Raw genomic sequence first — 58,101 nt, 5'->3', positions numbered from 1 at the left:
CTCTTATTTTACTACTAGTACATGTTTGTGTAGAAAATACACGTGAGGGAGAAAAGGAAAGAATGGCCCGCACAGCCCGGCATCCCGAAATTGCCATGCGTTCACACACACTGAGCCTTCGGTGATGAGCTGTCTGCCAGGAGGGCTGGTCCCCCATGGGACCTTTGTTAAAGGGACCGTCACACTCTGCTCGGTCTTGCCGCTTCGCTCTTAAGTCAGCCAGACTCAGGGGAGTTGGGGCCGCAGCTCACATGTCCAGAGCTGAGGACCCAGCGGGAACGCACGTCCTATCTCCTTTCTTGCTCGAGCAGCTCAAGAACCCAGCTCCGTGGAGCATCAGGAGCTTCAGAAGGAAAATCCTCCAGTCTCTGCAGCAGGAGTCCATCTCCTTCTGGAGCCGGGAAGGTAAGAGGTGAGGAGAGCTGGCCCGGTGTAAACAGTTCTTCACAAAGAAACCTGCCCACCCTGATTTTTAAATGGCATTTTAAGCCTTTCATGTCCCTGCTTTTGTTAAAACCATGCATTCAAGAAGTTCTCTTTCCTCCTAAACTTTGTAAGAAAAATAACAGCACGACACAGTGTCAGTTTGCAACCTGTGTCCTGGGAGAAAGGCTGCTGTCTCAGCCCCGCAGCCAGGGTGGCAGAGGCCCTGGATATGAAGTGGGACAAAGGTCACACCCACACTGGGCCCTCAGTGACTGCCTACAAGAGAATCATTTAAGATCTAGACACATAGACTTAAAGTGAAAGGATGGAGAAAGATATTCCATACAAATGGAAACAAAGACTGTAACAGAAGACAAGGACATTACGTAATGATCAAGGGATTAATCCAAGGTCAATCCAAGAAGATATAACAATTGTAAGTATATATGCACCCAACATAGGCACACCTAAATCCATAGTGCAAATATTAACAAACATAAAGGGAAGAACTGACAGTAACACAATATTCGCAGGGAACTTGAACACCTAACTGACATCAATGGAGAGATCATCCAGATGGAAAATCAGTCCAGAAACACTGGCCTTCAGGCCAGTCCATTGCTGTTTATAAAACATTCTATCCCAAAGCAGAATACACACCATTTTCAAGTGCACATGTAACAATCTCCAGGATAGATCACATGCTAGGCCACAAATCAATTCACAGTAAATTTAAGAAAATTGAAATCATATCAAGCATCTTTTCTGACCACAACACTGAGGCTAGGCAATGGCTAAGCTGTGTGCAGAGACAAGCCTTCCCCACTGCCCCTCCCTGCCTGTTACATGACTGGGATGAGGGCAGAGGAGGGATTTCCTCCCCCCCACCCCGACCTGAGGGGAGGGGATGCCCAATAGTCTTTCCTTTGAGTTTATCAGCCGCTTCCTCTAAAAATGCAAACACTCCTCGGACAAGGGACCCTCCCGCATCCCTGGCACCTTACTGTGACTCTGTCACCAGCGGCGTGCAGCTCAGGAGCACCTGGGGACACGGCCTCCCCTTGGGGCAGAGCCTGCATGCAGCACAGGCTGCAGAAGGAGCTCGAGCTCCGGGACAAGGTTCTTGTACTTCATTCTCTGCTTTTCCAAATGAACTGACCTCCTGAGCAAATACGTAAACACATTTGTTCATTTTCTAGAAGATAATTTAAAGAATAAATCTCCCTGTCTCCTCAGAATAAGCTGCACGGTAGAGATTTAAAACCATCTCATCCCTCAGAAAATGGTAAAGTGTAAAGATCTGTGGCATCAGCGAGCTTATTCAAGTACAGAGGGAGACAGGAAAAGGGCGCCTGAGGGAGATTACACAGGGTCTGCGGGGCCTCACAGGAGGCTGTGTGCAGGCCGCCCCGCCCGCTGCCTCCAGGTTCTCCCGGGGGCACCGGGGCGCACGCTCCTCACGGGGCAATGGGACCACACGGGCTGCGAGGGTCCCTGGGACAGTGGCAGGAGAGGGGCCACTCCGGGCCTGGCCCACAGTAGGGCTCCGTAAACAGGGGCCTGTTCTCCTTCCACTTTTCAAGGATGATTTCCCACAGGAGCGCTCGAAGGGCAGCATTGAATTAGGCGATGAAGAAAAGGAGTGGATTAACCGCGGTTAGCTGAGCGAGGCAAAACTAGAGGCTAAAGAACGGGGAGAATGGCTTCTCTGCAGGCGTGGGGACGCCGGCGCAATGTGGTTAAACTCTCACGAGGGGATGTAACTCTGTTCTCGGACTGTCACCTTCCTAAATACCTTTACAGCGCATCATCCTTTATTACTGAAAAGACAATGAAACGCCCCTGAAACATACTAAGAAAAAAATCACCTACACTCCGTCACCCCACCGCCATTCCTTTAGAAACATTGGCCTTTGAAGCCTGGAGCTGTCCAGCCACTGGGGAAACTGAGGCACGGGATGAGGAAAAAGTTCAGGCAGCCCAACGGTAACAGGACGGAGCAGCCCCAGGCCTGACTGGATCTCCGTCTCCTCCTGTTCAGCGGCTGTCAGACCGTGTCCACAAATGTGGTCTCTAGATAAAGGACGGTGCCATGGGCAAGAGAGGAAGGGTCAGAGAAGGAACACGATTAAGACCTTGGAAAGGAAGCCCAGGAAAAGGGTGAGAGGGTTATTCTGTTTTTATAAAGAAACACGAGGAATTAAATCTGATTTTAAGTAGGGAATTTCAGACTCAATAAGGGTGAGCAACTGCTCTCAATCTCCACTGCCTGGAACAAAATGAGACCATGAACAGAGCCAGAGCAGGATGGATTTGCTGCCTGTTCCCCAGGGCCTGAAATTCAGAGGTTAAACCAAACCCGAAATGTAGATTCCAAACTTTGAGTTGGGAGGTGTTGGGGAAGGGAGGGAGGAGGGCAAAAGGAAGGAGACAGACTGACCTCCAGGGCAGAAGGCAGGGACCCCACCCCCGACCACCATCTTCCATGGGCAGCGACAACAGCGGCACCCAGTGGGGTTAGATGTAATTGCAGTCATGGCCCTCTTTCCAGAAGTTTTTAAATTGCAGCAGTGAAGTCACCTCATGGAATGTTCATTATGTCATAATTCAAAGAGTTGCTAGAAATGTCAGGAATTATCTGTGCTGCTTTGATGGCCACAGATAACTATGAGTACCTGCCAAAGGAGGACCTCAATCCGGATGCAGAAACTCCAAACCAGGCCCACCCGCCTGACGGCTCACTTTCTTCATTCAGTAAACGACCACTGCGCGCCCATCACGTGCCAAGTGCTGGCCTGGCCACAGGAGGTTAGAGGACAGACGGTAAGAGGACAGAGGGTAAGAGGAGAGAAGGGTAAGAGGACAGAAGGATAAGAGGACAGAAGGGTAAGAGGACAGAAGGGTAAGAGGACAGAGGGTAAGAGGACAGAAGGATTGGTCTCTGGGAGCTCATCTTCAGAGGGAGTCGAGAAAGGAAATCTGCCGTAGGATGTGACTGCCGCCGCCGGGGGGAATGTTTCTAGAGGCTAGGAGCCTGGGGAAGGAAAGCTTTCATGTAAGAGGCAGAAATTTGGCAAAGACTCCCAGCGCAGAGTGGCAGTGAGAGCACTGGTTCCATTGGGAAATGGCGCCTTTTAGATGCCGGCAGAATAGCAGAGAAGAGGCGTCTGACAGGCTGCTCGCATGAAAGGTCCGGAGAGGCTCAGCCGTCCAGGAAGGAAGACGGGCGCGGTGGGCGGTGAGGGATGAGAAGCAGCTCGAGGGCGAGGAAGGGAGCACACGCCCCTCTCACCGCCAGCCGGGAGCTTGCCTGGCCATCTCTCCGGGGGAGGGAGGGGTAAAAGCGCACACAGCAGGCGTGAACATGCCGGACGTCTCCTCCGTGTGATGGGCCACCGTCAGCATCACACTATAAGGGCCTCTCTGTGCCCTTACATTTTATACTCCCGAGGGAGGGAGTGTGTCTGATTGCTGCACTGGGGAAAATGCCCGGTCGGAGCACAGGCACCCCTCTCCTCCGTGCCACCCAGGCTGGGCAGCCCGGCCCAGCACTGCTGTCACTGTCGCCCCGAGCTAGTGTCAGGTAGCCTTCACAGTGGTGAGGAGAAGCCACCTTGTCCTGACCCGCAGTCTGTTCACAGCCCCAGTGAGGGAGGAGGACAGGCCGGGGCATTCGAAAAAGCTCCTCACTCCAACATACCCCCAGGGCGTCGAGTTAGAGAATAACCAAGGCTGAGGGCAGAACCCAAACGTCAAGTTTAAGTGGAGGGCAAAAGAACAGGGGTCTTCTGCCCATTTTTGGATTGCGTTGTTTGTTTTTTTGATATTGAGCTGCATGAGCTGCTTGTAAATTTTGGAGATTAATCCTTTGTCAGTTGCTTCATTTGCAAATATTTTCTCCCATTCTGAGGGTTGTCTTTTGGTCTTGTTTATGGTTTCCTTTGCTGTGCAAAAGCTTTTAAGTTTCATTAGGTCCCATTTGTTTATTTTTGTTTTTATTTCCATTTCTCTAGGAGGTGGGTCAAAAAGGATCTTGCTGTGATTTATGTTATAGAGTGTTCTGCCTATGTTTTCCTCTAAGAGTTTGATAGTGTCTGGCCTTACATTTAGGTCTTTAATCCATTTTGAGTTTATTTTTGTGTATGGTGTTAGGGAGTGTTCTAATTTCATACTTTTACATGTACCTGTCCAGTTTTCCCGGCACGACTTATTGAAGAGGCTGTCTTTTCTCCACTGTATATTCTTGCCTCCTGTATCAAAGATAAAGGTGACCATATGTGCGTGGGTTTATCTCTGGGCTTTCTACCCTGTTCCATTGATCTATATTTCTGTTTTTGTGCCAGTACCACTGTCTTGATTACTGTAGCTTTGTAGTATAGTCTGAAGTCAGGGAGCCTGACTCCTCCAGCTCCGTTTTTCATGCTCAAGATTGCTTTGGCTATTCGGGGTCTTTTGTGTTTCCATACAAATTAAATAGACATTTCTCCAAAGAAGATATACAGATTGCCAACAAACACATGAAAGAATGCTCAACATCATTAATTATTAGAGAAATGCAAATCAAAACTACAATGAGATATCATCTCACACTGGTCAGAATGGCCATCATCAAAAAAATCTACAAACAATAAATGCTGGAGAGGGTGTGGAGAAAAGGGAACCCTCTTGCACTCTTGGTGGGAATGTAAATTGATACAGCCACTATGGAGAACAGTATGGAGGTTCCTTAAAAAACTAAAAATAGAACTACCATACGACCCAGCGATCCCACTACTGGGCATATACCCTGAGAAAACCATAATTCAAAAAGAGTCATGTACCAAAATGTTCACTGCAGCACTATTTACAATAGCCCAGACATGGAAGCAACCTAAGTGTCGATCAACAGATGAATGGATAAAGAAGATGTGGCACATATATACAATGGAATATTACTCAGCCATAAAAAGAAACGAAATTGAGTTATTTGTAGTGAGGTGGATGGACGTAGAGTCTGTCATACAGAGTGAAGTCAGTCAGAAAAACAAATACCGTACGCTAACACATATATATGGAATCTAAGGAAAAAAAAAAAAGTCATGAAGAACCTAGGGGCAAGACGGGAATAAAGGCACAGACCTACTAGAGAATGGACTTGAGGATATGGGGAGGGGGAAGGGTAAGCTGTGACAAAGTGAGAGAGTGGCATGGACATATATACACTACCAAACGTAAAATAGATAGCTAGTGGGAAGCAGCCGCATAGCACAGGGAGATCAGCTCGGTGCTCTGTGACCACCTAGAGGGGTGGGATAGGGAGGGTGGGAGGGAGGGAGATGCAAGAGGGAGGGGATATGGGGATATATGTATATGTATAACTGATTCACTTTGTTATAAAGCAGAAACTAACACACCATTGTAAAGCAATTATACTCCAATAAAGATGTTAGAAAAAAAAAAAAAAAAGAACAGGGGTGCTGTTTCTAAAGGGGAAGAGGCTGAGGAAACTGACCCAAGAGCACACAGAGCTGCGGGCTTAAAGGGAAGGGGGGCTCTACGTGCATGTGCGTGCAGAGAACACGGCGGGGTGGCCCACAGACAGCCCTGGCTCTCTCAGGGCTCCTTCTGTCCCAGGTTCTAGAACATGAGCCTGGCCAAGTTGGCAGTGAGCTTGCAAGCACAGACACTTAGTACCTGAATGAAGCTTCAGGACACTGACTGCCCTCTGCCCCCGAGCAGTGATGCTCAGACTGTGATGATGGATTAGCGACGCGCAGTCCCTTGCAGAGGGAATTAATATTTAGAATATGGTGTGTGAACTTTCATCTCTTCTTACAAAATCTAATAAAAACCTCACGCCTATTAGCTTCTCATCACGAGCAACGTCAACACTTTGCTCAATGTCTCTGTCTGGGTGACTTTCCCCAGGGGAGCAAGCAGGAACCACTGGTGTTTCTTGCCTTGGCTGACGGCCAGCCTCGCGGACCCTGCGACTGGGGGGCGCGTCCTCTGCCGAGCCCTGAACGCACTCACCACTGCCAGACACGCTGCCTGCTGTGGGCCGTGAGGAGCCCTCTGCCTTTGTCACAATAACACCGATTAGAAGAGCTTGCCCCTGGTTACAGAAATGAGAAGTCCACTTTAGAAAACCAGAAAAACTGTAGTAAAGCATAAAACAAATAAAAATTAGTTATGATTCCACCTTCCTGAGGTAATGAACATTAATACTCTGGAGTATTTTCTCCTGTATTTGCATAAACGTTTTTCTTAAATAAAACTGAGATTAGTTTTTTACCTCGCTTTTTCTGTGTAACATTGTGAACGATCCTCAGTGATTCTTACTCCTCAAAAACGTGATTTTTGATGGCTGAGTAATATTCCACTTAACGGACAGACACACCATCATTCCCCATTCATTTCATCATCCCCATCTGAACAGTGATCAATGTGTCTCTGTTATAAAGAACACTGCAGTGAGAAACCCTGTACATCAATGTGTGTGCGTCTCTGATGATTTCCTTAAGGCAAATTCCCAGGCATGGAGCCACCGAATCAAAGAACCACCTGACATCAGATGCGTCTAAACCAGAATGTTGGTTCTCTGCTCCCAGGCTGCACTGAAGGGCAAATAAGCTACCCTGAGGGTAAGGCTCAAGAATGAGGATCCCAGCAGGGTCCTGAATGGATAATTTTTCAAATTAAATAAGATCAAATAAATGAGTGGCCACAGGAGTTACAAGGCTAAACTGGAGAGACGGGGGCGGCAGCAGACGGGGGAATTGCTCAGGTGCATTTTACAGGAGAGAAGAGCTAGTACTGAGAATTTCCACATGAGAAACCACAAGGAAGACCTCTGTCCCAGGACCCCTGGCATGGCTTCCTCGCCCGGGCGACTGCACTCCAGGCTGTTTGTGTGAGCGGCCAGCAGATTACATCACATAGGTGACCAGCACAGGGCCTGGCACAGAAGCTCAAGAAATGTGCTTTCCTTTCTGCTACAACATAATGACGAGGGTACTCAGAACACAGCCCAGCCAGCAATATGGGTCAGTAAGACTGCGGAATAAAGGCTGAACTTCACGTCCCTACGTTCATGTCTGGGTTATTGGATCAACACAAAGTTTGGCTCCTTAGCTCTGTAAGAACACGTCACTTAAAAGGGAGAGCACAAGGAAGGAAAAAGCACCGACCTACAGCAATCTCCTTCCCATCTAACTCAGGCCGTAAGTACAACCAACCTCATCAGGTAAGTAACGAAGCAGTTAACTAGGGGAGCATCTCGGCAGCATTGCCTTGCACCTCCTCATGCCCCAGCCCCATCATTTCCGTCCGCCGCCCTGAACACCACCGGACTGAAGAGACGCGTCCACAGCCGCACCCCTCTAACCCAAGGAGCTCCCGGTGCAGCTGGCGGCCCAGCTCAGCATCCCATCCCCGTTCAGGCTGCACAGAGTTCTCCCTGTAAGATACAGGCGTCAACAACACAGAACGAATTTGTCGTTTACACCCCTCATTCCCTTTTCCTTTTCTGTTATACTTAATCTCCTGTAATGGTGGTTCAACCCACAAAGACAGTGAGAAGATAAAACTGTATCATGTGGCTGGTATCACAGATATCTTCTGACATAAGAAGTGGTGGTTGGAATTTGGATTCTAGTAAAGATAATCTTTGGTGGTGGTAGGGAAATACCTTGCAACACTGAAATTTTCCAAAAGCAATCGTGTCCAGTTGTTTTTAAGATGACTCATTTGGAAGCTGAGCAAGGAACTTGAATAGGCAAATCAGGGAATTACAAATGATTAGTAAACACACGAAAACAGCTCCATCTCACTGGCCATTAGGGAGATGTAATTAAAGCAAAATATCATTTTTCACCTCTAAAACTGGTAAAAATCTCGAAGTCTGGTAACATTCAGCGTTTTTGAGGATATGGGGAAATGGGTACTCTTCACCACCATTGGTAGAAACACAGATTGGTACAAAATTTCTGAAGGGCGATTTTGTACTACTTACCTAATGTGCACAACCTATGACTCAGCAATCTCACTTCCAGAAACCGATCCCGTAGACCTGCACCTCTCATACAACAGCCCCTACTGTACATGTGGCTATTCAATTTTAAAAGTAATTTAAATGAAATAGAACTAAAAACTGAGTTCTTCCACTGACCTACTTACATTTCAAGTGCTCAACAGCTTCGCGTGGCTAGTGGCTGCCGTGTGGGACAGTGCAGACATACCTCATTTTCATCATCACAGAAAGTTCTACTGGGCCGTGCTGCCATGGGAATACTCACGGAAGTGGACAAAGATAAATGGACAAAGATATTCAATGCAGCACTCTTTGTAAAGCAGACTGGATACAGGAAAAAGGGGAATAAATAAATGCCACATTTATACAAAAGTATAAAAATAAAACATATGAGGCATATTTATACAAACAGAAAGAGGACTCTGCTGTTAACTTTATAAGTATGTTGCAAGACAAGATATGCATTTTAACATTTTATATATATAGATAGATAGTTATGTGATCTCTAAAGACACTGAAAAATATCACAAGGATATATGCCAAACTATTAGTGGCAGTGAAAGAAAGAGGGACTGGAGAGAGGAATGGGAATTTTCACTTTTATTTATGTCTACACTGACTGAATCTGTAGCAACCAGCACATATTTTGTTAAAAAAAAAAAAGATTTTCAAAAGGAGCTCTACTCTGAGAAAGATGATTTACCAGTAAGCCCTGAAGACATCATAGTCTACTCATTTCTTTTCTAAACTGCTATTTCCATCCTCTGGCCATCATTCTTCTAGATCTAGTCATCAAAGGCATTGTCCTGAGGCCCGGGGGGGCCACGGATGCACCCCGTCCAGCTGTGACCCCTCCCACCAGCCTCTCCCTGGCAGCGTTTCCCCCAGTTGTACTCTTTCCTTTGTCCTCTTTTCATCCACTCACACGCTCACTCTCCCTCAGCAGCTTTACAAAACTACCAACAGGATATAGTCTCTCACACTGCAACAGGTAGCAAGGACCTCAGCAGATGTGCTTCTAACCCCCCAGAACAAAATGCACTGTTTGACAACTCGGCCTGACCGCAGAAGAGCAGCAGGAGGGCGGTAAACAAGAGTGGCGGGGACGGGCGGCAGCACAGATGATTCAGACACAAATCCCACAGATGAGTGTTTTCCACAACAAAATCAATCACACCAAATACAAGAAACTGGCAAGTGAGATGAGCAATTATGTTCCAAATGTGATGGGTTTATTTTATTTTACTCTGATGCAAAACGAAAAGATTCCACTGCCGCACAGAGGCCAATATATTACAAGGTCATGGAAAAGTGGTGTGGGACATGCAGGACGTGATGGACAACTGGAGGGTCGGGTCATCTCCTCTGTAACATGACACTACACTGTCGCTGAGCAACACACTGAAAATAACACTGCGGAACTGAACTGAAATGTGGCACAAATGTGACAACTTCTGGGCATGGCTTCAAGCACACCTCCCTTAGGCTGGACTCGATATCTAGGCTTCAGTGTGAGGAGGATTACACTTCTTTGGAAAAATAAAAAGTTCACACTTTTGAAATTTCACAGAAGAATTTTAAGGCCAAAACATAGTGGGTTCATTTCTCTTCACCTCCAGGGACAAAGCTGATGCTTATTCAAAACCACATTAAGCTTCTAGTTCAAATCCCAGCCCGACCTTGTGCCCTCCTGCATTGAAGTTCTTTCCATCGATTAGAGCTGCCAGGGTCAGTTTCACTCCTAGGAAGAAGCAAACACCACAGTCACTTGTAACAAGCGTTACCATCAGATCTGCATTTCCTAGAAGCAACGGGTGGTGTCAGTGGCATGGGTTACAGCTGGCTATGGGATCACATCTGTTACTCACGCGACGCCAGGTTATCCACAGCCACCCGATCTGTAAAGCACAGTCACGGCACACTTTATTTGGCGTTCAGGGTTAAGAATGATGAGTGATCAACCAAACTCACAAGCCACAGTAACCAAGTTATTATTAGGAATACAGTAAGTCCCCTACATACAAACCTCCAAGTTGTGAACTTTCAAAGATGCGAACGTGTGTTCACATGTCCAGTCATGTAAGTTAGTTCCTGTGTCTGGCATACACTGTCACATGTGTGCATCCTCTACAAGTGGTTGTGCTTTTGTGTACTTTACTGTACTGTATAGAATACAGTAGTACGGTATCTCTATTTCAAGCCCAGGATGTCCAGAAGCAAGCATAAAAGCAGTGGTGATGTAGCTGGTACAGTACTACCCAGACATCACTGGATCATTTCTTCAAGAGGGTAGACAGAATTGAATCCAGCAAGGAGCCAGAACCTGTGCCATCAACATCAGCCATGAGTGAAGTTGCAGCTTGCCTTCCGTCTCCTATTGCTGACGATCCTTCAGCTCTACCATCTCCCACCTGCTCTCCCTCCTCCAGTCAGTACCTCTTCTTGCCTGTCCACTCGATGCCAGCCCCTGTGTGCCAGCTGTTGTACTGGACTACTGTACTGTTCAAGGTACTGTACTGTGGGATTAAAAATGTTTTATTTGTGGTGTTTGTTTTTTATGTATTATTTGTGTGAAAAGTATTATAAACCTATTACAGTACAGTACTATATAGCCAATTGGGTTAGCTGGGTACCTAGGCTAACTCTGTTGGACCTACGAACAAATTGGACTTACAAACGCGCTCTTGGAATGGAACTCGTTCATATGTAGGGAACTTACTGTACAAAAACATTTTTTTAAACAAAAGTGCTTAATCTGTTTTACTTCGAACAACCAAATGTTACAAAACGGTCTGAATCAACCTAAAGTGATTGCAGGTTGTCTGTAGGTTATTTTCATTATTCCTCAATCACCTTCTACCCCAAGCCCATAGTTATTCACTCCTTTACTCACCTGGTCGAAGGGTCTGAGTATAACCCAGTCCAATCAGGCTGGCATTATTCACTTTAGCCTAAGATTAGGAGATGAAATAGAAACAGTTAGAAAACAATCAATTTCATATATAAGTCCAACACAACCACTCCATGCATCAGATTTCCAAAGCTGAAACATCTTAGGACCAATCCAGAATTAGTAAAACTGAAAGCTTAATTAATAAAAGATAAATGTTTTAAGAAGTCAGTAGGGGACAGAGGGGACCTTGAAAATGCATGCTTAAAGGCCTCGAGCAAAATTTTAAAACACTGTGCAGCCAAACATCCCTCCTGTGAACTGAATTCTTTTGAGTTACCAGTTTTACAACCTCTGACAGTGGTAAGAGCATGAACTCTGGTGACAGACAGATCTGGGATCAAATCTTGGCACTGTCTCTTATTGTGTGACCTTGGGCAAGTTACCTGACCTCTCTAAGTCTCAGCTCCCTCATCTATAAAATGGGGATGAGGGCAATACTACTCACCAAATAGAGTAGTTGTGAGGGTTAAATGAGATAATACACATAAAGTCTTAGCACGGGACCTGAAATTTAAGAGCTCAATTAGTGTTATTAGCAAGAATTACCAATGGCAACAGGAATAGTAATCGAAACCCAGGAACTTATAGATAAGAAAATTTTGAGGCCAAAGAGATAAAATGACTTGAGAAGGTCAGACAACAAATACAGGAGGAACAAAGATTAGAACCCACAGTTCCTGACTTCAGGTGTATGCTCTTTTCACTACACAGTGACTAGCTCAAAGTTAATAAAGAACATGCAAACTGCAACCACATCACAGCAACCATTTACGACTTAGACGAAACCCTAAGAGCAGACCCAATCTGCAGCACATTCTTACACATAGAGAAGTTCTACAATCCAGCTTGTACTTAGCGGCGATGCCGAAACGGGTGTTGTTACTGCCAGCCGTCCACGCGAGGTTTATTGATGTTTCGATCTTCTCGTTCACCTTCTGGTAGATCGACCCTCCAAATTCAGTGCCATCGTTCCTGTTTTCACAGCATAAGAAAAGTCATAAATATCTAGTTTGTTACAATATGGAAACAAATTCTAAGACTATCTAAATCAGGGTCTTATTTTACAGCTACAGACTTCAGCAAACTTCTAGCATAACTGACTTCCAAACAAAACAGTTATGTAATTTATAACCACCTAATTAAAGCATAGTAACATCTGATTCATTTACTTGGCTCTTCCACGTGATATGAATTTCTTAGACACAATTCAATTATGCACAAAGGCAGACACCTCAAGTAAATATGATCTGTATGTCTCTGAGATGTTCACAGTATTTAGAAACTTCAAAGTAGAGTTACATAAAGATTCTATGAAAAAAAATATATAGTGGTACAAGCCAATTCTGGATTTCACTGAAAACACAGTCTTCGCATTAGAAGCGCCCCCATACAATAGCTACAGTGCATGGCCCCAGGGAAGCACACAACGTATTGCTTCAGAGCACCCCAGAAGTCAGTCCCTGAGTTTTCATAATACTGTTTCATCAATTTCAATGCCTCTTTCTACACCACTAGTGACTTTATTTTAGTCACCATAAGTGGAATAGAGTGTCTAGTGGAAAGCAATCTGCAACACTTCAAAAACACAGAGCTGATCCTCTGCTTTTCTACCTGGGACAGCAGCAGTGCCCAGTAGGCCAAGACATAAAATACAGTTTAAAAGTTCAAATTCAGGGCTTCTCTGGTGGCACAGTGGTTGAGAATCTGCCTGCCAACGCAGGGGGCACGGGTTCAAGCCCTGGTCTGGGAAGATCCCACATGCCGCGGAGCAACTGGGCCCGTGAGCCACAACTACTGAGCCTGCGCGTCTGGAGCCTGTGCTCCGCAACAAGAGAGGCCACGATGGTGAGAGGCCCGCGCACCGCGATGAAGAGAGTGGCCCCCGCTCGCCGCAACTGGAGAAAGCCCTCGCACAGAAACGAAGACCCAACCAAGCCAAAGGAGCAGTCGTCATTTAGAAAAAAAAAAAAAAAGTTCAAATTCATGTAACCAACAGGCTGCAGCGTACAGACTTGAACCCAAGACTGCTCTGAGGACTTCCGCTACTTCTGAATACAACCCAGGTAACTGGGCTCTGACCAGGGTACCTGAAAACCTCCACAGAATTACACCGGGGATGTTCCAGGACGCTCAGATCGACTAGGGGGCTGTTCATGATCCTAACAGACCTGCTTCTAGAAACTGCCAAGATGAACAGGGAACCAGAGGAAGCAGGAACGCCTCCACAGGGCCCCTTCCATCGGGAGGTGAGCCCTGCCCCGGGCTCCCTCCATCCCAGCGGCTGGGGCGCAGGCCCGGAGGCCAGCAGCCGCCAGCAGCACAGCACTAGCGCCAAGTGCACTGAGCTCGGCAGCGCTTTGCCGGCCGTGCAGCGCAGCGAGGCTGGGGTCCGCCGAGGCGTGACTGCACGCACGCGCCGCCCCTCCCAACCTTCTCAACATGCTAATGGCTACCACCCTTCTGCGCGACCGTGCCGGCGCTAAAGGAGGAGCTCTCAACTATGAACACTCACACGTGCGTGTGCAGCTGGAAGTCTGCAGCCTTGTAACCCAGGGCGAAATTATTCTGTGACAGTTTGGATTTGGCTGTGTCAAAACTCATCTGATAGCCAGCAAGCCAACCTTCAATGGCCAACACAGCCCAGCCATAGATGGTTGGTCCAGAAAAATCTATATCAACATTACTGCCAAGACTGAAACAATCCCGTTTATAGGAGGCCTTCAACTTCCCACTCTTCTTTCTGTAAAAAACAACAAACAAAAACAACACAATGAAAACAGCACAAGTTTTCACTGCTGTCCAGAAATCTTTAGAGTAAGATCCCTCCTCTCCCACAATGTAAATACTGTTTTGGCAGGTGGCACATATACAGTAAAAATGTTTCAAATGACAGCTCTACAAATGTAATTTTGTTAGGATTAGAAATACATATACTATTTTTTACCTATTCCTCACTGTAAGTTCAAATGAATAGGATATTTCATGATTAATTTCATGAAAGCATAAGTATAAAAAGGTGTAAGATATTTCAGTACCAAATTAATAATCTGAATGTGTATGTATACAGACACACAAGAAACCAAATTTCTTTAAATGTTTCCAAATGCTACAAAAGGTAACGCCCAACAAACTTCTAAACTATTAACCTGTCATAGAGAGAAGTGTACTTTTTTTTTTAATAAGCATATTTATTTTCCTCAGGCCAGTGTTTTCTCCCTGGACAATGTTAGATGGATGGAACAGAACTGTACATTTTTGAAGGACAATACTGAAAACACGAATTCAGTTCTTAATAGTCCTGCGCTTGTCCTGAAGACAACACAGGTGTGTAGCAGGAAGGGCACGCCTGCTGTTACATTGGAGGAGAAATGCCACGTGGCCCCCATCAAGCACCTGTCCTTTAGAGAGAGGCAGGTAGGAAACAACATAATCCCCATTTTTCAGATGAAAAAACTGAGTCAGAGAAGTTGGGGGATTTATAAAGGCTAAGAAATCAAGTAAGCAGAACTATTCTTTGCAGTGTTCTGGTGCCAGGAGACTACACTCTTCTCTTAAGATGTTAACTTCTCAGCGAGACATCACATCCATGAATCTTCAGGACAGCTTAAAAAATATCTCGTCTCAGACCCCTCTAGCTCCTAAATTTTTTCTGCTATGTGCCTCTTTGAGTGTCACATAGGGAGTGTCCTCAGGGAGTGTCCCTCCCTCTCTCCTGCACACACAGGTCTCTGTGCCCCTCACCTCCCGAGCTCCTCCCGCAGTTCCCTGCCCTAGACCTCTCTATCCCTTCAAGCCACAAGACCATTTCAGAAAATGGGGTTGGGATAATTACCCTGTGTTCGGTACAAATATGGTATCAAGAGTCAGTTTCAACCCTTCAGCCAACTGAAAAATAAAGATTTCAAATTAACAATCAGCTATTTTTAATTCTTTTCTTGACTTGAAAAACCAATTCTAAAGTTTTCTCTAACTTCCTCTCTAACAAACAAGAAAGTCATTAAAGAAAGCCAAATATTAAATGATTTAATAAATTGCCTCTTCTTCCTTCCCTGCCCCCTATCCCACTCCCCTCACCCCCAGGCTTCATCATGATTCTCTCACCCAAAAAAAGGCTAAAACATATAGGTCAAATCCTGTTACAGCCAATAATGTAAATTAGAGTACAAAACCACAAAATCCCAATACAGCAAAATAACTGTGATATCCTCTTGAAATTATTATAACTGGACATTTAACAAGCCAACCTAAGTAATTTATTTAGCTATACATACATATGCATTATCTATATATGGTGATGTGCAAATAAACATACTTCAAAAAATAGTGCCCTGAATGTAGCAGGCACTTGACAAATAACTGCTGAAAGATTTTCCCTTTGAAAACATTAAAGAATTTTAGAAACATTTTTCTGTGGAGTCAATTTTGCAATGATTAAAAAACAAAATTAAATTACATCACTACAAATAGCTTGGTCTACTCAGGAGAGGCTCAGCTGTATAACAGTAAGTATTATAGAACTGGTCAGAACAAAAGATATCATAATTATGTACGCAGCAACAAAACCTTACTTTCTAAAAACATAAAACATACCACAGAAGGCCACATGCAGAGAAAAAATACGAAAACTAGACAGGGTGCAAGATCTCATTCGGATTATATTTGGGATTTGTTCATCATTTTATCCCCAAGATAACTTTACCCTACAGATAACTTTCAACGCTCTCTTACCTTATTCTCCAAAGAGATTTCTGTCCCAAGAGTATTGTCTGTGTTCCACTTTTGGGTGAAGGTCAGTCCATAGTTACAAATCTTGTATTTGGTCTCTAGGTTGCCTGATGCTTTCCCTGTATCAGTGTAAGCATGACCAGAAGTAGAAAATTCCTGGTAAGAAAAAATAATTACTTTAAAATCAGCTCATCAGACAGAAAATATTCATTCCAGAAAGTAATGTGCAATGTAGCAGAAATCAACACAACTTACTTTTTACCACAGCCCTACTCTGCAGCAACTTATTTCCTTCTTTCCAATCTCTAAATATTTTAACCAGTCTTGCATCTTCCCATTACTCCACCTCTCTTAACTGATATTTCTGTGCCATATACTCTCTTACTAAATGGGAATCTCTCTTTTAAAAGAAAAATATCTTTACTGAAAATAAATGCCTTTTCTAAAAAGACAAAAATATTGAATCTTAAATATGTACTTTCATGACATGAAAAAGACTATCAGTTCTCTATCATACCTTTTGAACTATTAGTTAACTTTAAAGTCCTTAAAAATCCCCAAACACTAGAAGCCCTAGATTGCCCCCTTTTAATAGGGCCAGAACTTTATTGCATTAAAAAGCCTTATTTTTATTGTGGTGAAATACACTTAACATAAAATTTACCATTTTAACCATTTTTATGTGTACAGTTCACTGGCATTAAGTACATTCACACTGTTATAAAAACTTTATTGCTTTTGTCCACAAAACTATCTGTAAGACTATCAGCATAAACAATTTCAATAATTGAAAATACCCATTTTTCACAAGAAAATGGAATGTTGTAACTTATCCCTCTTCCCTGTCAAATAGTTACTATGAATACCTTAAAATATATCCTCCTCCCAGTTAGGTGTCCCTCAGTCAGATGACAATAAGCAATTAGAAATAGATCTCCTTCTGGGGGAAGCACTCAACACCTGTCACTGTCAATCTATGAACTGTCAAGAAAAAACATTTCTGATTGGCCCTGTTTTTAAAGAACATTTCTGAAATATTGCCAACCGTAATGAAACCCCGCCAACCCTGCCCCCTAACGCTCGTTCTACAGGCTGATGAAACAACTGGGAAACTGTGATCTGTTTATCTACACCACGCAGAAAGTTTTCAAAGAGAATATCACACTGCACACTAGGGGCAAGGCCTTGGTAAAACACGATAAAATGCTAGTCATGTTTAATAGTTCACATCACTTTCTTTTAGTAGCTCCAGCTACCTAGTGTTTTATTTTTCACATTTACCTTTCATAAACTTGCAAGTATAGCAAATATAAACCTTAATTTTGGTGCAAAAAATAAAGGTAAAAGAGTATTTAGTCTATATTTCTTTCTTATCATCATTTCTTAGTCTGAAGCTCTGTCAAAAACCTAAAATGCCAGAGGTACAAATCTCAAAGAAAAGGCTAGAATTTTCCTAAGTTGAGTTCCAGGCTCACAATTGCTTCAGTTTTTGTCTAATTTCATAATTAGCTCAAACAGTGCAAAATATATTTATAACATGCACATAACATCTATGGTTCTGCATTAAATGCTGGTATGCAACAAAACAATCATGAAAATGTTACTGTTATAGATGGCATATCATAAAAATACCAAGATACGATCGAGAAAATTTGGAGCAGTGGATGAAATTTACCCTAAATCAGTACCAGAGAACAAAAGCAGCCATAAAAACAAGCACACAAATATACTGTTTTTCTTACCATCTGAATGAATATTCACACACAACAGCAGCATGAAAGGGAGATAAAATTTTAGTTGTTGATTTTTGCAACACAAACCTACCTTGAACAAATTCTGAGGTACTAATCAAAATGAGTATAATTTTTCTATTTTAATAGACGATATAACAAAATCCCATCCTAGTAGGGTAGCTGCATACATATTTATTTACTACTAGAAAACCCAGGGAAAGAATAATAGTGACAAACCAGGACTATATGAAGCCTAAGACAAAGTACCATAAATACTCCACATGCTTCTTGCCCTTCTAATTAAATCATTATATCCAGAAATAAAATTTACGCTAGTTTGAATAGGTAAATACCAAACAAAAAAGATGCAGCCAATAAAGAGAAATCAGAGAATAAGGTGAAGGTAGAGTTGATCTATTTGCTGAGACTTACTTAAAGAAAGCTCTGGTTAGTGACGCTCTGATAATACACTGATATGTCCTTTACCATATTCTTAACTTCCAGTAAAAAAGACTTTATGAACATTAATAAAAACTGTAGACTAATCTTCTACATGCATTTCTACATTTGTTTCAACTAATCACGAGGGGACAGAGACTAAAATTAATTTGTTTTTGTAAAAGGGCAACAAAATTTGCATGAACCCAATACAAGGGAAGCAAAGATTTTAGTGTCCATATACATATTCATGAAAGTATAAAGATATGGCATGGGTCAAAAAAAAAATACATATATATACATACATATGTATACATATATTCTGTATCTTCTGAGAATAAGACTCAGAATACTCTTATTATGACAAACACAAAGGGTCTTCCCCTAAATTCAACCTGACTGTCCTTGGGCTCAAGTGGCTGAGCGGCTCACTGAAATCTGAGAGCAGGACAAAGCTGTAGGGAAGACAGCATAGCACCAAAAGTATGCCAGTTCAAGTAACTTGACTACACAATGATTTTTAAACAGGTTCCTTTAAGTCAATTATGCTACATCTATTAAAAATATATTAAGGGCCTTCCCTGGTGGCGCAGTGGTTGAGAATCCGCCTGCCAATGCAGGGGACACGGGTTCGAGCCCTGGTCCAGGAAGATCCCACATGCCGCGGAGCAGCTAAGCCCGTGCGCCACAACTACTGAGCCTGCGCTCTAGAGCCCACGAGCCACGAATACTGAGCCCGCGTGCCATAACTACTGAAGCCCACGCACCTAGAGCCCGTGCTCCGCAACAAGAGAAGCCACCGCGAGGATAAGCCCGCGCACCACAACGAAGAGTAGCCCCCGCTCGCTGCAACTAGAGAAAGCCCGCGCGCAACAACGAAGACCCAACGCAGCCAAAAATAAAATTAATTAATTAATTAATTTAAAAATGTATATATATTAAGTACTTACCACTCCACTACATGACTTGGTTCTCAGATCTATTTTGACCATGCCAAATCCTACACACACACACACACAAAAAATTAATGTACAAAATGTGACATGCACTCCAGTGTCTGCAACTTAGAAATTACGAAAAGAGTCCATAGTACATTCCATATGGAAAATACTCAGTATTCTTGTTAGGTGAGAGTTCCACAAGGAATTGAATTATAACAAAATAATTTAAGTTTAATTTTTAAGTCCCTCAAAATAATAAAGACATATTTTGAAAATATAAGTTAAAAAAACAAATGGATGAAAGGAATGTGTACTATTTTAAGAACCAAAATTATCAGAAATTATGCTGATATATATATACAAGCTTAAAATATATAATTAACATTACTAGTTAATAAAACATCAAATGTGTACACCACAAAAAATTAACAATGTAAAGACTAAATTTTTAAAACTAAAAATAAATGTCCACTTGCTTTCAAACACTGTATGTTCCTCCAAAGAAGTCAAAAGCTGAAAACACTGCCATTATTTGGAGGAGGAAAACTACACCCCCTACGTTAGCTGTCCCCAGGGCTAACCAAAGGAGGCACACATATTACAGATTTAAATGATTTCACCCAACAGATAATATTAAATACGCAAATGCTATGTATGTGTTAATGTACACAACAGCTTTTAATGCTTGTGGGACTCTACCTCTAAAAACAGAAGTCTAGTAACCTGCTAATGGTGATCCCCTTAAATCTTGTAAAATAGATTAATGCTGACTTAACCTCATTTTACTAAGCACAGTATCTCCCGTATAGTAGGCATTCAGTACTAATGCTTACCCCCAAATTGGCAATTCACAATAGCATACTTACCATATCCTTTGTTGAAGACATCCTTGGCAGCCTTTCCTAGGTCACAGTAAGTCGGTGTGTTACACATATCTTATAAAGAAAAATGAGGACAAGGGAGTAGAAGTAACTATTTAGTATTTTTTCACTGTTCAACTGGTTAGTTCTGTGAGAAGAGGTATACAGTTTTTTCTTCCTTTGTGTCATTAATGCTTATGCCCTAATGCAAGCCAAGTTAAGAGAAAGCATGCTGCTCCTTTAAAAAGAGCTTTCCAGAATGCTAGAGAATAAAAGGGTTTTTCATGAGATACACAAAGGTCATCTTTCTGATTGCATTGCAAAGAAAAGAAATTTCTCCCAGGCTGAAGGAGATGCTCTGTTAAACTGGACTTTTACTTTTTAAAAAAATGCAAAAATGTACATTAGAAAAACATTTCTTGGGCTGTTATAAAGCCAAAGAGCTGTGTAAGATGTCAAGGTAAATTTTCTGAGGATCTGTAAAACAGATGCAATTAAACATCTTCAGGGTTACCGTTTTTGCCACTCTGACATTCAGTTAAGAATTACCACACTAATTGAAATGTATTCACCCAGAGTATGCCCTCTCTCAAAACTCTTCTTAAAATAAAGTGCTATAATCTTACCTAGTAACCAGATACAGGACAGGGTCTACCTGCAGCAGTCTGCTCCCCCAAATCGGTATACACTCTCAAGTTACAGCCTTCAAAACCCAAGAGGCTTGACTTTTCATCTTGCCTACTTAGTATTCGGCCAGCCTTTCTACTGCCAAGATGACCCTCACATCAAAATCTCAGGCCTATCGACACTGCTGAACATACCATTCCTTTGCCCTCTGCACGACGGGAAACCTCTTCCTGCAGCAGCCTCAAAAGCCACATCCAACCAGTCGTAGAACCCCCTCAAGCAACCCCTCTGGCCCCATTACTACACCAGAAACATCCAGAGCACCAGCTAGCCCTTGCAATTACTATGCCTGAATCACCTACACAACCGAAGCTATTTATTTCTATTTGGCTGAGCTCTTAGTCTGCCCTTCTGCTAAGTTTCTGCCTATCCCACCACACCTGAACACAACACACACTTTATGGTGCACTTCGTAATTGTGAATTCACTTAAAATTTGTCCCTTAACCTAAACCTGTCAAATATGACAGATATTAGGATATGTTAAGAGAACGGAGTATTAAAATATATATAAAGTTAAGAAGAAAGAGTAAAGGTGAAAGGAGATAAATGTACTGACTCATAGCATCGTAAAGCTTTGTTCTAAGCCACAAGGTTTCATAGTTCACTCCCAGAGCAAGTGATTTACAATTCAGTCCTTTGTGTTCAAAGGATCAATTTTAGGCTTTTTACACATTGCCAACTGCAATCTGATATTACTCTTTATGATCACAACCGATGCCGGTATCTGTTGAAATGTTTCCCGAAGTTCAGTCTAAAAAGCAGGCACTACGTATTCAAATAGAAATGTTAAGGCTTTACAGTCTGGTTTTTTATCTATCGACAAGAGAAAAGATACACTTAAATGTTTAGAAACATCCATCCAGGGACCCATTACAGTCTTTCAGCATTTTGCTTCTTTTTCAAAACCACTTGCCAGACACTTTGCAAAAGTCATGTACGGGGTTGGGCCTCAATTTTGCCTAGTTCAAGCTTACTTTTTCAGGCCCAGGATCCTGATGGGAAGTGCACTGCTGGTATGATCAAGCAAAAACTCGAGAAGCCCCAGAGACGTCACGTTTCGCACATTTCCATGACTACAAATGCACTTGTCCGTGGGCACGCACAGCGCCCCGGGGTTGCAGGAGCCGCAGTCGGGGGATGGGGGTGGCGGGTTAGTTATAACCCAGCTTCACACGATTACTAACGCGACCGTCAGCTCGCCTCGTCCCTTGAAGGTGCACGTTCAGCATCCTCCCCTCGGCGGCAGGGAGTGGAAGAGCCCCCCTGATGCTGGACTCCAATGCCGGGGAGGAAGCCGAGGGCGGGGGTGGGTTCGGGGTTCCAGGACCCTACTTCCCTCGAAACCAACCTCCCGTCCGGCCTGACGCCCGGAGAGTCCTGGGGGCCGGCCGGGCGCGAGCAGGTGGCGGCGCGGCGGTCCATCACCCGAGGGGCCGGTCCCCAGCGGGCCCGCGCCCCGTTAGGCGGCCCTTCCTCCCGCGGGGCCCTGCCGGTCGCCGCCCCGCCCCCGCCCCCGCCCGGCCGCCGGCCCGCGGCCCCGGCTCGCCTCACCTCCGACGGGAGGACCTGTCCGCTCAGCCAGGAAGGCCCGCCCGCTCCGCCAGGGCACCGAAGAAGGTCTTGCTCAGAGCAACGCCGTCCGCGCCTGCGCGGCCCCACGCCCGCGGTCTTCTTCAGAGCACCGCCGTCGGCGCCTGCGCGCCCCGAGCCCCGCGTCGCGGCTGCGCCGGAGTGTCGCGCCGGGGTCGCGCGCGGCAGGCCCGAGGCGGACCAACACCTCCAACCGTCCGAGTGCGCGCGTGCGCGGCAGGGCTCGGCGCGCAGGGAAGGGCGGAGGTGGACGTGGGGCGCGCAGGCCGGCGGACCGCACCTTTGTCCGCAAGGGGCCCGCTCTCGCGAGAAGGCGCGAAGGCTACTAGTTACCTTTGCCAGGGGAGGGGCCGCGGCGGTGGATGCGGCGGTACCAGCCACTCCGCAGTGGATGCTGGCACAGCCGACCCCGGCGTCTCCTTCTCTGGCGGATGCCTGGCCGATCTGTGTGGGGATTTCGTCTCAGGGTGACTAAAATTCAAGAATGTGGCCCTTAGGTCATCTCATCTTAAGGATGAGAAAAATAGGTCCCGAGGGGGTAAGTGACGTGACTTATTCAAGGTGACACAGGGTAAATGATAATTCAAAGGCAGAGAGGAGATGGAGGCGGGAAAGCTCTCCTTCAGAGATGAACTGCAGCTCATAAGTGTAGAAGAAATTATAGAAATAGGAAATCACCACTTTGGAGCCACCAATAACTGATTCAAGCAAAATTCATCAATAGATGCTGGACGGTTGAGGATATTCATACAGTTCCAAAGTGTCATCCCACAGGTTACTTAGTGAAGAGAAAAGGGTACCTTCACATCAAAGAAGTCACCCTCAACCGAGTGATCAAACTTAACATCACCAGGGATGGTACAGACTGACATCACATGCTCATTCTTGCCAAAAAAGTGACTTCTCTCTATTCACAAGGAAACAATCAGACAAATCCAAATTGAGGGACATTCTGCAAAACAACCACCTGGTCTCTTCGAAAATGTAAATTTCATGAAATATTAAGAAAAAGGCTAGTGAACTGTTCTAGATTAAAGGAGACAAAGATATGACTCCAAGAGCAATGTGATCCTAAATTGCACCCAGGATCAAAAAACAAAAAGCATCTATTGAGGATCATTCTTGGGTCAACTGAGAAAACTGGAATGTCGACTATATTAGTATTGTAACATGTAAAATTTTCTGAGTGATGATTATACCTTGATTATGCAGAAATGGCCTGGTGTTTAGGAGACACGTGCTGAAGTATTTAGGAGTGAAATAGCATGTGTCTGCAACTAACTCTCAAATGGTCAAGGGAAAAAACGTGCAAAATGTTAACAGTTGGTGTAACTAGGTAGAGCATATATGGACGTTCATTGCATTATTCTTGAAACTTTCCGATAAGTTTAAAATTTTTCAAAATGAAAAGTTGGGAAGAAAAAAACCCCACAAAGTCTTTGATCTTCAGTTCCTGGTACCAGGTTGCTGCTTGAATCAAGAGGCAAAGATTATTTCCCTGCTGTGTGTAAGGCATTTCAGGCTAATAAGAGATAAGATAAATGTTCCCAAAGGACTCATAATGTAAGACTTGGACAAATACCTGCCGAATGAGGCAGAAGATGATAAATGTCATCAGCAAAGCAATAGAACTTAGTAGGCTAAACAAAATGAGCTTTGGAGTTAAAAGAGGCCGGGTTTGTATCTCACATCTGCCAACTCCGTGGTGTTTGGCGAGCAACTTAACTTCTCTATGCCTCCGTTTCTACATCTGTGAAACAGAACTAAATAAGGTCTACCTCAGAGGATTGTAGTGGATAGTAAAGAAAATAATGTATCCAGAGCACGTAACAATCTACCTGGCATATGGAAAATGTTCATTAGTTAATAACACAGATGAAAATTAATATGCTATAAGTGATTAAAAGCTGTACAGGCAAAACTACGATATTCACATACATACGCATATTAGAGCCACAACTTCAGCCTGTACTTTGGCACAGACCTGGCCTTTGTCGGGTACAACAGGCCATTGAAGGCTGTAAAGAGCACTTTGAATGGGAATTTGGCAACATTCCTTCCTTGGGCTTCTTTATCCAAAGACCTTTCTTCTGAAGGGACCTGATAACACCAGTCCCAGGTCATGCACCAAGAGACCTCCTCTTTCTCCCAACACCTGATGCAGGAAGGTGGTAAAAGAAATTGTTAAGGAAAACGGCAGCTGCAGAGGGAACCATTCCTTTGCTTCCCATCTCTCTGGCCCCGTCGGCTTAGCAGGATCCACGTTAACCCTCAACGTCCATATCAAGCCTCTGGCCTCTGCCGCCTCCAAACTACAGCCATTGCTCACTCCCGACCCACAGTGGGCTCTAAGCTCTTGGGAAGCATAGAAAGGACTTTCTCAGTCCAACTTCTAATCACCTGGCATTCTTCTCCTATAAAATGTCTAGAACCAGAATTTTAGAGCAGGGAAGGGGCTTTAGACTGCTTCATTTGTGAGACATTTGCTACGTGCTTACTGCGTACAGGACACCATGCTCGGAGCTGATGGAGGAGCACACGCCCAGAGACATCCGTGTTGTGTGCGTCCAGAGGCCCTGGTGAGCAGACTCCCAAAACAGGTCACCTGCTGTAGTCAAGGTAACCTGATCGTCTGCCTGCGTTACCTTTGTGAGAGGAAATCTCAGAAGGTTAGTATAGTTTTACCCTCAAAAATGAGAGAAAAAAAAAAAAAAAACCCTAAGAACAGAAGCCCCACTGTGAAGATTTAGTAGCTCGATTGCCCTAAGTGTAAGGAAAATTAAGATTCTGAAGCCAGCGGTGTTATTTAATTCCCTGTTTCTTTAAAGAAAAAGAAACTTGTTTGTTTTCAAGGACTTCAGAATTCTGATGAAGGGTGAGGATCCCCTTGGCATCTCTGAAGAAGAGGAGGGACCAGCCCCATCCCTGGGCCTCCTCAAGGGGGCAGCAGAGCATAGGAACCCAGAGGTGAAAGCGCCTCGCTGTGCCAGGGATGGGTCAGGTGGACAAGAGGGGCATGGCTTGCAGTGCAGAGGGACAGAGATCCAAGACTGCGTTATTGTATATTCAGGGTGTATATCATACCCTGAAATTCCATGTCTGAGGACTCTTCTCAAGGAAACAGTCAGACTCGTGCAAAGGTTCATCTTGAATAGCTTGAATGAATTACAGTAGTAAGAAATTAAAAACGACTTAATGGCCAACATTTAGAGGATTCATTAAAGTATAATACACCCATCTTCTGGGATATGGTACAGCCGTGTGTTCTGATAATATTTGATGATCTGGGGGAAAGGCTCAGTTAAAAAAAGGGGGGAGGAAACAAAAGTTTAAGTACAGTGTAATTCCATGCATGTGTGTGTGTGTGTGTGCGTGTGTGTTACAGTTTTACTTTAAGAAGCAGGGCAGACAGAGAGACTGGGTAGAGGAGGCCCACATGGGTAGATGTGGGCTTTAGTAATGGCTAATTCTGGACTGGTTATAGATTAATAATACATATATTTTATTTATATATATATATAATATAAATATAATAAACAGATGCTGTATATGTGTGTGTATATGTACGTACATAAAAAAAAATCGGGAAAATGTTTCCAAAATCTGACAGTGACTATCTCTGCTGGGTCAGAGTATATGTGATTTTTATTTTCTTCACACTTCTCTGTATTTTCCAAAATTTCTAAAATTTGGAAACGTGTTTCTGTTATAATCAGAAAAGTTAAACTCACTTTCATAAGGTGGGGAAGTACCTAGGTTCATGAGAAGGGCATGCTGTTCCGTGGGCAATTTCCACCCAAAATTGGGAAATGCCTCTGGGATCCGTCCCTGAGAGTTTACTTTGGGCCTTCTGGGAGCTCCCTTCACTCTTGGCCACAAGGGGGCGCAAGGAACCAAGGTAAAGAATAGCTAACCCTTCTGGTGGGCAGGGGGCTTGGGACTCGAGTCAGGGTGATGACCCCTGTCCTCCCCTTGCCCCCAGAGCCTCATCCAAGCTCTCCATACGGTCGTGAACACAGTTATGGGGGCTTTCCTACCCAAGGTAGAGTCCAAGTTGAGTGTCAAAATGGCAAAAAAAAAATATTTGTAAATATTTACAAATTGTTTTTATGAGGAAACCAATTTTGTCAACGTTCCACATGTGGATTAGGGTACAGCCTGGCTGACACAACCTGCAAATTAGCTCACCTTAATCACTTGCTAGTGAAGCACTATGATCACTTACACGTGCACCATAAATTAAGAAAAAAGAGGGTGGCATACTCCTACGGAACCTAAAAATAGTAATAGGCAGTGTCCCCTTAGTGAATATATAGCTGTGTTTCAGGCAACTTGATGTTTTGGGGAATGGCCTTAGGTTAGTGAGCTGTATAGTGTGGTGTAGAGGAAAAAATCAACTTTGGAACCAGAAAACTTCTGTTAAATCCGAGGTCTGCAACTCACCGGCTGTGTGACCTTGGGCAAGTTACTTGACCTCTCTGAGCCTTGGTGTCTTCATCTTTAAAATGGAGATCCCCAGGAGTACACCGGTCGTCCAGATGGGGCCTACCCAGGGGTTTCTACCAGATGGCTTTCTGTGGCCAAAGTTCTGAGGAGGCTTGGACCCCACACCAGGGTTCACCCTGGGCCGGAGCCAGATCACACCAGTGAGTCACACACATCACAAGCCCTAGGGCGATGGAGGAGCCAGATGCAGACTCACCCTGAAGGGGTGTGGAGGGGCTGCGGAGAGGGAGTCTACAGCTAGGGGCCCCTGGAGAACACCCCAGGGAGGGGCGAGGCCTGTAGCCCCACCCCTCCAGTGGGGACTCAGGAGCCCGTGTGTGCAGAGCTCAGGGCAGACATTCACCACCCCACCTCACCCCCTCTATGGAGATGTGATTGACATGAACCACAGTGTAAGTTTCAGGGGTACAGTGTGATGATTTGATACACATATATATTGCAAAATATATTTACCACAGTAAGGTTGGTTAAAGGTGTCCTTTACCTCATATAATTACCTTTTTTTTGTTGTTGTTTATTACGGTGGGAACATTAAAACTCCGCTCTCACAGGAACTTTCAAGTTCATGGTACAGAATTGTTAACTATAGTTGCCAGAGCCATTCATTTAGAAAAATTTGCGTCTTCAGAATTGGGACTCCAGGCAGGTCTGGGGTCTCCTAACGCTATGGGATTCACCCCCTACCTTTGAGGAAAAAGAATCAGACCCCAGGTAGGGTCCAAACCCAAAGACAGCAGAACCCATCTTGTCTGCAGGCTGGAGGATTCCCCTTTGCACGCTCTTTCCCTGAAACAGGCGTCCTGGGATGTGCGGACCGCCGCAGGGGTCCAACAGGCTGACTCCTGCTGTGATCTAAGACGAGAGACGCTGTTTCCAGCAAATGTGTATTGAGATACGGCCAGCTTTTTACAAACCTTTTCTTGCCTTTTCATCGCAGCATCTGCTGTCACTACCCCCACCTCTGTGTCTTGTGTAACACGAGTGTGTCAGGGACTGCAGGACGCAGAGGAGGAAAAGCACTGCTGTGGCCTGAACGCTCGTGTCCCCAGATTCACGCGTTGCAATCCTAATCCCCAGTGTGATGGTGTTAGGAGGGGGGCCTCCGGACGTGCTTAGGTCATGAGGTGAGGCCCTCATGAACGGGAATCGTGCCCTTGTGAAAGAGGCCCCGCAGAGCCCCCCTCCCCCTCCTCCACGTGCGGACACAGCGAGAAGGTGGCCGTTTACGAGCCAGGAAGCAGGCCTTCGCCTGACATAAACGTGACCACACGGGCACCCTGACCTCAGACTTTAGCTTGGATAGAAGCACCTAGTCCACGGGATTTTTGTTACAGAGACGTACGGAGAGTGCCCAGGAATGGGGTAGGGTGGACAAGGCATTTAGGATTGACGAGTCACACACAACATCATCTAATTTTTTTAAGCAAAAAGAAGGCCGAGCACAACCTTGACGAAGGAAGCTCGGGGCCCCTGGTGCTGTTTCCAGCTGGACGCCAGGTTGGGGTCAGGAGAACGGAGGCTGCCTTACGGGAAAGGCAGGTCCCAGCGCCACGTGGTTGGCTGGCCAACTCCAAAGGGGGCCGCTCACACAGACACCGGTCTGCGTGGTGCCCCTGGGGTGAGCCTCATGGTGGCCGACCCCCCAACCCCTCCCCTTCCCCCCGCCCCCCCGGCATCACACGTTCCCGGAAAACTGGTCTGGAGGAGCCCTGCAGGCCGTGAGGAGCCCAGGCTGAGAGGTACGTGAGCTAGCCAAGGCCACACAATCGGTGATGGGCTGGACCCAGTCTCCCAGGCCGTTTCTGGAAGCAGGCCCGCCCGGAGGGGCAAGACATCTGATAAACCCGCTTCCTGGGCCGGCAGCTACGTACCTCCTGACCTCAGGTACCTCAGGGGCAGTGCTTACACCAGCGCTGTGATTATACAGATCCTGCGATCTTTGTCTGCCCTCACCAACCCGCCCCCTCATCTTTCATTTACTGACCATTTCCCGTGAGAGCCTGCCAAAGACCCGCTTGTTTCGGAGCCTTTGATTTGCTTTTAAGAAAAGCAAAGTGTATGGAAATCACACTGGTGCCGACACAGGAGACGTAATAAATAAAACTTTCCGTTCCGGAGTGAACGTAACTCACGGTGCCGCCTCTGCCGTGAGCTCCGGGAGCTACAGCAGCTGTCCCCGGAGGATGCAGGTGTCACACTCACACACCGGCCCACGCCGCACCTCCGCCCTGGCCAAGAGTCACCCGGGGGCTGGCATCCCACGCCGTGCTGAACCAGGAGCTCCGGGGAATTTCTTCTCCAGAATTTTCATTTCCTCTGAGCTCAGTCAGTACTGCCCAGAAGCCCCCGGAGGCACGAGGAGGACCGGCGCGGGGTTGCCCGTTGGCCCGCAGTCCTTGCCAGGGGGCGCCCCGTGGCAGTATCCTGGCCAGAAGTGCACGGGAGGGCTTCCTTCGTTGTGGGGCTGGCGGGCCACGGCTCCCCGTGGGGGGAGTGGCTCTGCACGTGCTCTGCTGTCTGTGTCTGGGAACTCCGGGCCCTGACCTAAGAGCAGAAAAAAACGCCTTATAAGCAGAAACACTAATAAAGCCTTCCTCTCCGCGCTGCTCCATCATCTCCAATCCCCAGTCACTGAGCTCAGCCTTAGGGCGGTAAGTGTGGCCACAGGGCCTCCTGGCTGAGCAACACTGATCATTAGCGCGCAAGCAGCCTCGGCCGATCTGAAAATACACCAAAAGTCATCTTCCAGGGAGACTTCTCGTACTTAGTTCCTCAAAACTGCTCTGGCTTTTGGGAGACCTAGAAGTAATAGACTATTTAGGGGAGATCTTTCTTCGGTGCGCTGGGTTGCACATACTTCTACTGAGAGCCTCCATGGGAGGGCCATGCGTCATGCTAGGTCCTGAAGTTTACGTGAGGATGGAAAGTCCAGGCTTGGAAATGAGTGAGAGACATTTGTTTGTAGAGTTTTATGAGCACCAGTTACGGTACCAGGCCCTCTACACATATTCACACATTAAACCCTCAGAATATAGTCATTATGGGGAGGTCGTGCCCACTTTACAGATGTGTAGATACAGCCTAGAAAGGTGAAGCACCTTGTCCAAGGTCACAAAGTCACTATAAATCCATTTATCTCTGCAGCCATCCATCACATAAAACAACTTATGGAGCTTCTATCATATGCCAGGCCCTCAAAGCATGAGGATACAAGGATGAACAGCTACAGCCCTGCCCACCCAGAGCTTATCACCTCGAAGTAGGACAAAGAAGCACCCAATCACAATAGAGTTTTATAAACACCTTGGCGGGCAGCTGGATGCCTGGGAGAGTGGGGGCATCGGGGGCTACAGGGCAGGCCAGACTGGTGCTCAGATCAGGTCGGCCTGACTCCAAAGCCGGCACTCTTACAAGGCCGAGAGAAAGTCAGGCGGAGACAGAGACAGAGAGGAGCCCGCTTTTCGGTTTTGTTGCCCTGTTTGTAGCCTCCTGCATCTGGGGTGTCTGCATCCTCACCCCTCTCGGTCTGTGGGAGCATCGCTCCTGGAAGACACGGGGGTTAATCTTCCATCTTCCATGTTAAGATACCCAGCAAAGCCTTGATGATTTGGATCACGTTTCTCCTGGCCTCTGGCACCCTTCCCCCCCAATCTGCTTTCCATCCTGAATTCCGTCTTCAGTGCCATAGCCATCCACCTGTGCGCGGAATTGGAAACGTCAGGGTAACCTCAGCTCCTCTGTCTCACTCACTCCCCACCCCTCACATCAAATGATAGGGACTCAAGTGCAAAATCCCGTCCTTGGCTGGTTCTCACTGTCACCGTGTCACTGCCTTACACTGGCCCTCCTCCGCCTCCTCCTCCTCCTCTTCATTGGCCCAGCATCTGCTTTCAACCCACTGCAACCCTAGCGCCACACCGCCACCAGCACTGCTTTCCTAAAAAGCAAATTAGATCCTGCCATTTTCAAGTTCAAATATCCCGATGACTTTCTACTGCATATGAAATAATACCCGGTGTCCTTTGCCTGTTATCAGGTTCCTCACAGTCTAGCCTCCTCTTGTCTCTCCACCATCTGCCCCAGCCACACAGATTCTCTAGAACCAAAATGCACCTCCCTGCCCCTGCACACACTTCACCCTCTGAGCCTGGGGTAAGACCATCCCCTGCTTCTCAACCTAGGAAACTCCTACTCACCCCACAAAACCCAGCTCAAATGACCCCACCTGTGTAGAGGCATTCCTTCATTCCTCCAGAAGGTCTACTCACACCCTCCTCTGTGATCCTTCAGCCCCACATTTCTACCTTTATCTTAGTGCTTGTTATAATATATCAAAATCATCTCTACATGTAGATCTTCTTGGACACTAACCCCTCAGGGGCAAGGACTGTGTTTTATCTTTTATTCCCAACACCTACACATAGGTTCTGTTAAGTACAAAGTACTCAATGAACGTTTGGTTCCAGTCCTTTTTGTCTGTGTGTTTTGCCAGAGGCCTCTGGTGCCCTGGTATTCTCTCTTCTGTTAGGTAACAGGAAGCAGGGAAACCCAGCAAAGACCGAACCCTGGGGCTCTCTCCTTTATGTTTGGCCATAATTGTCCAACTTCAAAATAAATTCTGTAACACACCTAGTCACCAGGAGTATCCTACTATCAAAGGCTGTTTGATGTTGTCAGTTTACATGAAAACAAGTAGTATTTGCAGAAGAAATAGCTCCGTTGTGCCACACGATGGGGACAGGCATCCAACCCCAGGAAGAGAGCCAGGTAACAGAGCCTCAGGTCACCTGCCCCAGCCACTGGGCACCAGGCGTCCCTCGAGGCTGGGAATGGTCCCCTGGCACAGAATGTCCAGGTACCTCTTGATGGACTGATGTCAGGTGTTTCTGGAGGAAGACCCAGTAACACTAAGGTCACCATTGATGGCATAGATAAGGGTCACTGGTAGATTTTAAATGGCGCCTTACACCCCAAGTACGGGGATGAATTTACCCTGAGAACAAAGCAAACAATGAAGGGATTTTGGGACCCAGGTCTACCCTTAGAGGACTTAGGCAGTGATAAGCGCATGTCTAAATCACTCGACTTTGCTAACAGTCTGGCTGGAAAAAAAAAAAAAAAATCAGAGAAAAAGGGATGAAGCATTTTTTAAAAATTCAAATTAGGAAACTTGAAAATGCATGAAATCCCATCTGAAATGAGCTAGAGTCTTGGAGCCTGTTCTGCTTAAGTCACTTCAACATCATACAACACAAATTAAATCCATTGCTCATAAAATACACCTAAACTTCCTATTAAATTGTATAAGTCTGTATATAAAATGGGCTTTCTGGGGTTGTCCCTATCATTAAAAAAAAGGCAATTTTTATAAATCATTATCTTCCTCATTAAATAATCCTAACTTCAAACAGTTCCATTTTCATTTTAAGGAGAATTATTTTCCAATTGACATTTAGTCGGGACAGGTGCCGTTACACTCACAGCTCTTAAAGCTATTGGGATTTTTACATCTGAATACCAGAGACACTCAGGGGGCATTTTGTCTCTTTTCTATCTGTCTTCACTATCTGAGCACAGTGTAAAGTTTCTCAGTATAGTTTTTGTGACTCATTAGTTTTTGGCATCCCGCAGAGCGTACTGGCTAACAGGATTCGTTCTTTCTTGGATCACAACTAGCTGTGAAAACAGATGTTAGAGCACACTCCCTCCACCCTCACAGGATGACTGAAGGTAGGAAATGCAGGTGATTATCAGAGTCTGCTTCTGCTGCAGACCTCCTGCTCTTCTGCCGACCCTTTGGACTGACTTTGATATGCACTAATTAACAGGGATTCAACCCCTGCAGAAGCAGCGGCTGCAGCCCTGGCTCTGCTCCCCCTCTACTGAGTCCTTGTTTTGAACTATTGATCAAACAGGTTTGAGGGGATTTGTTGAAGCCTGTGTGGGGTAAGAAGGAAGGAAATGAAGGAGGAAGGAGGAGGAGAGAAAGGAGGGGGCACGTCTATAAACAGTTTCAGAGGGAACCCGCCGGTCAGACCTCGCTCGTCCGATTTCACACACCTTCCTCCAATGAGGATTTGCTTCTCTTTCAGAAAAAGCAATTCCAGGCGACTTGCCAGAGTTCCCATTTTGGCAAAAGCTCCATCGTGGGTTCAGAGCAGCCCAGCTTCGAGGAGGACGCAGGGAGGGCTGAGAAGGTCCAGGATGGTGGTGGTGGTCCTGCTGCGGCTCGGCTGGCTGTGTGCCCCCCTGGGAGCCCTGGTTCTGGATGTCAACAACATCAAGAGCTCTGCGGATGCGCAAGGGGCCCGGAAGGTAACGCTCGGTGGAGGAGGAGGGCTGGCCGCTGGGCTCAAGTGAAGCCATCACGCAGATGAGCATCTGAAGTAGCTCATCTAGACGGCGGGCTGGATTGAGGCTGTGGAAGGCACCCTGGAAGAATCCAGTCGCTTTAGCATTAACTCACCAGATGAGCCAAGTGGCTTTTCAGGGCATTGAGCTATCAATTCACCTATAAATCAGGGAGTAAGCTAATATTTAGAAAGCTATACACCACGTGCCAGGCCTTTTAAACATACTATCTCATTTCCTCTTCCTCAGAGCTTGAGACAGCTATCACATCTCCTAATGACAGATGGCGGAAATGGGCTCAGAGACGCTGAGGAATTTAACCAAGGCCACACAGCCAGGGAATATGGGAGTCAGAAGTTACATGCTGCGTGCCAACCCTCTCACTTCACAGAATTGTTTTATAGGAAATGTTTCATATACATATGAAAAAGCATCAACCGTAGATGAGAAAAATCAGTCTTCGGTATCTGTTTCTCTGCAAATGAGGCATCACTAGAAATCAAAGGATGGTTGAGCAGGCCCACTGAGGGGCCTACCTGGCAAATGGTGACTGATGTGATTCACTGGAGTAAAAAGGTCAAATAGGGATGCCACAAACACCAACATTTCATTAAACTATCGCACAGCATCTAGGGCTTCTAGATACATATCAAAAATCTCATAACCGTCTCTAAGACACACGTGGGAAAACATTTTCTTCCATTTTCACAGAGAGCATAAAAGATGAAATTCTATGTTTAAAAGTAGGACAATTTTTCAGACACAAATAACCTTTGCAGCACATAGGTCTCTTCGTTGGTGATTTGCTCTCCCCTTTGTGAAAGAAAACCAATTCTAGTGAAAAGTCAAGATGCTGCTTGAGGTTTGCCTCAGCGTTTAAAGTACCTCTCTTTTTGGCTTTCTCCATCTCCTCCCTGGAATAAAAACCCTTCACATCTCGCTGGATTCCCTAGCCCTGTGACAACAGCTTCTCTTTACAGGGTTCACAGTGCATGTCTGACAAGGACTGCAACACTAGAAAATTCTGCCTCAAACCCCAGGATGAGAAGCCATCCTGCGCTACCTGTCGTGGGTTACGGAGGCGGTGCCAGCGGGCTGCCGTGTGCTGCCCGGGGACGCTCTGCGTGCATGGCGAGTCAGCACGGAGACTTGCAGGGCTGCAGCGCTCCCAAAGAGCAGACACAGCACCCGGGTCTCTTAGACTAGGGCATTCCACGACAGGCACTCTCTACAGGCTCCAGAGTGGTTCTCCGCAGCTGCCTCTTCCCGATGCAGCAAAATAGTTTCTTTCCCGGCAGCAACTCTTGCCAGCAACTTGGAGATGATTTTAAAGCAAGGGTTCAAGTTGGAATCTTTCAAGTTCTTCTGTTTTCACTTAGATTCCATTAATTACTTAAGCACCTGCTTTGCCGTATGTGAGATGTAAATATTTAGTGCCTGTGTCCCGGAAATCTAGAAAGTTATACAGAAACTGAAGGCGGAAGTACTGCCAAAGCCTGTGACAGTCTGATAATGAGCCTGTCCGTGGTTCTCATCCTCTAACTCCACCTGCTTGTCTCTCAGATGTTTGCACTGCGATGGAAGATGCAACCCTAGTACTGGAGAGGCAGATCGATGACCAAGACGACACAGATACACAAGGAACAACTGAGCACCCAATTCAGGAAAACAAACCCAAGAGGAAGCCAAATATTAAAAAATCACAAGGCAGTAAGGGTGAGAGCAGCATTGTAAGCATATATATATATATATATATATATATATATATATTTTTTTTTTTTTTTTTTTTTTTTTTAAGAAAAACATTTTCTCCTCCTAGGCTCTTAAGGATAGGCTGAAACTGACTTGTGCCTCTCCACCCCAGAAACACCTAGGGAGCATGTCCTATTTCTAATCTCTTTCCGTAAACAGCTATGGAGATCATGGGAGGAGGAGCACAAGGTAGCTGGCAGGCCAAGAGGACGGGGAATAGCTATAATAACGGGCTGATTAGCAAGAGAGCCTTTAATTGTTTAAATTTTATATGCACATCTTTTTACAGCCTATAATTTAACAAATAGAAATTTCCCTTTCTAGATCCTCAGAATACAAAATAAAAGAGAGATGAACATAGATGCAATAACTTTTCATTCTCAGACAAAATACAAACTTCACTAAGATGCTTTTTACAAAATTGTAGTCTCAAATTCCAATCTTTGACATAAAGCAGCTAGAATTTTGAAGGTGGTGAATTGGCCATTCTTGTTTGTTGAAGACGGCTAACTGCCCCCTGTGTAAGTAGTGGTCTCTCTTTGGGTCAGTACAAATCCCATTTAATAAAACACTGATGAATGATACTTATTTCACGTCTCAAGACTGGAAATCCCATCTTTCTTTAATAAGTGTTTTGACTTTATAAAGCAGTAAATTCTGTTCGGGAAGACTGAGATGTCCACGCCATTGTTGCTTTCAGCCCAGGAGCCAGGCATGCTGTTCTATCTTTACTTTGCGACCTTATCCTACACCCCACGCCCTAACCCAGTCGCGCCCTCACAAGCCACCATTCCCCCTGCTTATTACTAAAGCGCGTATCAATCTTGTTACAGGACAAGAGGGAGAAAGCTGTCTTAGAACTTTCGACTGTGGACCTGGACTTTGCTGTGCTCGTCATTTTTGGACTAAAATTTGTAAACCGGTCCCATTGGAGGGACAGGTCTGCTCTAGGAGAGGACACAAAGATACCGCGCAAGCTCCAGAAATCTTCCAGCACTGTGACTGTGGTCCTGGACTATCATGTCGAAGTCAGGCGACTGGAAATCAACAACACTCACGGTTAAGAGTGTGCCAGAAAATCTAAACGGCTGCACGTCTTCCAGCAGAAGTCTCAGACAAGAACTTAAAAATCTTCCCATACAAATAACTCTTAAAATCAAATCTTGTAGTAAGTGAAATAGACTGAGCTGGAGAAGCTGCCTTGTGATGAATGGAAACTAGTTTGGGCTTGTTGTCTATTTCTGCAGAAAAGTGATGTGATTCTGTAACAAATTTAACTGATCTAGTGATTCAGTTAGTTCAAATAAATCTTTACGTAATTTCTGGTGAAATTATGGTACCTGACAGTAGTTAGCAGGGAAAATTATCACAGCAAATACTTTTATTTTTTCTGAAAACCCCCATTGTTTATAATCATTTATTTCTTGGAAGGAAAATACCGTTTTGCTACAAAATAACTTGGTTAATAAAGAAGTAAGATTCAAAAGGTAGTATCTTATGTTTGTATAGCCCACTGCAAGTTACAAAGCATTTTTACCTTATTTTGTTTTCAATAGCTTTACTTACCATTTGAGAACTTCCTATATTTTGTATTTACATAATTTCTATATTTCAAAGATAGGGCTTTCAAGGAGTGCTTTTACTTATACATTTTGACCATCTGAACTTAAAAGTTACATTGGAGGAAAACTAGGGCAAAAAAAGTAAAATCTTTGCTCGAAGTTTAAGAGACCATATTTTATACATATGGGTACATATTAAAAGTGGTTTTAATTAGGGAAGCTCTTTCTGATGGATTATAATCAACTGCTACAGATTTCATTTAAGAGATAAACCACACACCTGTTCTTGGAATTAGGTTATAAGTATATGTTACAAAATCGCATGTGGGCCAAGCAAAGAAAAAAGTCTCTAAAAAAGATTGAACCCTCTTCCAAAGTCTTGCCTAACTGACTAATTTACAATCAGTAAATAGGAGGAAAGGTAATGAGGTAATGTGGTTTATAGCATAAGGGCAGAAAATGAGAAAACAAAAATTCCCATTTAAGATTTGTTATCATCTCATCTCTTAATCCTCTCCACTGACCCTTAGTAAAGTGTGATCATGAACAGTATAAATTTAAACATATTTGCTAATAAAATAGGCACAAGATCATCTGATAATAGTACAAGAGGTTTTATTGACTAATGCAAGCTACAGCATGAAGAAACAATTATTTAAAAACACCACAGACCCTTATGTAGCAAAGGTTAAGAAATAAATTAAGACCTATTGGGCTGTGCCGGGGAGGATGGGCCTCATTCACTTCGATCCTTGGGTTCTCGGTATTTCCACTGGATGTAGTCAAAGATGTCCTTCTCACTATCCACGGGCAGCGGCTCTCCAGCAACTCCTGCAAGGAGGGAGAACAGAACCTTCCTCATGAACCAGTTCTGGAGTTTAGAGGATTCAGGACTGAGAGCTATACAGGACTCACTTTCAGAGGAAAAAGAAAATAGTCCCCAAGCCACTCAAAAAAAAAAAAAAAAAAAAAAAGATATTGACTGCCCTCCCCCTCCCCCATGAGCTTGTGTCTGTGCTTTGCCACACATACTACCGGCGCTACACAAAGAACCTCAGTATCCCACCCAACTCTGGCCATCTGAAGTGGCCCTAATCCATGATTTTTCTGTCTGCTGGATCTCCACCGTATTAGAGAAAATACTCTAGTGAGTTCCTTTGCAACTGAAAATACGGTCCCCAGACCAGCAGTACTGGCACCACCTGGCAGCTTACCGGCAACGCAGAAGCCACTGAATTAAAATCTGCATTTAACGAGGTTCTCACATGGTTTGTATACACATTGACATGTGAGAAGCACAGCCCTCGTCTACCAGGGATGAAAAACACTTTTAGGACAAAAAGACAAAATCTTCATTTTCCTAGTAGAGAATAGTAAACCACATAGTATATGGTGAAATGTTAACAAGATCTATAAAACAGAGATTAAGCAATTCTTACTCTTTAAACTTTAAAAGCTTGGGGCCAAAGCTACCAAGTTTGGCCTGGCACTAAAAGCAATAATACCTGGGTTCTTTGGAAGTCTTGGAGATACATTGAAGAAAACAAAAACACTTTAGATCAATAAGATTATTTACTGACCATCAGAGGTAGAAAGAATTTAATCCATTCTAATAGAGCTGGTAATAAATGAATCTTGTCATCATGGGCCTTCAACTGAGGGCCTGGGAGCACATATGGATTAAAGCTTTTTTTGTTGCCTGAGGGACTAACAATACCAAAGAAACTGCAATTAACTGGCACGGTTACAGGCTTTTTAGAAAAACCAAAACTGCTAAACCAAAATATCCAGATGACTGGGATTATCTCTAATGCAGACAAAAATACTCACCAGTGACTCCCAAGGGACGGATTGTGTATTCATTGATTGTGAAGCCTTTTTCTACAGCATGAGCTCTCATATTCTTATTGAAAATATCACTCCCAGTGAAATAGAGGACACCACAGTAATACTGATCCTTGGGTATCAACCTACAAACAATAAACAATTCACCAATCTTTTACTACGTATTTCCAATTTAGCAAAAATAGGACTCTTAAAATCATTAAGGCACAAAACAAGTCTGTGTGGTCCAATAACTGAAGAGGACACCATCATTAGGTAGACCATTCATTCAAATGACCTCAACCTTGCAGTTAGTTGAGGTTTCAGTAAACTATGCTCTGCAAGAGGTGTGGACAAATGCAAAGCAGTATCACTTGTTACAACCAACTCTCCCCAGGCAGGATCTACTTTGAGCTGCAGAAGGCACCATGGTGAACCTAGAGATAATAAAGTAGATTCTGTAGATAGTCATTATTCTTTACATACTTTCAGGCTAAACACTGTCTATTGCAGGGACATATGGCACTTTGGAATGAAAAGGGGTCTTAGACATTTACGCAAATTCCAAGACATACAGAGGGAGGGGGAAAAGGGGAAAAGAAGGGAAAAGTTAATAGGTCAGCAACAAATTTTGAGTAATACCTGATATCAATTCTCCTGTGTGGATATTCCTTTTCATCATTTTTACTGGGAAGCTGGCAAACACCCTAAAATGTATATTTAAAAATAATGTTTAAAGATTTTTTTAAACTTAAGGCTTAATTCTAATCAAATATTGTTAACTGTGAAGTTATTTTTGCTTTAAATGGAGGCAGTTTTAGAATTGTGAGCGCTTGTAACTTAGTAGCTTTTCTATGCACGATATATTATCCCTGCCTTCCTATTGTGCTTCATGATTACTAAAAAACCACATGAAACAGCAGGCAAGGGTTCTGGCTATGAGGGTCTGGCTTTTGTGTGACTCTAAACAAGAAGATAATCAAGGAAAGTGTGAAAGACAGAGACCAAAACAAACAGAAAACAGCAACTTGGAAGAAACAATGATTACTCAGGGAGAAGAAAACAGACACAAAAGCTATCAGTGATATTCTCAGATCACAGATTTTTATCCATGAAATAAGGACAGAATTCTATAGAAAAAGAAAACTCAAGGAAAAGATTTAAATCAAAATTTAAAATATGACAGAAGTAGAAGAACTTGAAATGAGGAAATCTCCCAGAAGTTAGAAAAGACAGAGAGAGGAAAATTAAGAAAAATTTAAAAGATAAGAAAATTAGAGGATCGTTTTCTTCCTTCTCTACAGGTGAGTTTTCATTATACTTCTGCAGTTTTCTTTTTTAATACTTCTGCAGTTTTAAAACAACAATTATCAAGGTCTGTTTTGTTATCTTTTCCTTTTCCAGGAAAATGGGGAAAGTTTACGGACTGGGTGGCAACGCATAAATATGTAGAAAGAAATACAAACATCACCGAATTTCAAATGTAACGCTTCAAATGCCACATTCTAAGAAAACTACACAAGTGACAGGCTTCTGGTCCTAAAGAGCAGTCGAGTTGGTACACACGTCACTAAAAGACATACTTTTCACTCAGCAACATAGAAAAATCAAAATCTAAAATCTAAAATGGGTATTTTCTTTAGCAACTCCTATTCCTGAGAGATCAATGAAACCTGTTTATCTTCAAATATGAAACCTACCTTCTTAGGCACTAACAAGTTCCAACTCAACCTTCAAATGGAATTACCATGAGGCATTACCCTGCTGATCTGGATGTCTGAACCCACAGGCAATGATCTTTCTGTTTGTCACATCAGTAATAGGATTTCATCTAATGGCTTTGTTCCTTTCCTCAAGGCTAATTTTATTTCCTACACTTTTTCTGAAGTGCTAATGTTAAAGAATTTCTCTGTATTACTGTAAATTCCTTATTCGATTGAGTGGATTAGTTTTGTCTGGCATTTCAGTTAGGTAGCTTCATGCTGACTGTCTGAAATAGAACCTCTTTCATTTCCCCAGTGTAGCCAAGGTATCTTCTACTGTCCTGTGAATCCTCGCTGTAGATATTTCACAGAAAAATCATCCTCCGAGGTCAAACCTGCACGAGATGCTAAAATTTGAGTGGTACTCACCATATATAAAGTAAAAAGGCATCTAAATGCAGAGGAAATTGGTTTTTCTTCCAAATGTTATTATATGCACAGGAAGAATAGCTCAATTAACTAAAGACCCTGAGTTTACAAGAAGATCTGGAATAACCTGGCTTTCCTAAGCTTTGATTACTATTAGTTTAAGAGAACTGATGTTTTGAAGATAACTTAAAAAACACACAGATGGTCATATCTTTAAAACTATTTAGTCAGTGCAACAAGATGTTCTGAAATCAAGTGGCTCGATATGGAGTGGAGTTTATTCCACTTCATAAGCTGAATTCATTTTGCAGCCAATTTCCTTTCAGAAACCTAGAGATCTTAACTCCTCTGGTGATCTCTGCTCATGTTCACGCGCTCAGGGTCACTGCCCTGACTCCTGCCTGCCTCTCTCTCCCCGCAGAGACCTGCCTGCCCAACTTCCTTACTTCAAGTCTTTCCCCAGGTCTCATCTTCTCAATAAGGCCGTCCCCTTTAATACCGTCTCCTGCACTCCCTTTCTTTTCAAAAGATAATACTTATTATCTTAACCTAACGTTTTACCTACTTAATATGTTCATTGTTAAGTAGCAGTCCCTTCCCATACCCTCAAATAATAGTTCTACTTAAATTCACTGATCTATCCCACGCTCCCAGAGCAGAGCCTAGAATGTAGTAGATGCTAAGTATGTATTTGGTGCATTGACTGAATACACCTTCTCTTTCCTACTGACACTCATTCTCCCCACTTTGTTCTTTCATAGCACCATCTTCTCTCTTTCTATCCCTTTTTCTGTTCCCCAATTTAATTCTTTCCAGGTTACTACCTTTCTCCAACTGACCTATTTCCAAATAGAAATATATTATTTTTTATATTATTATTATGTGTTATACTAGTATAATACTGCACAACTCTTTGAAGATTCAGTATCTTCAAAAGATATTTGTACAAACCCTTCAACGTTTCCACATATATTACTTAATCTGATCTGCATAACAGTCCTTTGACAGAGGGCAAGGATATCATTTAATAAATAAGAAAATGAAGGCCTTAGAGAAGTAAAGCAACTTGTCAATGTCACACAACAAATTGGTAATGGAGCCAAAAGATCTTAAAGCCTCTGTATCCAAATCTACTTTCCTACGATGCAACATACCAACACCCACCGTCTTTGCAACAAGATACAAATCACTTCTTATTGCCTCCAAAATAAAATGATTTGAAAGTTGACCTGGAGTGCTTCTCATCCTAACAAATACTAATTATAAATGTCAAAACAGCAGGCTCAAACATTGCATTTTCTAAGCTTCAGTAAATACATGAACTACATGTGCAGTATACAAACTTTATATACAGACCATCCGCTAAGATGGATTCCTATGTCACAACATAAAGGCCTTAGTCTCTTACTGTGGTCTAAGTTTTCTATACTTTAAAAACAAACAAAAAGCCTGCTTTCTTATTTTTTAATCTGTTTTCTTCTGGAAATAGGTTTGGAGGATTCCCTTTCTGGCAATACTTGTACATGTGCTGCCAGGTATGACCGAGAGAACGGAAGGCAAGATAGAGCCAAGATTTCCACAACTCCAGCCCGTATCCTAGGATGGGTGAGTGGTCCTAGTCTTTCACATACCACATGTACTGTGAGGTCTGAACCGGCCAACTCTGCAGCATCCCTGGGATTTGGCTGCCTCTGACCTTCCTAGACAAAGGACTTCTCTTCTTTGAGCAGCTACTAGGATAACCCAATTCTACTATGTCAGCAACTCTTTACGTTCATATACTTGGCTACCCACCTTCCTTTGCAGGTTACACCCAGCCCACCAGCTTGTAATTTTTCCTTGTATTCTTGCTAGCTGGGTTACTACAGCCTCTGTAGGTCTTTCCTCGGGATCTCTTTGGGCACAGAAGAATACTGTTCAGACTGTAAAAAAATGCTTCTGCTTTTTTATTGTGTAAACACCTTCCCGGTGGCTAACTCTGAAAACAGCTGCTGCACTTCCCCCGGAGAGAGTCCAGTGCTTTCACAGAGATGACTATTGAAGGAAGAGAGTCAGGCCAGAAGGGGTCCCCAGTGGAGTACCAGGACACTTTCCTACTATTTGAAAAAAACAACCCAACTTGTCTAGCACATGATTTTTAGAATTTTATCTGATTGAATGTTCTTTAAATGTAAGATTTATGCACATTCCTTTTGAGTGATTTAAAGTCAATCTAAATTTAAAAGGATGTTCATATGGATGTACAAATCCTATTTTTATTAATATCTCATGTGTGCATATATTTTTGGGCATAGAGTAAGAGCTCAAAACCTGACAGACAAGGGAGAACAGATCATAAATGTGATTCCCAAAAACTGACTAGAATTTTTATTTTTACCTTTCCCAAAGTTCTTTTGAAAATATTGATAAAGTGTGACAACTTAGGCAATATACTTTCATAGCCCATTAAAATCACCATGCTGAATCAAATGACATGTTAACCCTTTTTAAGTGTGCAGTTCAGTGGCATTAAGTACATTCACATTGTCGTGCAACCATCACCACCATCCATCTTCAGAACTTTTTCATCTTCCCCAACTGACATTCTGTCCCCATAAACACTCACTCCCCATCTCCCCGCTGCCCCGCCCATGCCCTGGCAACCACCGTTCCATTTTTTGAATGACAAGGTAATTCAATTACCTATCTCAACCATCTTCTTCTACTTTTGGCTAACACTGTCAAATCTACACAGTGAGACCCCTGCTAATTTTAGCATGTCCATGCTCCAAAAGCATAGTCTCTTTCCTTTCAGTCACGTGACTTAGGAAAAGGGGGGCATGGAGAAAAGAGCGCCCAAATGCTGTATTTAAGTGAGCAGCAGATAAATGTAAGCCTTTATTACATTAGCCCTAGATTTCTGTTTGCCTTCGGTTTTTATACAGGACCATTTATTAATGTTTTTAATCCATTTGCTATCTGTCTTGAATCCTCAAGTCTTAATCCCCTAGGAAGAACACAGGACTTTGATGGTCCATCACAATGGGTTTCACTGGGACGACTCCACAGGTGCCCCCTCTACGAGCCCCCTACTTATCATTTCACACAGCATGGTTCTTCCCCTGGACGTTCTATCACGTACCCTGATGCCTTCTTTCTTTGGTCTTGTAATAGATTAATACTCTTCAGACAATTCTAATCTCACTTATTAATATATTCTGAGTCAAAGAGTATTTGCTATTTTAGGGAAAAAATATAATGTATCAAAGTCATTATGGATATTTTAAAAATAGCAGATTATGCCTAATTACCTATTCCAATGGCACAGATTATTTACAAGTGGGGAATTTAGAACAAAACTCTTTACTGGGACTTCCCTAGTGGCACAGTGGTTAAGACTCCACACTCCCAATGCAGGTTCGATCCCTGGTCTGGGAACTAGATCCCACATGCATGCTGCAACAAAGAGTTCGCATGCCACAACTAAGGAGCCCTTGAGCTGCAACTAAGGAGCCCGCCTGCAGCAACTAAGACCTGACGCAACCAAATAAATTAAAAAAACAACAACAACAACAAAAAAAAACCTCTTTACTAAAATATTCTCAGATTAGAGAATATATCTCCTCTAAGGTCTAGGATGTCCTATTTACTGACTGTGACACTAAGCTACAGTGAGGTCACACTCAGAATGGTTACTGGACAGTCTCCACGGGTTTTTTTTTAAATGTGTTAACTCAAGTGAGTACTTACCATGAACTTTGTTTCCCCTTTTGACAGAGTGTCTGTAATAAAATGGACCTTTTGTAACTGCTCCACAACACGATGTAACAGCTTTGGCTATAGAACCATAATTAGGGAATAAGAAAAAAAGCAATTACTCTGTTACAGCAAGAGAGCATTTTTAAAATGAGTTTTCTGATGCTCTATGCAGAAATGCCTAGTTTTCCTATGTTCTGAGTACTTTTTCTAACAGAAATTCATCTTATCAAATGAAACCACCACTTTTCACCAATATCATGATACCCCCAAATAGACATCATTTGTCTTTATCTGTTTCATTAAACAAAAAGTTACCTGCTTCATCTTTAAAAGGTATATATTCCAAAATCAAAAGCATTTTGCCTTCATGGGTCTTCTAACAGAGGTTAAGTTTCTTGATAGACAATAAATAATTCTGGAAGTATTTTACTAAATTTCATCTCTTTCAAATGTTAGACTGTCCTGCCAATTCTTTGTGGACAAACAACGCATATCCCTTCCAACAACTTACTTTGCCTCTCAACGAATTCAGTCAGTACAAAATACTTCAATCGACTTTCAGAAAGATTAGAACAAAAATTCATTCTGAAAATATCCAACTACCATTTAGAAAATGATATTCACTGCTGTGTAAGACCGACCACACTTGCTTATAAATTCTGAGGCACCTGTTTGGTTGACTCAGAGGTAAAGCTTGGATGGGTCAGAAGGACATCCATGTCGCCGCTGGACTCTGCACCTATGACAGCAAAAATGTGTATGGAATTCTCCTTGTAAATTTATCAACTAGGCAAACACAAAACCAAGGTGATGACACACATAGAAGAGTCTTACTTCTCACAGCCTAACTTTCTATTTCACTGTGCTTCATATTCAGAATTAGTTAAAAGAGTTCAATTTTCTGTCCAACTATTCAGGTATACTGAGGTAAACAGCAGAATCTGGGATAACAACAGTAATTGATGTTAGATATATGTTGCATACAATTGGTTAAATATTATTAAAAATGTACCTAAGTAACTACGCAATAATGAATAAAAATAACATTTAAATATACCTTTAAAATGTATCTATGAACACTAAATATTTAAAAATCTCAAATTAAACAATATGCTCTAACTCTGCAAAGGTTAATCAGAAAATTCATTTCAATTCTTCTGAATGAATTCACTTAATGAGTACTGGTAACAATGACTATTATGGCATCATAGATAAGAATGCGAGATTCTTATAGCAGCTACCCAGAGAATTTCTGATAGCCTATTACCACTTCCTAAGCAAAACTCCAGAGGTGGCCAGAGATTCAGTCAGACATCTATTTCAAGGTTTTAAATAAAGTTCTATTTCAATTTTTTTAAGATAATATTTTAAAATTTAGGTTACCCTTCCAAAATTTTGAGCCAGTAAGAGACCAGGATTGTGTGGTTCTCACTTTGCTCACATTCACATAGTAAATCAAGATCTTCTGAAGAACCTGGTTGTTTTGAGAATTGGTTCTGAACTGATGTCTCTGAGACATTAAACTTAGATCCATTACAGAAAACTCAGAAAATTAAATAAAGTAAAACAACAAACAAAAAAACTACTCATGGCTTCACTAGCATCTAGCCAGATAACCACAATTAATATTTAATATACCTAAAATTATTTTATAATAATTTTATTAGAACTAGTCATCAAAAAAACCCGTCCTATAATAAAATCAGGATGAATTTCCTCTAATTTATATTCCCATTCATAAACAAATAAATTTAGCTAATACTACTAGATCTTAGTAAATCTATAAAGTAACATAAATTACATCTTTTTAATCCATGTTTTTCATATACACTGGGCAATTTTAACAGCAAGGCATGAATAACCTAAGCTTAGGAAGTATGTTACCTCTTCTGAAACTGCCACAGACTGTAGCAATGTATTCAGAATCCACTTTTTCAACTTCACTTAGTACAATATCCTAATAGAAGAAAAATTAAGTCAGTATTCTAAAAATGGCTTTTCACCAATTGACATTCTCAATCCTAATCAAAGAATACATTTCAGCACACTCTTACTTGCATTTGTAACATCTCTTCACGAGGAATTCTTTTCTCAAAGTCCTCAAAATATCTATAAAGACAGAATAAGTAGACAAAAGATTTTTTGTGAAATTTGAATCTTAGAAATTAAACTGCCTACCTTATCAAGTGTCCTTATACAAGCAGGTCTTTCAAAAATCAAGACTAAAATTCATTACGACAAGAGTAAAATTGGGGGGGGTGCGGAGAGGTTTATTCCTTAACTTGGATCAAAATCCTTAAGTGTCATGCTTTGTGATATTCCAGATATTCCATCCAAACTTATTTTAAATAAACTTCACATTCACATACCAAGAGTAAATAAATATATTTAAGTTAATATGGTTCCAAGTTAGACTGCTCCCTACTGGCAAATCCAGGGATTACAGTTTATTGCTCTTAAATCCTGAAAAATACTTGTATTTTAAAATATTATCCTACAATATGGATGAATTGAGACAACATTATGCTAAGTGAAAGAAGTCAGTCACAAAAGACCGTATATTATGATTTCATTTACATGAAATATCCAGAATAGACAAATCTATAGAGACAGAAGGTAGAACAGTGGTTGCCAGGGGCTGGGGGAGGGAAGGGCAGTTGGGAAGAAATGAGGAGTGATGGCTAATGGGTTTGGGCTTTTTTGGGGATAACAAAAATGTTCTAAAATTGACTACAGTCATGGTTGCACAACTCTGTGAATATAAAAAACCACTGAATTGCACACTTTTAAGTGGGTGAATTACATGGTATATGAAATGATATTTCAATAAGGCTATTAAAACTATTATCTTAGTATTAAATAACATCTAAGAATGATAAAGTGCCTGTTCAAAACCAATTCTCACAACAAGCAAGTTCTTCAGAAGATCTCCATTTACTATGCAAATGCAAGGAGAGTGAGAACTACACCATCCTGATCTTTTACTGGTTCAGAGCTTTGGAAAGGCAGTGTAAGTTTTAAAATATTGTGGTAAGGCATCAACAGGGAAGTTCAGAAGGTTATTAGGACTGAATGGCCAAAAAGACAACCTAAGACCAGAGGAGATACATGCTTATGCGTGTACACTACGTGCTGTAAATAATCAGTCAGAAGGGGGGGGTCTGTATCTTGCACTTGACAAAGTAATTACCCATGCTGACAGACGACAAGTCTACTAGTTATTCCTATTCTGGTATTTAGGTGTATGGGTTTTTTTCCTTTCCCTTTTTAAAAAAATTTAGTGTTTCATGGTCATGTCCCGTCTTCTCAGGTAGACTCTAAACTTCTTTTTTTTTTTTTTTTTTTCAGATATTATTATTTTTTTTTTAATTTATTTATTTTTAGCTGTGTTGGGTCTTCGTTTCTGTGCGAGGGCTTTCTCTAGTTGTGGCAAGCGGGGTCCACTCTTCATCGCAGTGCGCAGGCCTCTCACTATCGCGGCCTCTCTTGTTGTGGAGCACAGGCTCCATACACGCAGGCTCAGTAGTTGTGGAGCACGGGCTTAGTTGCTCCGTGGCATGTGGGATCTTCCCAGACCAGGGCCCGAACCCGTGTCCCCTGCATTGGCAGGCAGATTCTTAACCACTGCGCCACCAGGGAAGCCCTCTAAACTTCTTAAGAGCTACACTGAACCTGTTTATATCCTAACCTCAGAGGCAGTGCTTTCTACAATGTAAGCATGAAATAAACACCCTGACTGACTGAGGCCCTCAGTTCTATGTATTTTAAGGGGAAGTTCCCAGCTAAAGTCAAGGGAATGTGGGATATACTCAAAACAAGCAAACAAACTAGAGGGCAGTAAAAAAACACGTGTGAATACAGGCTTATTCTCTACAGGAGTCTGCAACAAATCTTAGCATTTCTGAATAGTAAAATGGCTGTGTTTAGCTAAGTCTGAAGACTTATGGTGTATGGAAGAATGGCTATAAAAAATTTTACTTTTACATTTCAAGTGTCAAAAGAAAATTTGCTATCTTACTTTAGCCCAATTCGCTGATGATGGTTCAATTTATCTTCATTTTTTCTGAGATCTGTATAGAAGATAAATAAAGTTGAGATGCTGATTTAAACATTTTTGAAAAAAAATGCTAAATTCAGTGATCCTTTTTTTCAAAGAACAACCTGGAAAACACACTGAAATGACTTTGAAAAGAAAATGAAAAAAACTTTCAGATATTAAGAACTAGATAAAAGTGATTCTTCAAGTCAACAGTAAAACCCAACACTGACTGCATAATCATTTTTATTTACTGAATCAAAATTTCAATTATAGTTACATAGAACAGTAGATAAAACATACCAGGATCATACCAAACTTCACTGAGTATAGCAAAAAGCAGCCTTCTAAGAACCTATATTGCTTAATTTACAGTTAGTAGCAGCAGGAGAAGTTCATTCATACTGTTCATTTGTTCATTCACTCCTTCACTGGATTAATATTTATTGAGCACCGATTTGTGCAGGCACTATGCTAAAAATCCCATTGAAAGGAGAGGTAGTATTATCATTTTTTTAATCAAGAAAACTGTAATATCTTAAATTGAAAGTGACCGAGTTCCATCTGGGTGGTCCTTTAGCAGGTACAGGCACAGGAGTGAGCCTTGTTAAAGAAACGGCAAGATAAGTATGCTTCAAAAGCAATTCCTATGGTCACCCTTATATTCACAAACATAAATTCTCTCTGGAGACATAAAATGGAGAAAAATAAGCACCTTTATTATTAAAAATAAGCACGTAATATTTCTCATAATTGTGTGCACACAGAAAACACTAAGGTATATGAACGAAAATGCCACAGAAATATTGAGTTTGTTATATACGGAGAGAGGGATATCGACAGCTATTACATTACATATCTGTGAATGGTGAAATAATGTAAAACCACCACAGTAGATCCTTGACACTCCCAAGGGATGCAACGGAATACCTTTGAGAAACAAACTCTTGGCCTCTTTAACCAATATTTCACTCAGGTAAATTATATATGCCACAAGCAGAAAAGCACAAACCCTCTCTGAGATGCATATATAGAACAACTCATTCTCTAGCTATGTGACTCACACAAATTCTTAAGTTAATAATATTACTAATTAATCATGCCTTTTAAGAGTCAGTTACTATTTTTAAGTACTTACTAGGTACCAAGCACTCTGCTAAGTCTTTTACATACATTATTGCATTAAATCATATGAGAGAGATATTATGATACCATTTTGTAGCTGAGAGACTGACGCATCACAGTCATCTATTTTAATAAAGTGGTGGAGACTGGATTCAAACCCAGGTCAGTCTCCAAAATCTGTCCACCTAACCATCTGGGTTGCTTATAAATAGTTGAGCCCACAAATATTAATCCCCAAGTGCCACAGATGTGCTGTAATGAATCCATATAGTATACACCCTTGAAAGCATGAAGAGATAAATTATATTTAAAAGATTGCTATATTAGGTTTAAGGAAAATGTTTTATAATTACTTGACTTTTATTTTTATCACTTCTTTGAAAGCAAAAATCCCTTCAATAAGCATTGCAAGCCTCTTGACAGAATTTTTCTCAATATACATAACTTGGCTTTTAGGCTGAATGTATAGGACTTTACGGAAACAAAAGCAATTTAAAAATTGTCTAAAAATCTACAAGTGAATCATTGCCTTTAAACCAAGAAGCCACTTCTTGTTCTTTTTGATTTTTTTCTAAATTATAGACCAAAACATGTTTAAAATGGGAATATAAACTATACTTTATATCTGTTCTCTACTGTAGAGTTAAAAAGAAAATCTTACCATTTGTTGCTACTAATTGAGAAAGGGTTTTTCAAATTCCAGTTTGTTAGAGCATGGTCCTTCAGGACTATATCTGACCTGAAATTAGTGACCTACTGTACAGACTCACCTTCTAATGTCTTAATTCCTTCATCTACAAACTTCCTTGCAGCAGATGGACTACAAAGAAAGAAGAGCATTATCTCAGTATCAGGTGAAACTCAGGATCCTTGTAACAACCAGGATATAGTAATAACCAGTTATGTCTCCTCTTGTCAAACATAAAAGCTACTGTTGAGCTAAAGAAAACACCTGCTAAACTATTGTGTGGTTACTTTGGTAATGTTCAAATTACTGAAGCCTTAATCTAGGAAGACAGTCATAAATTTAGATGTGAAAAAGACATCCAAGCAGCTAGGTGGCATAATGCCCATGTACATTATTCATACACCAGACATACAGGCACTTGAAAACCATTCATTCAAATGAGATTTAATGAGGGCCTATTATGTGTCAGATATTCTTCTAAGTGCTGAAAATACAGCAGGAATAAGACAAATAAGGGCCCTGGTCTTACCTGTTTACATTCCAGTGGTTAGAGAGAGACAATAAACAGATATATAAACAAAGAAAAATATCTGGTAGATAAATTAAAATAGGGTAATATGACAGAGTGGCTGGGTCTTCTTTAGATTGGGTGGTGAGGAAAGGCCTCTCAGATGATATCTAAACTGAGATTTTAATGACAAAGAGCCTTGGTACAGAAACTGTGTAGTACAGAAACTGATATTCATATCAGGAAGGCAATGTGGCATAGAAATAACAGATCTGAACTGGGAGCCGGGAGACCTAGGTTCTGATTCTGGCCCTGCCACAGCTATCTCACTTTCTGCATTCAGTTTTCTTCCCTGGAAAATGAGAATAATGTAACAGACGCTCTCTAAACAAATATTAACGTTTTATAATTGTCTTGGGTCCCCAAGGAGTCATGCTCCTTTTCAGTATACTAGGTTTAGGAATTTAATATATTTTAAAATAACATTCATCAAATGGTTGCCATTAAGGAACAATCATCATATACCTAAAAGAATGGCCTCATTCCATCAAGATGAGAGTTAAGTAACGCACTGCAGCCCTAATATTTCAGTGTTAACCTTTACTCTCTCCAGTGTCAAAGAAGCCTCTGCTAGCTCAAATTTAAGATAGAGATGCCTTCATTAGGAAATACTTGAGTGCTTGTTCCAAGCTCATATGCCAGGTACTACAGAAAAAGCTTAAATGTTTAAGATAAATACCATGCTCAGAGAGGTAAAAGAGCCACAATTTGGAGGGAGTGATAATAAGTCCACAGAGCAAGTGCTAATGGAGCTTAGAGGAAGGAGAGATTATTTCTGGCTGGGGACTCAAACTGGATTCATGTGCCTTGAATGGGGCTTTTAAAGTCGCGGCAGCCTCTGAAGAACCAGCCTGAGACATGTAAAATATGGGTGAGTGAACTGCATGGGCAAAGGCGCAGAGGTGGAAAGGTACAGGCTTTGAAGAGAAACAGCATGTACTTTAGTTTGGTTGACATAAAAAAATTAAACAACCCTACTACTGTGTCTGCTTAAAAAATAATTCTTACCCAATGCCACTAACTCGAGTCAGGAAATTGATGGATGAACTCGTATCATCCTGCCGAATCTTTAAGGAAGAAAAAAACAGTCTAACAATGATTTAGGAATGCTTTGAGGACTCAAATGATCTTATTATAAATACACTAGGCTGCTAAGAGACTTGAAGAGCCATTAACACTGCCCGGATAACCCATGCAGAAGGATTCATGTAAAACCCCAGTGGTTACAGGTGAGTAAGAAAGCAGATGAAGATGGCTCTTCTCTAATTTATCCAATACTTTTAAAAGGCTTATTCATAAAAAGACCAGAAGTGATATAATGACTATCATCAGGGTGAAATAAAACCATAAAAATGCTTGCGAGTGTTTAGCATAGAAATTCTAAAAGATAACAATCATTTAGTCAAAGTTTATAATCTCCCTTCTAAATGGTACTGAAAATAAAGAAGTAATTCTATCACAGATGCTAATAGTCTCTTAAATGCAACATAAAATAAGTGAACAGTTTATAAGAACAATATTCAAAATTTAAAATACAGGACACTTACAAAGCCATAAACTGCTCCTTCCTTTTCTCACTGAATCTAGCAGAGGGCGGATGACGTCACCCACCCTGCAATGGTGCTACGTGATAGCGGCCATAAAGGCAGACACTATAAGCAAACAAATAAGTTAGCATTTTACCTTTTCCAGTTTACGCAATTTTCCAGTAGCTAAAAACTCATCAATCTTTTCAGCAATTTTTGTTCCTACTCCAGGCTACATAGAAAATAAAAAATATAAAAGTCACATAAATATTATGCTTACCAAATCACTAAAAGATAAAGGAAAAAATGAGAAATGAAAACACAATGATCATCACATGACCAGTTTTCAAACAAAGGACACAGAAAATTGAGCACTAGTAAAAATATATTCTCGCAAAGACAAAATGTTTAAATGATTGGCAAAAGAGGAGCCCTAATAAGACAATTCTAAGTGACCTTGCTTTTTCAAAATTAACTTCTGTTGTAGAAAAATTAGAAAATATAAAGTTGCATAAAGAAAATATTAGAATCACTTGTTAATTTCATCACCCTGAAAATTAAAATAACCTGTAACCTTGCCACTTAACATCTGCTATATACTGACTTCTTTTTTTGCTCATATATATATGCAAAGTTACGTGCGTGTATATGTGTGTGTGTGTGTGTGTGTGTGTGTGTATACATACGCCTACTTTTTTCTTACAAAAATAGAATCATACTGCTTTGTAAAGTGCTTTAACTTAAAAATGCATCATGAACAAATTTCTATATCGATAAATAAACTACAACATCTTTAATGACCGCATAGTGTATTATTGTATGAATGTATCATAATTTACTTTAAAAATACCCTACAGGAGAACATTTAGATGTTTTCCAATTTTTGAAATTACAACAATGCTGTCGTGGACTTCCTCTAGAACAGAAGTTCTCAGGCTTTTACATACACCTGCATCACCTGAGGGATGTGTTAGAACAGAGAATGCCAAGTCCCACCTTTGAGTGACACTATAGCATACAGGGCTTCATGGAAATTCCAGAGAACAGGGCTAAATGCCATAATATGCAAAGGGGCTTAATCATGTGCTTATTAGTAGGTAAGATCTCCTTGGGAACACTGAGTCACATAAGTTCCTATACCTGGGGACCAGAAGGAACAGCTAGCGAGCAGACATGCTAGTACCACTCTGTTACCACACTCTCCTTGAGGACTAACACTCAAGCTGAAATGCAGTGTGAGAATGAGTACATATATATATGGCAAAGTAGAGAAAGAAAATTGTAATTACGTAGGTTAAAAACATGTTTAAATCCACCCCCTCCCCCAATAAAAACACTCCAAGCTTGAAAAAGTGTGCTTGAAATAGCATTAATATTATTCCAAGAAAGCAGTGAAATCTGCCCGTGTGGGTCAAGGCAGCTTCGGAGGCAAATTTCATTTTGTGGGAACCCATCAGATCGGTACATGTGTGAGCTCTTCGATCAACTTGCTCCCTAAACTTACCAGTTTCTTAGCTTCTGCTCCACTCTTTATTTTGTGTGGGTACTTTGCTATCACAGATGCTGCTTTTCTACAAGTAACAAAAAAAAGGAAAACCAATTAGAAAGCCAGAAAAGTATTAGTTTTTCTTAAACTGGAATATACATACAAACAAATATGCAGCTTAAACTTTCACCAAGATAACTTATTTTCCACATCCGTGTAAAAATTTAAAACTCAATGAGCTGACAGACCACCTGCATCTCTAACTTGTAAAAGTATCCTGAAAACCCTCGCATTTGAGAATAACACAGTTTTAACCGTATATGTAAAACTAGGGAGATTCAGGAAACCAGTAGCCTTTCCTTTCTGGGATTAAGTGGAAAATATCATTGAGCCTTTTTTTAATAGCTAGTTTTTAGAAATTGTTCATAACTCTCTTTCATAAAAAATGTGCCACCTAGAAGTATTCAAACTACTACATACCAAACTGGCTTATGGATGGTTATTTTTAAATTCATGGCTTAAAACTGTATTCCCCTATGTCCTTGTACCAGTTCTTTTTTTTCATTGCTCTCATTTCGGTTCCACATAAAGCAGTGACCTGTATCCTTGCCATCTCCACACATACCTAGCTCAGTAGTCTGGTTACAGATTGGGTCCACCCTGGGAGCTCACTGATGGTATCCTGTCTATAATTTCAATGCTAAATGTAGTTTTTGGATAGTCTTTGAAGCCTTAGTTTTTCACTCTGTTCTAGCACATATAACCTTCAGATTTGGATTTCGACTTCTGTATTAGCATGTTACTGATGATGAGTCTGGAAAGGCAGGTTGAGGGCAATTTGTGGAGGAAACTGTTTCAGCAAAGACAAGCAGTTCCACATAATTGGCACTATGGCACAAAGCCTGAAAGGGAAGAAGAATTAAATCAGGAAAGGCCTTTTGTATGCAGATGCTTTGGGGTTTTATCAAGGTAAAGAGGAAGTATTTAATTCAAGAGAATACTTTGGTCACATCAAGAGAAACGTATATGGGGACTGGGGGGTGGGGAGGAGCCTGCAGGGGTGGTAGGGCATCACCTGCTTTTCCAGACTTACGGCCCACTCAGACTATACCCCTTATGCAAACTGAATTACTGACTTCCTAGAAAATGCAATACCCCTTCATGTCTCAGTGCCTTGGCTCATTTTGTTTCCTTTCTCTAGATTGTTCCTCCTCTCCCTTATCTCCTTGAAGACTAAACACCTCCTCTCTGAAGCCTCCTAAGACTCAAGTAGAATACGGGGTTGAATCTCTCTCTGATTTTGAGATCATCAAATGTGTGGACAACAGTACAAATATTTTACAGAGGAATTCACAGAAGGTAAAGAAAGGGAGTGTAATCAGTTTTTAGTTATGGTGAATGAGAAGGAAAGATGGGAGTTGAGTTTAGTTTTGAAAGGGTAGAGACAAAGGTAACATAGGCTTGAAAATCTGGAGAAAAGCCCAGTGAACACAGATCTGGAGTCACTGACTGGTATTCAAAGCCAAGAATGGTAAGATTGCCAAGGAAAGTATAAAGTGAGAAAAGAGGGCTAAGGGCAGACCTCTGGGAACTACCAACATTAAAAGGTAAGATAGAAGAGGAGAAAGGACAGAAGGTTGTGCCATCATGGGAGTCAAGATGAATGCCACTGAGAGCCCAGTAAGATGAGATATGGGTGAGAACCTTTTCAGAGGAATGGCAGGATGGAAATTACACTGCAATGAGATAAAGAATGACTGGGGATGAGGAAATCCAGGCAAGGAATACAGATTATTCAAGGTTAACTGTAAAGTGGAGGAAAGAGAAAGGTGCTAGCTAGAGGGCAGAGGGAGGTGAAGAAGACTGCTTTGTTTTTGCTCTTAAGAGCTGAGGGACTTGGACGTGTTTACAGATTAAAGGGGCGGAAGCAAGCGGATATGGCATTAACGGCTAGGATAACGGCCCTGGTGAAATGGACAAGGATGAGATCCAAAAGGTGACAGATCAGCCGCACACCAACCAGATGGAAAGAGTCCCCTGAACCACATCTATCTCACAGCACAGACCTCACCCACTATCTTTCATTATGACTTAAAATCAAACTGCATTGTCAGTAATTCACGTTCGATGATGGGAAAAATACGTATTAGCCTATTTTCAATCAGAATTGGCAACTAATCAAAACTAATCCTACAGAACTCTGCCCAAATTCTCCCAGAAATATCGCAGTAAAGTGCCACCAGAGTCAATACCCTCAGTTCTTGCTTTTTTTCTCCTCCTACAGACGGTCCCTCAGCCCCGTTAATTGCCACACATCCGAGAACGCATACTAACAGAGAATGCCGCCCCGTCCCACCTGTAGGCATTGTACTTGTGGATAGCCTGGTTCACGTTCTTCTCAAAGTTTGCGAGTTCTGAAAAGGCAACAAGAGGCTCGGGTGAACAAGAAGCGAGTAAACAAACGAGAACTGAGTTTCCTGGAAGGGGGCGTAACGACCTCTTAAGGGACAGGGACCCCCGCTTGTACATCGGCCAGGCCAAGGGCAGTCCAAGCGTGACTCAAGGGTCCCCAGCAGGACTGACAATCTGCCACCGGCGCCGGAGGAAGATCCGCACGGAGGACTCCGGGCTGCGAGGGGCCAACCCCATCCTTGGGCTGTCGGGACGCGAGAGAAGGAAGGGAAAGCAGCGGGGAGGGAGGAGAGGAGAAAGGCAGCAGCGCCGGGCCGGGCTAACCTGTGAGCATGTCGGTGATGCCCCCGTTGAGCGTCTCCTGCGGCGCCTTCCGTTTGCTCATGGTGGCCTGCACCCGAGGACCGCAGAGAGCTCACAGCCAGGGACGGTCCCCTCGCCCAGCTTTCGGGAGGGGCTGGGACCTGAAGAGGACGCAGGGCCAACCCGAAGCAGCGAAACCAGAGCGACTGGCTGAACAATGAGGGCGTCTGACGGGGTGGGGCGGGGCGCGCGCGCGAGTGACGTCACGCGCTCGGGGCGGGGCGGGGCCGGGACCCCAGGGGCAAGGGGGCGGGGGCGGGGCGGGGCCTCAACGGCGAGAGAGAAAAAGGAGCCTGGAGCGCGCAGGACCGGGAGAAGGATGGTGGACCCAAGCTTAGATTTGGCGGACAGGAAATGGGAGCCTCAGGATTACAACCCAGTGGGGTCCCTATGGGAAGACCTGGACTCCTAACCTAAAGCGTTGTACCTGTCTTCCCAGGCATAACGTTTTCTGCAGTCGTCTCCCTAGAAGGGAAGTCTGGTTTTGACTCTGAAGTCAAAACTTCAGATGGTGGGGTATGTAAGATGATGGGGTGCAAGTAGAGTACATAGACCGCAATGCAATCCACGCTGCAGAGGAGTCCTGTAAGGCTGCGGCAGGAGCCTGGAATGAAATCTGCCGATCACAGGAATGCCTCCCATACTAAACTTTTTAACAGATATGCCAACCAGTGTCAAAAGATATTTTATGTTTTATTCCCCTCCTTTTGCGGCAGGGGCCAAAGTGAAAAAACCACTAAGAAGCCCTTAACCTAGATAATGAGCAATGCAACTGTCATTACAACATGATGACCTATATCTGAGAAATTTACAGTTCTGCTTAAGAAATGGAAATGTGACATCAGCAATATTTTATTTACAAGAGTAACTCCTGGGGTTCATACTCAACTGCCAATTCCAGGCAATTGCTTTGTGTATAAATAAATTAAAAGCTTGACAAAATGATACATGGTTGCTGTAGGAAAATCTAAGAAATATATAAAAGGTGAATAGAAAAGTAACATAAATGATTATCTCACCATCCAGTTTAACCACTATTAATATTTTGGGACATATACTTCCAGTCTTCTAATCCAGTCCTTTCTAAATCCTTTTCAATAATAGAATAATTATTTAGATATAATAAGTTTCTGTGATTAGGCTGTGTGGGGGTTTTTTTGGTTTGTTTGTTTTTTTTTATTTACACTGTCAGTGTACATCTTAAGTTATGCTTCTTGGACATGTGTATTTCTTCTTTTCTGAATTTCCTATTTATATCCTTTGTTCATTTTTCTTATTTATTTATTTATTTATTTTTGGCTGCATTGGGTCTTCGTTGCTGCGCTCTTGGCGCATGGGCTTCAGTAGTTGTGGCACACAGGCTCAGTAGTTGTGGTGCATGGACTTAGTTGCTCCACAGCATGTGGGGTCTTCCTGGACCAGGGATTGAACCCACGTCCCCTGCATTGGCAGGTGGATTCTTAACCACTGCGCCACCAGGGAAGTCCTGTTCACTTTTCTAATGGGGTAGTTATCTGTTATGAACTTGTTAGATTTTTAAAATATTACTACTAACACTTTTTTGTATATTTTACTTGTAAATTTTTTGTAAATATTTGCACTATCCTCTTGTCCCTTGCCTTTTAACTTTATTCTAAAGCTTCTTAACACCTTGATTCCCACCTTC

General features: G+C 42.6%; 3 protein-coding genes across 8 annotated transcripts; 1 reads left to right on the top strand and 2 right to left on the bottom strand.

Annotated features, from left to right (window-relative positions):
- Positions 1–9,638: 9,638 nt before the first annotated feature.
- Positions 9,639–22,572, bottom strand: VDAC3 (voltage dependent anion channel 3). Of its 4 annotated transcripts, none has more exons than XM_036838809.1 (10): positions 22,328–22,572; positions 20,094–20,162; positions 19,237–19,286; positions 17,858–17,860; positions 16,119–16,271; positions 15,223–15,275; positions 13,903–14,130; positions 12,212–12,362; positions 11,331–11,388; positions 9,641–10,178 (listed from the first exon to the last, which is right to left on the bottom strand). In XM_036838809.1, exons 2-10 carry the CDS (start codon positions 20,158–20,160, stop codon positions 10,087–10,089), a joined length of 855 nt encoding a protein of 284 aa, XP_036694704.1. In that variant the 5' UTR covers positions 20,161–20,162; positions 22,328–22,572; the 3' UTR covers positions 9,641–10,086. The 4 variants fall into 4 exon arrangements, with proteins under 4 accessions (XP_036694706.1, XP_036694704.1, XP_036694705.1 ...); XM_036838810.1 differs by lacking the exon at positions 22,328–22,572 and adding an exon at positions 21,751–22,026; XM_036838811.1 differs by lacking the exon at positions 17,858–17,860 and having other exon boundaries at positions 9,639–10,178; positions 22,328–22,569.
- Positions 22,573–32,924: 10,352 nt separating this feature from the next.
- On the top strand, positions 32,925–36,455 carry DKK4 (dickkopf WNT signaling pathway inhibitor 4). The gene is made up of 4 exons (XM_036838881.1): positions 32,925–33,187; positions 34,204–34,354; positions 34,787–34,939; positions 35,809–36,455. The coding sequence occupies exons 1-4, from the start codon at positions 32,942–32,944 to the stop codon at positions 36,057–36,059; spliced, it is 801 nt and encodes a 266-aa protein (XP_036694776.1). The 5' UTR covers positions 32,925–32,941; the 3' UTR covers positions 36,060–36,455.
- Positions 36,456–37,130: 675 nt separating this feature from the next.
- On the bottom strand, positions 37,131–56,607 carry POLB (DNA polymerase beta). 3 transcript variants are annotated; one of them, XR_005018204.1, is made up of 15 exons: positions 56,397–56,594; positions 56,017–56,074; positions 54,286–54,562; positions 53,679–53,745; positions 52,332–52,406; positions 51,657–51,715; positions 50,163–50,212; positions 48,250–48,301; positions 46,286–46,340; positions 46,116–46,188; positions 44,900–44,970; positions 44,223–44,309; positions 39,004–39,068; positions 38,368–38,507; positions 37,136–37,368 (listed from the first exon to the last, which is right to left on the bottom strand). XR_005018204.1 is itself a non-coding variant. In XM_036838817.1 (14 exons), exons 1-14 carry the CDS (start codon positions 56,455–56,457, stop codon positions 37,274–37,276), a joined length of 1,008 nt encoding a protein of 335 aa, XP_036694712.1. In that variant the 5' UTR covers positions 56,458–56,607; the 3' UTR covers positions 37,131–37,273. The 3 variants fall into 3 exon arrangements, 2 of the variants coding, with proteins under 2 accessions (XP_036694712.1, XP_036694713.1); XM_036838817.1 differs by lacking the exon at positions 54,286–54,562 and having other exon boundaries at positions 37,131–37,368; positions 56,397–56,607; XM_036838818.1 differs by lacking the exons at positions 54,286–54,562; positions 56,397–56,594 and having other exon boundaries at positions 55,995–56,041.
- Positions 56,608–58,101: the final 1,494 nt, after the last annotated feature.

This window comes from Balaenoptera musculus, chromosome 21 (genome assembly GCF_009873245.2).
Source record: "Balaenoptera musculus isolate JJ_BM4_2016_0621 chromosome 21, mBalMus1.pri.v3, whole genome shotgun sequence".
NCBI lineage: Eukaryota > Metazoa > Chordata > Mammalia > Artiodactyla > Balaenopteridae > Balaenoptera > Balaenoptera musculus.
The sequence above is the reverse complement of the archived record's forward strand: the minus strand, read 5'-3'. Positions and strand labels throughout refer to the sequence as shown.

Excerpts from the sequence above, each read along its gene's own strand:
- VDAC3 (XM_036838809.1), bottom strand. The coding sequence starts at position 20,160 with ATGTGTAACACACCGACTTACTGTGACCTAGGAAAGGCTGCCAAGGAT. Across the intron at positions 12,363-13,902 it reads TTCCAGCTGCACACGCACGT|GAACGATGGCACTGAATTTG; the intron begins GTGAGTGTTCAT and ends CTGTGAAAACAG. Across the intron at positions 10,179-11,330 it reads TACTCAGACCCTTCGACCAG|GAGTGAAACTGACCCTGGCA; the intron begins GTGAGTAAAGGA and ends GCTTCTTCCTAG.
- DKK4 (XM_036838881.1), top strand. The coding sequence starts at position 32,942 with ATGAGGATTTGCTTCTCTTTCAGAAAAAGCAATTCCAGGCGACTTGCC. Across the intron at positions 33,188-34,203 it reads ATGCGCAAGGGGCCCGGAAG|GGTTCACAGTGCATGTCTGA; the intron begins GTAACGCTCGGT and ends TTCTCTTTACAG. Across the intron at positions 34,355-34,786 it reads GGGGACGCTCTGCGTGCATG|ATGTTTGCACTGCGATGGAA; the intron begins GCGAGTCAGCAC and ends CTTGTCTCTCAG.
- POLB (XM_036838817.1), bottom strand. The coding sequence starts at position 56,457 with ATGAGCAAACGGAAGGCGCCGCAGGAGACGCTCAACGGGGGCATCACC. Across the intron at positions 44,971-46,115 it reads CTGTGGCAGTTTCAGAAGAG|GTGCAGAGTCCAGCGGCGAC; the intron begins GTAACATACTTC and ends TTGCTGTCATAG. Across the intron at positions 37,369-38,367 it reads CCGTCCCTTGGGAGTCACTG|GAGTTGCTGGAGAGCCGCTG; the intron begins GTGAGTATTTTT and ends CCCTCCTTGCAG.